General features: G+C 41.2%; 3 protein-coding genes across 3 annotated transcripts; 1 reads left to right on the top strand and 2 right to left on the bottom strand.

Moving 5' to 3' along the window:
- The first annotated feature begins 31,619 nt into the window (after positions 1-31,619).
- Positions 31,620-33,782, top strand: LOC139205582 (immunoglobulin superfamily containing leucine-rich repeat protein 2-like). Its single transcript, XM_070835846.1, has one exon. The coding sequence runs from the start codon at positions 31,620-31,622 to the stop codon at positions 33,780-33,782; it is 2,163 nt and encodes a 720-aa protein (XP_070691947.1).
- A 3,625-nt stretch (positions 33,783-37,407) lies between these two features.
- LOC139205071 (receptor for retinol uptake stra6-like) lies at positions 37,408-48,278 on the bottom strand. Its single transcript, XM_070835165.1, has 17 exons — positions 48,181-48,278; positions 47,714-47,780; positions 46,182-46,267; positions 45,953-46,092; positions 45,561-45,727; positions 44,693-44,800; positions 44,125-44,192; positions 43,753-43,832; positions 43,533-43,594; positions 42,915-43,077; positions 42,739-42,814; positions 41,353-41,486; positions 40,955-41,072; positions 40,769-40,870; positions 39,154-39,317; positions 38,416-38,553; positions 37,408-37,682 (listed from the first exon to the last, which is right to left on the bottom strand). Exons 1-17 carry the CDS (start codon positions 48,276-48,278, stop codon positions 37,408-37,410), a joined length of 2,046 nt encoding a protein of 681 aa, XP_070691266.1.
- Positions 48,279-52,108: 3,830 nt separating this feature from the next.
- LOC139201526 (photoreceptor-specific nuclear receptor-like) lies at positions 52,109-56,606 on the bottom strand. The gene is made up of 8 exons (XM_070830868.1): positions 56,516-56,606; positions 55,687-55,837; positions 55,327-55,430; positions 54,832-55,128; positions 54,110-54,288; positions 53,248-53,488; positions 52,811-52,916; positions 52,109-52,241 (listed from the first exon to the last, which is right to left on the bottom strand). Exons 1-8 carry the CDS (start codon positions 56,604-56,606, stop codon positions 52,109-52,111), a joined length of 1,302 nt encoding a protein of 433 aa, XP_070686969.1.
- Positions 56,607-69,707: the final 13,101 nt, after the last annotated feature.

Genomic DNA, 69,707 nt, shown 5'->3' with positions numbered 1-69,707 from the left:
TTGTTTTTTATTATTGAAAGAATTTTAAAATTATAAACCTGCTAATAATTCCCATTTTTGTAAATGTGGCCTGCCAGTAAACAGTTTTACCTCTAACTTATACGGAATACAGTTACCTTTGTTGTATCCTAATCACATAACACACACATATATATATACGTGTACGTATATGATAAAGCTCTGATAAACTCAAACACAGGAGTTGGTGGAGACCAAACCTGAGCTAAGACTGAATATTACTTATAGTAGTTAGTTGGAAGAATTGTTTGTGACATAAACTTCTAAGCAACAAACGCCAAACTTTTTCAGCATTAGAAACAGTGAAAGTCTAGAAGGTAAAATAATTTTGTTGTGTCTTTCTGTATTTGTCTGTTTGCTGCTGCTTCTCATGAAATCCAGAACTTAATTCATTTCTTGCACTGCACTGTTACTTTTATTTTTATAATTTCATACCTGTCTTATTCTATTCAGCTTGTTTTCTGTTGTCTCTGATTTTGATTGTATTTAAATGTCCTTTTATGATTTCTTCCTTTTCACTCTGTCACAACACTTTTAATGTTTTATGTAAAGCTTTTTGAAATGGGCTGCTGTTGAAATGTGCGATACGATTAAACTTTACTTTGCAGCAAGTTTTCGGTTAAGGAAAGACTTCAGACAAACTTTCCTCCCAAACTGCAAACTGATATCATGCGTTATTGATTGAACCTGCTTTGTCAGAGCTGAAGGTGAACATCTCCGCCCACCACACGCTCATGTCTCCTCCACCTAATCCTTTTCAAGTAATGAAACTTCTCCTAAATGAACCGTGACATTTCCACGAATTTCACTAAATTTTAAATTGCCAAGCTCTGGTTCCCGTGTGAGGAAAAGAGTTGGTGGGCAGAACACCTGCAGCAGTGACCTGCTGTTGCGGTGGAGTTTGATGTATTCCTGCAACGCTCCACGAGGAAGCGGCCGTTTGTTTGGGTGATAGATCCACAGCGGTTGCGTCCTTGCCTTAGCGGTGGCCCGTCTGGTGCTGCCAAGCTGGGTGATATCCCACTGCATCAGAGCCCCGCTGAAGGTCACCACTGATGGGACAGAGGAACCAGCAACGATCCATCCTGGGACGGGACACGGGCTTAACAAGGCCACAGGGCCGGGGGAGGGGGAAGTAACCTAAAGCTTTCTTTTATGGAAGACAGACGATTGTTGAACCGTCTGCTGGCACCCCCCCTCGTCTGAACTAGTTGGTTTAATCAAAAACGGCCTTGAGAGCTTTTTTTTCCCAACATATCAGTAAGTATTTTCAGACACAAGAATTCCTTTTGATAAAATGAACTTCAAAAATAATTATTCTTCCTCCTTTTTTAGTATGAAGTCGCTGTAGTGGATTTCTGTTTGTAACAGTTAACCTTTATTTGACAGAGGAATGTACAATAAAAAAAATAATACAAATAAAAACTATTTTTCGACTGTCCTCTAAACTAGCAGCTTTCAAAGCCCCCACAGTGTCATCACAGGTCACATTATTCAAGTTTAGTAATTGTCGTATTTTCTCTGTCTCAGATTTCAATGTGCAAGGTGCTTTGTGTGGAAATGTATTTCAGATTCAAGAGCATTAACTGATTGAATCAATACCATAAGTTGGCCTAAATGTGTCAGGAGTCTCAAAATCATTTCAACTTTGGAGGCAAATCTGCTCAGGAGACATTTTTTTTCAAAGCAATATAATGTGCAACAAAGAAAGAAGAGGAGCAGCCAAATTCAGAAAGTTTGTCCTGTGTTGTTGGGGGTCGAGTGTGTTGTATAAAATCTGGTAAGAGCCAAAAGGAGGACGCATAACAGGTGAGTCCATAAAGGGAGCGAGCAAAATGATGGCACATCAGATGAGCGTGTATAGAGGGCATGTTTAGCAGGGAGCGGCTGAATAGGAGGAATAAGGGACAGGTGGGCATACAGCAACAAATGTTACAACAGGTGGGCATAGAAAATGATTAAGTTAATATGGGAGACTATTCACACATCGAGTAGAAGAAGAACATTATCATGTTTGTTACACAGAACCGTCTGTAAAGGGGCAGACAAACACTTGTTAGGTGATGAGATGAACAATCTGTCTATCTTTGTCTAACATAGGCTGACTTCAACCAATCAGATCAGCAAAATACATAATGTAGTTAATACTCTTGCTGAAGCCAGTTATACGGTGGCCGGGAGGTGCAAAGCAATTTTACAATACGAGAAACACTTTTACAAAGAGACAAATTTACATTTTAGAAAACATTTATACAAATCAGAAAACAAACTTACATTGCCATAACACATTTACAAGTCCTGAGACAAATTTACATTTGAGAAAACAAATTTACAAGACGTGAAACACTTTTACAAACGCCGAGACAAATTTACAAGTAACTTTTTCAACCGGAAAGGGAATGTACCGCGTTAATCGGATCATATGTTCACCACAAAACGGGCAAAAGACCGCTTGACTGCCGTCCATCGTGGGTCGCCATGAACTCCTTATCACTTCCGGTTCTACTCGACAGTTGGTACATTCCCTTTCCGGTTGAAAAAGTTACTTGTAAATTTTGTTTTCTGATATGTAAAAATGTTTTCTAAAATGTAAATTTGTCTCCAGCTTTGTAAAAGTGTTTCTCGTATTGTAAAATTGTTTTGCACCTCCCGGCCACCGTACAGTTAGGAGAAGTTATGTTTTTTACTCTTCTTTCAATGAAGACATACTAATAAGAGCCTGGCAAGATGGACCTGTTGGTGATCCCACGAATCCAGCTGCCTCACAAGGTTAGTTTTTATAGCTGCCTGATATAAATATATTCATATATATATATATATATATATATTATTGGCATTTAATAAAACTACTTTAATCTCTAATCAGGGTTTGGAACTTTTTCACCATAAATGCAAAAGGTACCACATGCAGCTGGTGCCTTTAGTCTTTAGTCCACCACTGCCCATTTGGACCTACCTGAAGAAACACATTGAAATTAAACCCCTAAAACCAAAAGTTCATCATAGTAATGTCTACATTCTACAGTCTTGATCATATGTTTATAATTAGAGGTACCTAAAATAGTTTGACAATACATCTCAGGCATGAAAGTCTTGGACAAAGCCTCCATCCAGGCCGCTGATGCCTCAGGACCACGATGGAGCCTTTCTAGGCCGGCCCTCTCTAACAAGATCAGACCAAGCCCTCATAGATTCTATTACCCAACCACTCTATTACATTATATCTCCATTTACGAACCTTAAGCAGCTCTGAGCACGGCTGGGGCTTCGACCTTGTCAAAGAGGAGAAACTCTGGCCAGATCGAGTAAGAGAGGGAAAGAGAGGGAGGAAAGAAAAGACAGAATTAAAAGAAGAGAGACGGGCTGAACTGCCGAAAGTGTGTTTGAGAAGATGGAGAGAGCCGGAGGACAGGGGAGAGGAGGGAGAGCAAAGGGAAAATAGAAAATCGATAAGCTAGAGGAGCAGGAGGATGAAGATTGAAGGATGATGTGGATGGGATTTGGGGGCTGGGGAGGAGGTGGCGTTCGAGAGATTGCGGAGTAGCTTAGGGCACTGACGGTGATGGCCATCGGTGCTACGTATCGATGGAAGTGATGTGAGATGGTGGGACAGGACAGCAGCTCCCAGAGGAGACCAGCTCGTCTTCGGAGACATTTGGGGGTCACGGCTTTCTGACTTCAACGGAGAAACGGGCCTGGTCGTCTTCTGTTATTGAAACCTGTCCGTTTTCTACCTCCTCTGATCTGAAAACTTGTCTCAGGAACAAGTGATTGTGACACTCCATCTGGCTCATTGTAGAAAGAGGACAATCACTCTGTCAGTGATTTATGTTTTCAAGGTCTGCTGCAAAGAAAAGAAGTTGGATTGTCAGTCCTCACTCACAGTCCAGCGTCCTTGGCTATTTTTTCGAAGTCACTTCATCAATAGATCGGGAAAAAAAAGCAATTTGGTCATTGGGAGAAAAGCCATGACTAAATCATTTCATTTATTTGCTGTGTTCCTATTCAGACTTAGAAGAATGCCGACAACATCCCTTCATACAATGGCACGAAGGCATTGTTTTACTCAGCGCTTAACAGAGACATACACTTGTAATCATCACTGCAGTAGGATCCTCTACTGATATCTCAACAACCGCTGGATTGGATTGCCATGAAATTTTGTACAGACGTTCACGTCCCCTTCAGGTCACCATCAGGTCAAAACTTCATTTGTAAAACACTTTTGGTTTATGACCAAACACCTGCACCATCCCATCACTGCTGTTAGTAGTAATGGAGGAAATCTTAGCAGATGATAGCATGCCAACACACTAAACTATGATGGTGAACATGATGAACATTATAGCTGCCAAACATCAGCAAGTCGGCATTATGACTGCGATCACGTTACCAATTAGCACAAAGCACCCGCTGTGCTTAAATACAGCCTCACAGAGCTGCTATTATGGATGCAGAGACTGTTTGCACTCTGAATGCAATATATAAGAGAGTTATTCTTCCACCAAACTGTTGGCAATATCTGTTTAAAACATTTCAAGGACATCCCCACTTCTCCACATATGCACCCATTTGTAGCTGGAATGCATGGCAGGATATCAAACTTTACATTTTCATTTGAATAAAAAAAAAAATAGTCAATTGTGGTGCAGCGTGTCCTGTTTTCTTCTCCTGTGTTGTGTTGTGGTGACACAATTAGTTAATCGTACTGTAGCTGAACACGATGTTTTGACATGGTGCGGGCAGTAGCAATGGATTTTGTCTCCCAGTTACAGTTTAGTTGCATTAGAAACAGTTTAGAGAGGAACGATTACATCTGAAGCAAACACATTCTTCGATCTGATAGCTGACATAGTAGAAGCACTGATACGACTACTTTGTTTTATCACTAGTCACTGGAAATGTGAAGGACGCCCTCCGGACTAATGTATTTATTTATGACACTCAAAGCTGTATAGTTCAATCACACTGTCCATGGCAAAGCCCAAGAATATGAGGACATACACACACACACACACACAAACTGCCAAAAGGGAGGGCAAAAGGCACCACATGTGCTGAAATCTTAATGTAACCTATGAGGAGAAAACCATATTTGCATGACTGCTATTCTCACAAACAATCATTTCCCTTCCTGCTCGCGAAACTTTCAACTGCTTGCTCGTGGGCGAATTTTCTTTTTAGCAGTAAGTGGGTGAACCATAAAGACGGAAGCTTAGACACCTCATTGGCTGCTGCTCATCTCCCATAATGAAGCAGTAAAGATCTGCTAGCAGGCAAATACTGAGAGATGCAGACGTCACGACAAAATCAACTGATTTTCATGAAGTTTGGTTTGCTATAAACGTAAGAAATTGATCGAGATGCTGGTTACTTGTTGGAATCAAGTTCAGTTACTGGGGTCAGTTTCATAGTGACGTCTGTATTCTGCACAGGACAAAGCATCTTTTTCCCACACTACAATACCACTTGTTATATTCTGCACACGAGTGCGGTGAAAGCCGTCCAAAACCAGGATTCATGTGCGGTCGCAGATTTTGACATCATACAAGAGTTGAAAATGAGCAATAGCTATAAACTCTGCACGTCAGTTTCACGCTCTGTATGGGAACTGTCATTCAAATAAGTAATAAAAACATGTTAGGAAGATATTTAAGCTTCCTGTTCTCTCATCGGTCACATTGTCATTGGTTTATTTCACTGTTTCATAGCGCTGAATTCCATCAAGTGCTGTGGGAGGCCGAAGGTGAAGGTTTTTTTTTCTTCTGCAGATCAAAGTAGCTCAAGGTTTGCCATATACATTTATACCAACACTTTCATGTCACGTTATTCAGATGTATGCATTTTAATTACAATACATGCCATTCTTATGAGGCTCCAGAAGCCATAGGTCTTGCTGGAATCCCATTGGCATAATGTGGCCTTGGATGTCTAAGAGCAGAGCCTACAGTGTACATGTGTTTAGACTGTGAAAGGAGAAGGCAGTCATCCTCCACACAGGAGGAGTTTAAGACCAGGAATTGAACTGTTTTATCCACTGAACCATCGAGCCACCGATGGGACAGTTTTAATGCCAAATAATCCGCCTCCACTCCATCCATCTTTAGGCAAAATAAGTCACACGGACCCCTTCGGATAAAAAACAGCGGGGAGACTTATAAATGATTCTCCATTTGTCAAAATGAGAGATTGTAAATCAGAGCCATCCACCCCCCCCTCGGTCTGCACAGTGATTATAACTCTCATTTGGTTCTCATATTACATCACTAGAAAGCTTGCCAGTGCTCATGGCGTGCATTACTTACAAATTAATGTACCCACCCAGCCCAGATACACTCTCACCACACCCTAATGTTGCCTGCTGCTCTATAATATGGCCATTATTTACCAGCATACTGATGCTCTCTCATCATGTTTAGTAACTGAGGAATGTGCAGGCAAATAAAAACTCCAATATGGAGACACACACCCGTCTCTCTCCTCTTCTCATCCCTCTCAGCCTCTCTATTTCTGAGTAAGACCTAATGAATATTTCCCTTTGAATGGGAGAGTGTAAAACAAACACAAGCCTGGATTTCCTCAGCGTGCTTCCTTGGAGGGGAAAATGTGAGCTGCATGAAAAGGCTGTGAGACAGAGATCACATACAGTATTTTGGCATTTGCACTGCCTCCTCTCCTCTCACCAAATCCTCTCCAGTCCTCTGATCATCTCCAACAACATGGCAGACGCTGATGGCTGAGAGCAGGGATGAGTCTGCTGAGAGAGAGAGACAGTGATGCAGCTGAAGGAACCTCTCTGCCGCTCAAGCTGAGCTCCTGATAACTCTGCAGATAACTTACGAAATTATATGAATGTCTAAAGTAGGAGACGGGAGGGTGGCAAAATGAGAACGTGAAGCTGGAAATGAAAGCTACTTGTGATGATAATGTTTTTTTTATCTTGCTGGATAGAGATTTACCTTCAGCAAAACATACAGAGATGTTAAATCGAACCCTGGAGCTTATGCCCACCTGTTGCAGTTTGTTCAGGCAGGTGTGAACACAGCAACCACTCTTGGATACAAACCAAAAAATGGACTGAGACCTTGTTGAAGAGGTGCAACGAACTCTGGCACAGTTTGTTTGTGTTGAGAACATGATCCAGCCTCCATCCCACCCAACCTTTGGGTGCATTGTGCCTTTATTGAAGCAGCCCCTATAACCAGCTGTGCTGCACAGTCTCCATTCATTCAACTGTCTTGACGTGCATCACTGACAACTCCAGTGCATCGACACATTATATTCCAGCCGCAGCTGCTCCACATTTTCAAGCTATCATTTGCCTAAAGTGATAAATGCAAACAGCTTTGCGTTTATGTATTTCTCGAACAAAACAACAGGAGTGTGCTCTTCTTTCGCTCTTCTGTTTACTTCTGCATATTTTCAGACGTGGAAAGCCTGAAGAATTAGAGAGCAGTTTCCTCACTGCTGTTGTGTGCAGCACTGTGACAAACTGTGGTGATTCGGACCACAGCAAATGTGTGTATAGGTGTGAAAATTCCCTTAATGGATCAAAGACTTGGAATTAGGTCATCAGTTATTTCTTGGAAATGTGTCTGAGACACTAAGTACCAGAAACTGGTAATAAATGCTTGCTAAGACATTCTTTAATTATCGTGTGATCACACAGTTCCTGATTTAAAACCTAATTTTGCCAATATTACGCTGTATTTCATTCACATAAACATCATGTATGGCTGCTTGTGGAATCTGTTAATATGGTTTGGATTATATTCACCAAAATAATGAGTTTAGGGTAAAGTTAGCAGCTCTGGCCTGCTCTTTATTTACACTCCATCATGATTCTCTCTGTTATTCCTCATCCTGAAATCCTTGCTAAAGCCGCACACACTGTTAGAAAAACAAACATAAATCTAAATACTGAGCTGCTTTTTAAATTATGGTTTCCTGTCATGAGCTCTAAATCTTAGAATGAACATTTCAATCAGATCTTTATTCAAAATACTGTACGAAGGCTGTACTTACAGACTGTAAATAAAAATCCCCTACAAGGAATGAATAACGCTGCTGCTTTAGACTCATGTCTTCCAAATTGACCATTAGCTAATAAACATGCTGACTTTTTGTGCCGGACATGTAGCTTTAGCGTGCACATATGCCGTCGTGCATATTTAAGACCCTTTCAAAAGCTAATTTTAAAATAAATTAGTGGAAACGTCAAAATATCCGCTGGAGATTTCAACCCACTCGTCTGTTTTAGTGTCTCATCTGCTACTCATCTGCTTTTGTTTAATTACGTGTGAAATCGAAGACCCGTTGTTTAAAAAAAAATGGCTGCACATTTCGCTCTGCCCCCAGCTTAAGCACAGCATGAAAACAGGAAGCCTGACAGGAGCGCAACAGTACCGAAGAGGGGCGGAGTTCAGCCAAGAGTCAGTTGGCCAACAATCATCTTCCGTGACGTAATTTTGTGTCGGGGTGGAGCCGAGGATGCAGCATGCAGGACAGCAGGAATAGTGGGTTTTTCTAATGGTTTATTTCATACAAATATTTTAAAATTATTTGTATTTGGGAACACGTATGTTGTTACACCACATATGCAACAATTCAAAGTGTAATAGGATAAAAACAAAAACAGGATTTTTACGCCTACTTCTGCATTTGTTAGAATACAAATAAAAATACTTCTGCTGCCTCAACAAATGCAGGAACAACTGCAAATATTGGGCTCTCTGCACATCCCCCAAACCTCATATCCTCCTCACTGTGAGCCTTGTAGCAACAAAATGGTGCCAGAAAACTCATAAAGAAGCTGAAAATGTGTGTTGGGTCAAGGGCTAACAGATAAACTCAGCTTGTGATAGCTTGTTCTCAACTGGGAGCACACGTTATGCAATGCAGGAGTACTGAAGATATTTTAGAAATGGAAAGCAACTGAAAGAAGCATTTACATGGGAGCCTTAAAAAAGGTCCATGTCCGTCACTTTTGAGTGTTTATTTGCAGAATGCACTATTTTACGTGGTGTAACTCTCTGCTTTGTCCAACCTGCTCACTGGTTTTCCAGGGTGAGAGCTCGGTGCAGGAGGCCTCCCCGTGGCCATGCCCGGTGCATCGACTCTGATCAAAGGGTCCACCGGCGGGAAGATTACTCAGAGAGGGAGCGCTCCAGCCTGGGTGTCCGCCGGGCACAGATGGCACGCAGCGAGGCTGGAGGCCCGGGGCGGTAGCTGGTGAGCAAAATCAGAGAGATGCGGGCACGGTGCTGGGGCCGTCTGGGGAGAGGAGCCCCCTGGCCACTAACAGTCCATCCAAATGGAGGCAATCTTACAGCCCCCTCAAGGGAATGGCTTGCAAATGTACCCATTCCCTCCTTCCTACTAGCATGCCTCCATCTCCTCTATCTGATGTATGAATGAAGCCAGCCAGGAGAGGGGGGGGGGATGAGGAAGGGGGGAGGGCAGGGGGAGAAAGGATGATGTGGTGGAGGAGAGGCAGGCAATCTCTGTGTGTCCTTTGAAGCTTGTCTTATGGCTTTTCTCTGTCAGGTCTCTCTCCAGGGACACTCAGGGAATCTGGCTCTGGAAGACATCCGCACTCTCAAAATCTGAGGCTGAGTTCAAGCATCCAGCCTGGAAAGTCTCTGCATAAAGTACACGAGTCACAACATAACCTGCGACATTCAGGCTTCCAGTAGTCAGAGAAAGTGACGTGAACAAGGCACAGCAACACGAGCAGACACGCTGCGGTATGTGGTAGTAGTAGTAGAAGCCTACTTTTTGTGTGAAGACGGCGTGCACCTCCAACCTCAGGTGGGTGCAGGTGCAGGACAAAAATATACAGTAGCTCACAAGGGAGAAAAAAAAGCAAAATTTGCAAGCTCACAAAAAATGTATCAATGCAACTCTTTAACCCAGTGGTTCTCAACCTCTTTTCAGTGATGTCCCCCCTGTGAAATATGTTTTCATCCTAGTACCCCCCTAAGCAGAGCAAAGCATTTTTGGTTGAAAAAAAAAGATGTAAAACACAGCACTGTGTCATCAGTGTCTGATTTATTCTCATTTTGTACCTGGGCTTTCCGCATCGTTTTGAGACGACCTGAATCCAGTAAGTTTCCTCTTAAAAAACTCAGGTGGCTAATCACTACGTGATTAGTGGAGGTAAACTTGGTTCATTTGATGGACTCGGGTTACTCTGAGTCACTCACTAAAGTGATCCGGTTCACTTGAGTGAGTCTTGTTGCAAAATATATCAGCCACATAACGAACACCAGGGTGTTTAACCACTTGTCTATTGCAGTATTTAACTTATTACTTAAGATTCACTGGCTGGAGTGAAGTCAGTGAACCGAATCACCTGACTCACCTGAGTCCACGGTGTTTCCGGTGAGTGTTTTCACCTTGTGTACTTAGCAGCAGCAGCCAGAGGACTCATAGGATCCGGGTTAATGGAGACCTCGGACTCATGAACCCGGTGATCCAGGAACCGACCAGCTCCACTGAAGAAGAGCCAAGAAGGGCCTCGGGTGGCTGAATCCTGTCTGAACCTTGCCGGCTCTGGTCTCGCCTTCTTGTCCCTCCGTGTTTCCAGCAGCATTGCTGTTACGCTTTAACCTCGACTCCATTGTTTGCGTTCTCAAGACAGGTGACAGGTGATGCCATGGGGCACGTGCCAGGTTGGGTCAAACCATCCTGGTATGGGGGAGACTCTGGGTTTGGGGTAATTAAGTTGAATAGCCTACTTGATATAAAATTCAGTTTATGAACTTACACTTATATTTTATTGAAATATTTATTGAATAAATAAATATTTTATCAAGGATTTTTGAATTGATGCTATTTTTAAAATATTTTTTTAAAATCTCACGTACCCCCATTTGAGAACCACTGCTTTAACCTACAAGAGATTTGTCAGGCAGAGTGTCATAACATTTTATTCATGTGCTTTTCTTTGGAAATTTTGTAGGAACACTAAAGCTTTACGCCAACAGCCGTGAGAGTAATCAATACAAGCCTTTACTCTTTTGTTTCAATAACACCTATGTGTTGAATTCCACGCTGCCAGACAAATCCTCCAAATTACACAGTAAATAAATTTGACCTCTCCAACGGCCCTGCAGAATTACAGATATACGTTTTCTCTTCTGATATCCCTGTTGGCACAATAACATCATGACTCAGTGGCCTCATAAACTGTTACAAATCATTTTTTTCTGATCTGGAACAACACAAACAAACAAACTAACTGATTGATTCAGTGGTAGAACAACAACTCCCATGTGAGGTAAAATTACTGTTTTTGTCAATGGAGTCTGGTGGGTCTGTGTGCATAGGGATCATTTCTATATATACACTTAGAATACAATCTGAGCCAATCAGTGGCAAAAAATGATGGACATATAGTATATTGACAGCATTTACATTGCAGCCCAGTCACAGCTGATGGCTGAGGTGACTACTACTGGAGTCCAGGTTTAAAAATACTGAACTTCTCCTTTAAAGTTTGCTTTGTAGTGAAAGATCAGAGTTTTGGGTTAATCTGTCTATAAGAAACACAGAATAAAAGTCAGTGTCCAACCCATCCAACAACCCCGACATCCTCCCTCTGCGTACTTCGTAGCTCTATAACAACATCGCACCCCCTCCCATCCTTGGCTCCCCATTTAAGAGTCATAATAGATACAGCCAGGGGGCTTTGTCACTTGAATGTACGCTTTCATCACTTAGCTGAAATGTTGCTTGATGCTGTTTTCTTGGGAGGACCGTCTCACATTAGCCGATGCCCTCGTGTCTGCTCCTAATCATGAATACACCAGTTAGGTTAAACCACGAGCAGATCAGCAAATTAGCTGAAGATTGTCGTGTAATTTCCACATCTTTTGATGTTCGCTTTGGTGCTGAAAACAATTTGATGAATAAATGATTAGTTGATTGACTGAAAACAAGGGTGAATTCACAGTAGCTGCAACCATGTTCACTTGTCGGTTTCAATTTTCACCCTAAAAGACTATAATTTCCCATTTAGGTAAAGTGTGTGTGTGAGGATGTTGGTTTATGTTCATGCCAGTTGACAAAAGCGGGATTATGTTATAACAAGAAGGCGTTTAACTGTGGGGTCGAGGTGATGTATGCACACCTAGGTGATAGAGTGATCTCTGTTAAGTAATCTGTCAAGGATTTGATTCTTTTTTTCTGTTTATATCACTTTAAAATCATTATCTTTAGGATTTGGACTGTTTCAGAGTCCTACGTGGTCTCTAGGATTTTTTCCTCTGTTCTGACATTTGGGACTAAACGATCTTTTAGTCTGAGCATTAATCAGTAAACAAAAGAATCATTAGTCGCAGATACGTGGTTAGGATAATTGCAGCTATAATGAATATCTCAAAGAGTTTTAAGAAAGTTGTACAGTAAAGAGTCACCGTCTCTGACGTGACATCAAAATCAACAGGACTGTTGATCAAAACTATATAAAAATAAGACCTGGTGTTTAAAAAAACAGCGTCTTCCTCTCAGCAGACCTGCGTGAGTTTGTGCCCGAGCTCCAGTCTTTTCTGCAGAGGTCTCCAGTCAAAAGCCTATCTTTAGCCCGCTGCGTGATTGTGGCAGAGCTCTGTAGGCCTTGTTTAGTCCCCCAGTGCAGAACTAATGTGCTTCAGATCAATAGTAGCTCAGAGGCAGGGCTGAAATAAAGTCTGCACAACAGCCACAGAAACATGGCCACAGTGCTCCCTCCAAGCCATCCCTTCTCTCTCTCTCTCTCTCTCAGTACAGGGGGGGGGCAGAGGTACTTCGCTTCACACTTTCCTTGTTTAATCTGAGTTTTTAAAGGTTTTCAAAGCTTGGAATAAAAGTGCACCATTGATGCAGGAAGAAAAAAAACGCTGGGAATAGGTGCTTTTATTTGCTCTGATGGTTTTCAGTGTGACATATTTTCTCTCAAATGTCCACATTGATTGTCTTTTCTGTGGGTTTTTTCCTTCTTTCAATTTCTGTGAGGCAATTCATGTATGGTATTCTTCAAGCTTGGTCAGGACTAAATAGCCTTATCTGGGCCTGCCTTGTGTACGGCGTGTCAGAGACGATTGTTTTCGGAGGACATCACAGGCAGATAGACAGATACTGCCTTATGCCGACTCCTTGTCAATTCTCAGAGCGGCAGCATGTGCGTTCACTCTGTGTTATCAGGCGGGAGATTGATTTCTGTGTCCATCTTGTTTGCCCTTCCCTTTGTGTTTCAAAGCTCAATTTAGAGAGGCCTATGATGTATTGACGTGCGCACCGTGAATTACCCTGCTAAAAGATGCAAGCGCACAAAACATCTCGCAGAAACGGATAGGTCCTGTCCTTCCATTTGTGACGACGGGTTGTTGCCGTTCAGGGCACGTCCTCTCCGTGAGGCGGCGTGTGATGTCTCGCAGAGATGAGGCTAATGTTTGGCAGCCGAGCGTCTCACCGCAGCAGCACTAACTAGATCAAGCCGCAGTAAAATAGGATGTCAATGGTGACTAATATGAAGAAACTATTTGCTTCACGGCTTTTTTTTTTTTGTTCACTCTCTACTCGCCTTGCAAATGAATCCATCACAGAGCAACACAATAAGCGAACAAACACCATCACTCTCTAACGGCAGAAACCCGTCATCCCCCCAACACACACACACACACACACTACACACATCCACTCTTCCTCCATAAACCTGGGACTTTACTTCATTACCTCGACAGGCCGTTTGTAGGCCTGAATGCTGCACACCTAATTAAGAAACTTGCTTAATTAAAAAAGAGGCAATAAGCCTTTAATGGTGACAAAAAATAATGGCTATGTCAGTGAGGGACCCAATAATGACCAAATGAAATACTTACTGTATGCTTACGTCGGTCCTGCAAAAACCTCAGCGAGCCGCCATTGTTGTTTGGTCAGGAGGACAAATGAGATAGTTAGTGGCTTTAATAGATGCGGCTGTAAAAGCTACCACGGCCGTATTAGCTCTCTTGCTCCCTCACCCATCAATAGCAGAGAAGAATATCAGCTACTAAGGGCCTTGAGAAGAGGAGGCACGTCTCCAGCGTAAAGAGGAGCATCCAGCTAAATGCCAGCGGGCCACAGTCATTTATCTCCCCATAATGTTTCATGATTGTTATTATGCTGGTTCATTCACGGTGATATACAGATTTGAGGGTTCAGCAGTGTCAGGCGGTTGTAATATTGTCAAGTGGTGAGTTTTTGATGCTAATTGTCAAACATTTGACCCTGCAGCCGGGAACAAACTGGGAGACATTTCAAATTCCGGAGAAAGAGACGTTTAATCACTGAGTCTTGAAAACTGCAGTTGTCTGCATTCAGATTTCAGCCCGAAACTACACGATCATTCAGATTTACAGTGTGTTAGAATCATTCATTATGGCAAAATTGGGGCAATAATGGGTCCATGGTTGATGCATACTTTGATAATAAATCAATTAATAGAATATAAAAACTGTAAAAATCTGGATGAGTGCTCTACTGCAAGTCACATAGTCCCACTTCAAGGAAATGATTAATGCTTTAAATTTAAATGTGGGATTTAGAAGTGATTTGGAAAGTTATCAGTGGTGGAAGAGGATCACCAGAAGACCAGATTATTTACTTAAATAAAAATATATCATAGTATAATGTTTAAATACTCACAAGTGCAAGTCTTGCATTCAAAACCTTACACTTAAGTAACATTATGCAGGTATTAGCAGTAAAATGTACTGAAAGTGTGAACGTATAAGTACCCAGGATTTTATATTATTATGACATCCTTAGATTGTTAACACTGATGCATCATGTGCATGTAAGCAGCATTTTGTTGTTGTTTTTTGGTTGTAAAGTCGAGGTTAACTATGTATAGATCCGAGGAGTCATGAGAAGATTACTGGGGTAAAAAGGAAGGAAAAAAAGTTAAGCTCTGACACAAATTTATATTCATCTTTGGAGTTTGGATGAAATGTTTGTTTCATTTGTGAAATATCAGATACTTTTGCCTCTTTGGGCCTCAAAATGTTATTCAAATTAAACTATCCAGTTAAAAAAAAGGGAAAAGTCTCTTTGGAGAAACTGCTATAATACTTGTAAAATGGAGTAAAAAGTAGATAATTTCCCTCTGAACTGAAATGGAGCAGAAGAAGACAGCAGCATAAATTGGAAATACTCAAGTGAAGTACAAGTATCTCAAAATAGTACTCATAGTACAGTATTTCAGTAAATGCCAGTTAAAACATAGAAAGAAGAGAACTGCACAAATGCAAAGTTCATGCCAAGAATTCCTCTTTTTCACATTTCCAGAGGTGTGTTTGGTGAACTGACCCTTTAAGAGGAGCCATTATAACTTGGGAGAATGCCATAACTTTTGCTGTGTGCAAGGTGCGATATAAATACCAGCAGCGTGGCTTGTGAATGCATGTAAATACCTTCATGAATGCTAATAGCACATTTACAATACAAAGCAGAGCGTTCCAGAAGGTGAAGGAGCTCGAACATCATGCGTTTGCTACATAACAGATGGTCACATCGGGCTGTAAATTTCCTCACACAAGGCCAGCAACTCCACCATGATGTGACCCAGCCGGCGAGGAGAATAGGGAGAGGGGGGAGGATGAAGTCATGTGGGCTCTAGTTCAACACTGTTGTTTGTTGCTGCAGTGAAGCGATAATCAATGTCCTGTCTATCAGCATGAGGGAGAGAATTTCTGAAGCCCAGTGGGGGAAGAAAGTGTTGTAAAGAGCAGCGGTCAGGGATAGTGTTCAGTGTGAAATGGCAGCGAAGGTCGGGAGCTTTCATGCATTGGAAACGGGCTGCAGTGGCTTCCTTTTTAAAACAGACCTTGAAGTTAGTGATGAAAGTCAGCGGAGTTTCTCACGTCATGATTACAAACATGACAGAGGAGAAACCAAGAGAATTCACCTCGGTATTCGCTGCGAAACGAACACACTCCCAGTCGCACAACACTCTGTTTCTTATTTCATCCAGGGCCGCCTCTGCAGCACAGCTACTTTATTGTGTTTCACTGTTTCCGAGTTGATTCAATGAACTAAAATGAGATGAGACACATTCATTCCCGCAGGACAGGACAAAAGCTCTCCAGAGTAGAATCACTGAACTGGAGCTTGGACAGAAAAAGAAGTAGAAAATCCTCATGCATCAAGGTTGCTTTTCCCTGCTCATGTGAAACGGCAATGTGTTTCTATCTGGAATTCTGGCAGCGTTATCATAATTTGATCATTTGATTTACTAGCAATTTTTACTGGTTCATCTCATATCTGAACAAGCACAAGAGTCTCTTTGATCTAAAAGTCTTCCTACTAATCAAAAAAATCCTACCAGCAAGAACCAGTAAATTCTCCACTACACTTATATGCACAGAGACTAAATGTACTCGTTGTTCTGTTTGGTTGAAAACACTGTAAATTCATCACTCCTTTATCATCACACAAAAAATACAGTTGAACAAACCACTAAAGGCTGATTTAAAGTTTGTATAGTTATAGTTATAGTTTTTCTTTTTCAGTGCGATACAAAGGAGTTAAAAGAGAAACAACAAGACTAAGAGTCTACAGCCGTGCCAGCGCCTCTACAGCGGCTGTATGTTTGGCAGGATAATGTTTACTGTGTCTATCACCTTAGTTTAGTATGTTAACATGCTAACAGCTGTTTAGTTATGATCTGATGTGATTAGTTTTGTAGATATCTTGGTTAAAGACAAAGTAATGAAGATGCTAAAAACCTGACCTGATGACAGCATCAGATGAAAAGTTGTTATCCTGAGGAGGAAAAATGTAAAGTAAAACTTATCACAATGCAAATAATAATAATTTCACTCAAATCTGCAAATGCCAACATCAGACTTTGGATCACCAAAGTCAGTTGGGTTCTGGGAACCAGAATTGTCTGTAAGAGTCAGTAGTTGTTGAGGTATTTTAGTCTGGACCAACCGAAAGTAGTTATTTTAGATGTGTGAGCATGTTATTCTTTAAAGAGGAACGAGTGGGCCGTTGTGGGTTAGAATGGGAGCAGCTGCTCAGCGACAGACTCTTGCTTAGTGAACTACACAGAGCACAGAGCATGCACCAGCTGAGCTGAAGTTCGAGCCAAAGTGAGACAGACTTTACCGTTGGGTTGTTAGAAACTCTCTGAGTCTGAGATGAGCAGTAACTTCACTGCCGTGGCGGCCTCTTCGCGCTGAAAGACTCTCAATATGTAGTAATCGTAGAGTAGTAATTAAAAATGCAAAACCAAAAGTCTCCCTGATGGCCTCCCTAAAGGTATGCCGCTAGCGGGGCTAAAGACTCATGCCAACTGCATGGAAGGAATATGAATATTCAACTAAATGCTTTGCTTCCAGAATAAAGTCTTATCGTTCTAGTTTTGTGCTTTGCTGGACACATACACATGTGACACCATCACCAAACTGAAAATTTGCAGGTGAGACACTGAAACAAGCGGTGGCATCGAGTTCATCATGATAATTATTTATAGCTTTAAAATCCTTGAGTGATTCAGTCTATTGGAAGAGAGAAAGCACTTGACTTCCTTGATATCTTTACTTCTCAGCCCAAGGTTGTTCTCCAGCTGTGACACCGCTCTTTCTCGTGCACCAGGCACTAAATATTACACAAGCATCGTAGCCCTGATTCAAACACGTCTTTCATGTCTGAGTAAGCTGTTACAGAACATTTACGCAACCGACACTTTGTCTCAATCACAAAAAGCTATTACTTTAACAGAAGCTGGCAATTTTATGTACTCGATGTCTGAAAAGGGCTCTGGATTCATTCACCGGACATTTTTATTCCACACAGGATCATGTAACCTGCCGGCCGGCGCTGTCTTCCCTCGTGATAAACAGAGTTTTACACGCTGCTCTCAGTGTTTGAGCGTCTGATGAGAGCACGGACAATGTAGCGTTAATGGGTTTGTGAGTGCTGTTTTAATTTCCCATGTGGAGGCCGGGGGAGCCCATCCTCCTGACCCTGGCGTGTGTCGGATAGCCCTTCCAGAGCTCAGCGGAGAAAAACGGCCTTATTAGCCCAGTTCATTAAAATCATTAATAGTCATGAAATGAGAGGCACCAGAGTCCAAAAGGCTTAATGCTCCATCCATATTAATTAGACACCCACAAATCTGAAGTGAGGGGCTGCTGCAGCTCCTGGTGCAAACACACACACACACACACACACACACAAACATGCACACATTTAAGCGACCTGCCCACAGTGGTGTAACCTCCTCGCACCCCTCCCCCGACTGTCACCGCCGCTTCCCTCCTGTTACTGCTCCCGATTAAATTCCGTTTTAATTAAAACTGATCACATTAAGAAACTGATGTGCTTAATTAACTGGACTCTGGTGGAAGTGCCTTCTTCTACATCCGACGGCCGCATTGTAAAACACTTCCCATGGAGGGGAGGGGCTCAGCGTGTAATACCACCACCAGCAACCCCGCTGTCTTCCACCCTCGCTCCCCTCCCCCTCTTCACACAGTCCTCATTTCTCTTTAAATTCACCGAAAAACTCATCTGTCTCAACAACTCATTGAGACTAATTTTTAGCCTTCAAGGAAAAAAAAAAAAATCTCCCAGCTGGGTGACTCCGTGCGCTGCCATTTCTCTTGTCTAAGGAATTTCCTAGAAGTGTCAGTGTCTTTAACGGTGCCATCAGTACAATGCAGCTCTTTGGTAACATCTAGTGCCAGCTGTGGAAAAATACAAATGTAAAACACGTGTCCCCTTCCACAAAACAAGACAATTCTTCAAGTTTAACTCACTTATACCTAAAGCGTCCCGCCTGGTGACTTACTTACACATAAAACAGGCTCTTTACAAGCCTTACAAATTTAATCCCAATCGTGGATCACTGTTCAAGTGCTGAAGGAGAAGATTTTAAGAAATGTAAATGAAGTACAAAACACTCGTTGGTTTACGGGGGCCTGGAAAAGTCTGCAGGTACCAAATACAAATACACAGAACTCACGGGTAGTTTAGAGGGACCTGGTAGGTTTCCCAGTAGATATGTGGTGTGCATGTTGCCCGTTTAGAGACTTTTTCTTCTCTGCAGCCGTTAAAGTGAACTAAAGTGACTGGCACATTGCAATTAACCTCAATATGTGAGGGTTACTATGTGCAAAGAGCCACTAAAATATTGTTGATTGCACCTTTAAATAGGACAGATTGAGGCTAATCCCTGCACTGGCCAAGATGAATCTGTTCCCCCTCTTGGTCTTTTATGGATGCTCTTTTTCATGCTCCATCTTTTTCACCTTCGACACACCCCTCTCCTTCTCCCTCTTCTGCCCTTTTCTCTCCTCCTCCTCCTCTCTCTCCTTCTTTTTTCTTCTGTCCCTCCTCCTCTTTGTTCTCCCCCCCCCGCCCTCATCACTGCCTCCCTGTCTTCCTCGCCGGTCTCCAACCACACGGCGCTCTTGCTAGCAGTTAGAAGTTATGGTTTGTGGCTGGTGAGCTGACAGCGCTACAGCAGAGGGCGAGATAAGGCTGTGACCTCTCTGGCCGGAGAGGATGAGATGAATACATTTACTCCTGGTGTGACGGGAGGCTGGAGCGGGGGTGAGGAGGGAGAGGAGAGGGCGAGCCGGTGCGTGCTGTCCCTGGGCGTCTGGCCCCCCAACTAAATCTGCTAACTCTAAATCTGTAACAAGGGTTTCAGACAGCGGGGATGGGGAGAGGGAGGATGAAAAGGGGGATGGGAGGAGGATGAGGATGGAGGAGGAGGAAGGAAGGGGAGGGTGGTTGGTGTGTGTGTGTATATATATATATATATATATATATATATATATATATATATGTGCGTGTGTGTGTGTGTGTGTGTATGTATATACACAAGTGTGTATCATCTCTTCTTTTTCCCCAAGGCCTGATATTGGATGATGTTCCAAAATCAAGGCCTCCTGCCATGAAGCCACGATTCATCACCCTGAAGGTGTGTGTGTGTGTGTGTGTGTGTGTGTGTGTGTGTGTGTGTGTGTGTGTGTGTGAGAGTGAGACTACTTGTGTGTACACTACAGTGCACTCAGTACAGTATTGTCTTTTATAGTCCATCATCAGCTCCATTTCTTAATTTACACGCACAAATGGGTTTCATCATCTCCTTTATCATTATTTTATTATCATTATTCATTTTTAATACAAAATCTTTTACTGCTCCTGTAACACATGAAAAATTCTAATCGTAGGACAAACATGTGTGATGATCACGTCTGTAGTGTCGTGTTTTGGATGTTATTTCCTGGAGGAGAGGAAACAGAGGAAGCGTAGAGTATCACGTAAAACAACAGATATAAAAACCGTTGGAGCTCTAAAGAATGAAAAGCAGCAGTTGTCTTCGAGCTAAAAAGAAAGGATCATACACGTGCATCATTTTGCCCATTAATTGCATATTGCATCTACTTTACACTCCTGCTGATCATTTTCAGATGCGTTCCATTTTCCTCTTGTTTTAAAAGGTGCATTCAAGGACACCCTGATGTCAAAACATTAAAAGATAGCTTCCAAATGCATCGCACTGATCTACGTGTGTTGAACGACCAACGCATTTAGACAAACACGAGGAAAAACAGTAGATTTTGTGAACATGAATGTGTGTTGAATACCCCAACAAAGAGATCTGAAGCTGTCTGGTGTTCAGAGGCAAAATTAAATACAAAACACAAAATGATTTGTAGTGAATGGGCTAAACTACCAGTAAGTAAATTACAGATAAAAACACTCTACAAATCATTTATAATGGATGTTTTTGTTGACAAATTTTTCGATTTAAGTTTTTGAATTTTCAATATATTTTTTTCTGCTCCAGCCAGCTTTTTGTTTGCAAACATGAAAACAACGTATTCACCTTACGCCTCTTTCCAAAGAGTCATTGTCTGCTTGTGACTCTTCACCACATGTTGCTTATGTAACCAGTGGTGTCACACTATTGTGTGTGAAGCCCAGACGAGGATATCTTCAGAGGCGATGTCCGTTTATTCTGACAAAAAGAGACGCTCAGGTCAGCTTTGATCGCAACGTGAGCTCGTCTATAAATTAAATAACACGGAAAGATATTAAAATACTTCACAATAAGTTTAAGCTTGCATGAAAACGTACAAACGTGATTTGACAGATGAAAACACATAATTTCGCTCACCTTTCCTACAGAGTACTAAAGCAAAAGGTGAGATGTGAATGAGAAGTGAACGTACAGGTGCAAAAACAGTCTCATATGTTCCATATTTTCTTTGGAGGGAAACAACTATTCACATGGATTTAGTGTGATTACAAACACATGTACTGCTGCTGTTACACATGTCAGTGTGTTATGAGCAATATCACCAACGAGTGATTATTTTCTTCTCAAATTTTCTGTGTTCTGGGGTCTTAGTGTCCACTTTTACACAAGAAACATACAAAGAATAGTCAGAAGTCTTGAGACCTCGGAGGCTCTTCTTGCACAATGTTTAAATGAATGATGGCTGAGTTTAATTTAGCTGCTTCAATCTCAGGGTGCCGGCATTGTGCTGGCTGGCTCACTTTCACGGCTTATTGGGTCAGAGCCATCCTTAATGTTATTAGTAACTTCTATGCTTTTCCTACGATGACAAGTCAAAATGTCTGCAGTGAAAAAGGCCAATTAGGGAAGTCTTTAAACCTGCTTGAGTTGTATAAATCATCTCAGTGAACATCAAGTTGCCGTTTAAGTGCAGAATGATTTGAAAAGCCTGCGCTGCTTTAAAACTGTAAAACTAAAAAAAACAAAACATTAATACAGACTTTATGTTCACTGTGATGAACTGCAGTTTATAACTCAGGCATGTCTTAAGAATGTGCTAATAGATTTTAATGTCATATGTAGTTTACAGTCACATGCATGAAGAGCAGAAAGAACGAAATGGAAGTGAGCCCTCGTACTGTGTTAGCTACTGGTGCTACGTGTTGTTGTCCAGTCACAGTGGTACAAACTCCAGCAAAGTAAAGAGAAAACAATAACTTTAACTTTAGCTACGTAAACACGCCCACATAAGTCACATTACCTGTGACCAAGTGGTCAGTGCACCGTGTTTTTTCAGTGAACTTCTTGTATTTTTCAACCTTATGAACAGCAGCTTTCAGTACTCAATAAACGCTCCTTGCGGTTTCTGTGTTTGATTGACTTGAGCAACAATAAATGATGCAAACCACAGACATTTTGAGAGTTTGAGATAGTTCTTCCAATGTAGAAAGTCTCTTCCTGCCCTCCATCCGCACAGCGACGCGACGTCATGTGCAAACAAGCCGATAAGATTGATGGATGCTTGAAAGCAAACAAGCAGCGTGTTCTGCCAAATGCTTAGTTGTGATGTCAAGTAAACACGATTTCCAGTGAATGGACAGAAAAACATGCAAAATTACTGGTACCAGGTTTTCTTTTTGTCTTCCTACGAGTGTGTGTGTGTTTCTCCTTTGACTATGTGTGTGTGTGTGTGTCCACCAAGGGCATCATTTATCCAGCAGCCCAAAGGTAAAAACAACCTGCTGCCAGTATTGATGGTGCGTCCTGCAGTACCTGTGTGGATTGGGTTCAGAGGTCACCAGTCACAGGCAATCAGGAGTAAATGGAGCCTGTGTAACACTAGACAAACGGCTAAGAGCTTTAGAACAAAGCCAAGGCCGCCGTCCTGTGTGTGTGTTGCTATATGTATGTGTGTATGTGTGTGTTACTGCAGTACTCCAGCTCCCTTATTTCACTCAACCTTAGCCACCGTAACAGGATTAATTCTTGTTTATTTCTGAGCGTCTGACCTTGCTGATGATCCCTTTATCCTTATTTCTGCCCATGATTGCAAACCTCACCAAAAAGTCACATCTCTTTATTTGTAACTAAATAAAATGACTGCTGGGCGAGCCACTCAGAAGCCAAACACATTTCCAATCCTTTTATCCCCTTAGTCAGGTTTAACACTCTCAGCTCCTACAGTCAGCCCCGTCCCTAGTTCATCCGTTGCACTAATCCAGCACTGTGTTATTGTCTTACTGATTCTCCGAGCCCGAACACCAAGAATCATAACAGGTTGTGGGAGGCGTCCCAAAGGCAGGCTGACGATGAATTTGGCGTCTCGGAGCAGGGTGAGTCGAGGAGGGGCTCGCTCCAGGAGAAAGGCACATATCAAAGGGGTATTAAACGCACTGATCCATCGTGCCTTAACTCACTCTTACATCATCATAAAACATCATCCAATTTACCAGCACTGTCAGAGAGGAACCATAACACATTTGCATAATGCAGCGTCTTCACTATGCTAATTCTCCCTCAACTCAGCCATACACGAGGACTCTTTTCTGCGTTTAGACTTATTCTATCCCTCTATTGTGTGTGCATGAGTGCATTACACCATGCTAGCATGTCGATGACTGTGAAAGATTATGGAGGTAAATGAGGCTCTCCAAAGCCCTCCAAGCTCTCCATACAGTGCAGCGATACCGCAGGGCTTCGCAGGAAGAGCAATAGAAACACATTACTGCCGAAATCACATTGCCACTGAGGGGTGTAAGTTACAGGGGGGAAATGGATGGAGCACGCAGGGGGAGAGGGGACGGGGGTGAGGGCGGTGGAGGTGGAGGTTCAGCCTCTCTACGATTTGACACGTGTGATCTCTTTTTGATTTTCTGCCTGTGTGAAATATGGAAGATGACTTGATTAAATTCTGCCTCGGCTGGATTCTGATGCAAAGCAGCGCACGCAGACTGACTGTGAAACCTCCTCCGGTGCCTGTGTGAGTTCAAGTGTGTTAAAGGCAGAAATGCTCCTGCAGACTCTCTGACGCTGTTTTACATCATCGATTTGTGGCTTTCAGTCGAGAGCAGGACTTATTCTGATCATTTTTAGCCATGCTAGCGTCATTACGCTGTCAGTCTGTCAACCACTTTGCTTGAAATGTCTCACCAATTATTGGATGGATTGCCAAGAGATTTTGTACAGACTGCCATGTTCCCCAGAGGATGCATCTTACTCTGGTGACTCCTTGACTTTTCCTGGAGCGCCACCGTGAGGTTGATGTTTTAGGTCAGTGTTCCCCGGTCCTGGTGCTGCATTTTAAATGTTTCCCTGAGTCCTGTGAACGAGCCGTTCTGAGGCAGAGCTTGATGACGAGCTGATCATTTGAATCAGGAGCTGGAGCAGGGAAACATCTACAGCCTGCAGGGCGGTGGGCCTCCAGGACCAAGAACAGGAGACACTGTTTTAGGCTTTTACTGAAATATCTCAACAGCTATTGAATGGATTTCCATAATGTTTTGTGCAGAGGACAAATCCTAATGATTTTGGTGACTTTTGTGTTTTTCAGTCTCAGTAATGTCTCAACAACTATCAGACAGCTTGGTGGGAAATTTACATTCCCCTCAAGATGAAATGTAATAACTTGACTAATCCTCTAACTCCATCATCAGGCCAGAGTTTCACCAATATTCAATCAAATTTCTGCAGAAGTAATAACATTCCCATCAGCCTCAGCTGTATTGAGTGTGTATATTGATAACTAGCATGTTTGCATGCTAATATGCCGAGCTGTGATTATGACCATAATAAACAATAAACATGGACATCGTGGAGCATTTAGCAGCTAATAGCTACATTTCTTTTCTTCAGGAAAGAGAAAGGAGAATGAATATTGGACTCATATTCATCAGGTGGACACAAACACAACTCCACAGTAAATGCAAATGTATCTCTAGATTTATAAATAAGCAGCTGCTTCCTAATCCATTCACCATATCAACCTAATACGGTGAAAAGATGTCAGTGTGTGTGTGTGTAAAGATGCTCCCAAATGGCCAAAAGATAAATGAATGCATGTTTAAGTATGTAATACTACAGTGAGATACTGAAACCTTAAGACTCCGTGTGTTTCTGGCTCCACCACTGCGTCAAATAGAAATATTTCAGGTTCATTGTGGCCTTCAGTCACCCTGAAGGAATTAGATATCAGAAACTTAAATATTTGGGCTACAGTTTAAAACAAAGTTCTGGGGGTTGGAACAAGCTTTGTCCACGTCATATGAGTTTGCAGAGACTGACCCCTGGTGGGTCGATGAGGCTCGTGTGAGGCGACTGCAACTGGGAGCACAAGAGCTACAACATCAGAGTGATTTCAGATTTGATGTCTGATCTTAGTGGGCCTCTCAGTCTGCGCTGATCACCATCATCAGCTGTTAATCATGTCATCAAGGCTGAGGCCAACAGGAAGTGCTTTGAGCATAAGTTATGTTTCTCCATTTGATTTCTCTTCTTCTTCTTTGTGTTTTGCACCAGTTTGTGTTATAAGAAAGCAAGAAAACAACAAGTGGAGGTGCTTCATTAAGAGGTTATTGATAGTCATGTTTTAAATTGTTCAGATATGGATTCCCGCTTTAAATGTCTGTGACTCTTTTTTGCACCAGTTATTGAACAGATGAGCTCTTCGTGTTTCTTCATAGGTTGTAGAGCCATCTGCTGGAAAATCTGTCTCATTACAAACGTTTCAAACGATTAAGTTACTTCACAGTTTTCTTCTTTAATACAAATCTTTTATCTAATTGTATGCATAAACACATGTGTTTCACACTTCACATGTCTTTCCAACCGTTCTGGCAAACATTGATTTCCATTCATTCCAGTATGTTGATCAGCTTGCAGTGACTTAAAGGCACATAAGCCAGTATTTTTTGCAAAAGGTCTATTACTCTTATGCAGAAGTACAGTGAAGTCTGATGTAGTTTAAATCTATATGCACTAATAGCATCACCGTGCTACTTGGTGTACAATTTATTTGGAAATATGCATAACACACACACACACAGGTCAAAGTGCATATAATTCAATAAGGGACATTTTGTGTTGCATGTTATGCGTTACTGAAGATGTGCGTTATATCTTCTGATGGTTGAATGAGATGAGATGAAAACAACCATGCAGGGAAAATAAACAGTAGCTCAACTTTGTAAATAAGTTGTGTGACTGACATGATGTTCACTTGGATACGAGACTCAGTGAAAGTATGACTCAAAACTCTGCAAGTTGATTTGGGTAATTTAATTAACAGTCATACTGGATCTATATGAACACATTGCTTTGCTTTTTTACCTTTACTGCTCACTGTATGCTTGTGTTTTACAGCAATGCAGCTGTTTTGTCTAACAAAAGGTCACCGCTGGTGCGAGCAGGCCAGCAGGGGAAGGACCCAAATGCAGACGACTGTGGCGGCGCTGATGCAGTTAGGTGATTTAATTACACTTAGGTAACCAGGACAAAACAGAGCAGGTTTAAATAACAGGAAAGCAAAGACACGAAGGACACGGCAACGGCAGCATCCGAGCAAGAAAAGCGTGGGAAAGGGCTGGTTAAGTCCTGCAGGGCTGATGAGGGAAAGTGAAAACAGGTGACAGAGTGGGTGGAGTTGGCCAGGTAACTGCAGGGCTGATGGGAGAAGAAGTGGGAACAGGTGCGGGGCAGTCAGGTGAAGCCTACATAACCCTTTTTATGTAACATAATATCATACACAGGGAATTCAGTGTGCTTCACACACACAATCTCAGAAAATTAAAATAAAACACAAAGTCCATAAAATAGATGAAAATAATGGTGGAAGTAAAAATGAATAAAACAATAGTGGAAGCACAAGGTTCCTGAAATAAAATGCAAAATACATAGAATAGAGGAAATAATGTACAGCGAGCTGGTCAGAGTCCTTTTTATCAAATTACTTGCTTAGGAAATCAATTTATCATAATTTGACAGGAAATCTAATGTTTTCTGATGACATTTTGTAACATTCATTCAGAGCACAGAAGAAGTAGTACAGATGTAACAGACTGTCGGAGGCCGTAACGTCAGATTAATCCGATTTGTGAATTCAACAAAGCTGGATAATGAAATATAACATGGGGGAAGTAGCAACAACTATTTTGTTCTGTCTGACAGAAAATAAGGTTTACTTCCAGAACTCAAGTGCAGTAAGAAATACTGTGCAAGTTCAAGAGTGAAAAGAGAAACGTTTGCAGCACTTTGGGTACATCGAAGGTCTTCTGGCTGTTTGCTCATGCATGTAGCAGCACAGCCAAATGCTGCTTTGCCATGTTTAGTTTGGACTCTGGGCTCTTCTACACAGACTAACAGGGAACAGGGGCTGCAGAGAGGAGGCAGACTGTGACACAAAGTCCAAACAGATGCTGATAATGTTCATATCTTTATTATTTTGTTTTATTTTTTGGTGAAAATTGAATACAGGCCCGTCATTTTCATGGAGCGAGCAGTAAACCTCCAGCATATTTGGGTGCAGTCGTCTCGTCCCTGCAGCTCCCCCGTGCCTCGCTGTTCCAGCCTGCTGACTGTAAACAACCCTCCTCTTTGATTTCAGACGCCACGGGCCGATTAGAGGCCGCAAACCGGATCTAAAAAGTGCACTGCGTGAATCTTTTTATGACTTTGAATGTTGTTTTCCTCGGTTAAGACACTCGGGTGTTCTGTTTCATGCTGCGATGTGTTGATGCCGAAGACGTTCACGAGTCTCTCCAGACTTCATTGGTCCTTTGATGCCACCCAGGAGATTCAGAGCTGCTGCAGTCAAACTGTGTACAATAGTAAAAGCTGTTGGCATAAAAGACTCACTTTCCTTAATGTCTCCATTATGTTGAAACTTACATCTTGGGAATTAATTGTGTCTCCATACTTGAGGATATTATTCCATTGTAATATATATGTTTGCACTCTTTCCTGCTTTACACAGCAACAAATACACAAGGATTTCCCTCAGGATTAGTTAAGTTTCATTTTTTTATTAGTTTTTTTCATCTCTCTTTGACTGTTTTTACTGTCTATTTGTTTTATCTATTTTATAAATGTGTATTTTCTTTCCTTGCTCATGTTATACTGACTGAAAATGTCATTTGCAGTTGAAATAAATATTAAAAAGTAAGAAGTAAGCAGCTGTGATGAACAGAGCTGAAATGAAAACTCAAACTTGAATGAAAAAATTTTCTTTTTCAAACAGTTTGAATCAAGAATACAGAAATCACTTAACCTGAAGAATCAGAAACTTCAACATAAATCAAAATCATCAGGAAGATGAGGACCACAGCAGAAAGGTTACTGAACAGCTTTGCTCCATCGGGCTGGATCAACTCCAGCAGCCCTTAAAGCTCCAGCCTTCATGTGAAACAGCTGGTCATTGCTTTCAAATGTGTTTGGGGAATTTACACCACCAAGTGGTGGAGCCTTTAAAATGGACCATTTCTGATTCATTTTAAGACCCTCATTGTTTCTGTTTTGTGCTTAGATATAAGATTTTACTAAACTTATAGTGTTCCAGCCTGGAAAACTAACAGGTATGGGGACATTTTTAGCCCACCTGTGGTCAGAAAGACTGACAACTGTGGATATTTTCAAGGTTATTGTGCTAAAACAATATGCCATGTACAGGTTTTGCCTGTACAGGTCAGTCTTGAGGAGTAATGCTGTCGTGTAAAGTGTTCTGCGGTTTCTGCAGGAGCTTTTTTTTACAAAACAAATGAAGCATCAGTGTTTTGCTCGACTTGAAAGCTGTTGTTCGTGTAGCATTTCACACATGTTTTATTACAAAGGCTACAACTCACACAAATGCAGGATCCAGCGGTTCTGGTCCAGACTAGAGAATAGATGATCGGATACTTCGGCCTCTGCTGCTTCAATTTTGACCTTCTCCTGTTTAATCTGTCTCGTGAGGCCTCCAACTTTATAGAAGCACAATATCACTGGCAATGCCCCTTTAATATTGAATTTAATACTGATAGTGGTGCTCTAAAAATACATTTTTTTTGAAGATAAATAATGAATAATTAAGTATTCTCTGAGGAATAGTGCCTGCAGACTTGTCAGCGTTTCAGCTGCAAATACAACGACCCAAAAAAATCAACACAAGTTGTTTCTTTTGCTGGTTTTGTGCCGCCTTTGGCTTGACTAGTTTTTTGGGAGACAAAGAAGCTGCTGTTACTTGTTGAGGCAGAACACTGAGGTGCGACATAAATGATCGACTAATAAAAGGGTTTAATAAGAGTGTTTTCCCCTGTTTTTGTTTAGGCTTCTTTTCCTCTACTGTGTCCAGCTGTCATACGCTGGATGGTTTTAAAGAAAAGGATCTGGATGCAGCTGGACCAGAGGCAGCCTACATTTCCCACAATGCAACTGGACAACCGACAGCTTGGTTGGAGATTTAGCTGTGTTATGCTGGTGGTGGCTAATGGATCTGAGGACAGAGGAGGTCTCTTCTTTTTATCGCCACACCTCCACATTTTCTTCTAATTTTCAAACTTGTGGTCTTCGGCCTCAACTGACGCTGACTCAAGTGACATCACAAGTTTACCTGGCTTCTCTTTAAACCTTTTAACAAACACAATGAAAAGTCTTAATGCAACTTTTTTTTTTTTTTTACATAAGCAGTAGTTGCCTCCTCCCTAAGGACTGCTGCGTAAAATCGGTGTAGTTCTCCTTTAAATGTCATATTATCTGTGCTGTTTTTCTCTTGGACTTTTTTAGATTTCATAAAAGACACTGTGGATGTTATTCTCAAACTGTTACCAGTGGTATCAGCACTGATCGGTGCTGGTGGTGATGCTGATGATTCATCCCCGTGTATAAAGAGACAGTCGGAGCTCCCAGCAGCCGTCAGCTCCTGTGAGCACTGACGGTCATGCTGAAGGTCGTTTCCCCTTTAAATCTCATTTTGGAAGCGTGGCTGCTGTTCTGTCCAGAGCTGTGAGGAAGAAGAGGAGGAGAGAGGAGGAGAGAGGAGAGCAGAGGGTGGGGGGGATCACTCAGTATGACATATATTCCCTGGCAGGAGAAGCCCCGCCGCGCACACGCGTGCTGTGGGCACGTAGGAGCAGACAGACGGACAGACTGACTGAGCTCCAGCTTCAAACTTCAAAGCCTCGTGCATCCTGGGCTGCTTGGACTGCAAACACCGACGGACATATCGGGATTTCTCTGCAGGAATAAATAGAATAAATTTAAAAATGAAAAAAAACCAACAACTGCAGGTAAGCGTCACCCACTTCTCGGCTCCTAGGTGAGGGATCCTCTTTCCTCTCCGCATCAATGTTGCATGAGCGGCCCTGCGTCGTTTTTCTTTTTCTTTTTTTCTTTTCAGAGATGAACTTTGGTCCCGCAGAGTCGGATTACACCCACAGTCGTGATGTTTGTGTCATAGCTAGACAGGAGAGCTGCGAGCAAACTGCCTTTCAGCACCAAGGACAGAGACCCGGAGGCTGCTGCGTAGTTTGAAACCAGAAGCGTCTGCTGATGACTCGACAGCCAGCTGTGCTGTCCCCTCTGACAATTAGACATCCGAGAGATGCATCTTTAAAGTTAGGAACCACAAATCGAGCCTGTCTTCGGAGGAGCCGTGCACCAGTTGTTTCGGGGTGTTTTTCTGCTGACACACAGGGCCCTCTGGATCCTGGTGTCAGACAGAAACTCATGTTAACTCACTGCACACACAGCTGGCTTTGCACTACTGCCGGTCAGAGATTAAGAATCAAATTGTCAAAATGTCCAAAAACCAATAGGAGAATTTGACCAGGTGAGAGGATGATATTGATCAGGTTTATTTATGCAACCGGAAATCAGAAATTTGCCTCAAAGGCCTTGACAATAGATGCAGCAAATCAGGCTGAGTCTGTCCCTCCACCCTCAGTTCAGATCCCCAAAGGATTCTTTCATTGGAAAGAACAACAGAGGAGGGATCCTTCTACCAGAAATAAAGATGTCAGCATTACACAGATGGATGTAAAGGCCTACGTGGAGAATACAGATGTGTGAGCAGCTTCCACATGCTGCTAAAGAGGCAAAAGGCTATTTGAGCTGTGGGGATGCTGCAGACTTCTGCATTCTTCATACTGCAGCTAAAGTAAACAGGTCAGCCTCATCATGCAGAAAAAAAGATACTCTCAAAAAAACAACTCTGATAGTTTGGGCTTGATGTGTCTCACTGCGTTGGAGTTTCAAATACTACTTTGGAAGATTGTGTTCATACTGGGGCAGTGGAGAAGGAAAAACTACCTGAGGTCAATCTCCATTGTCTAATATGTATAATATTCCTTCGCCAGCTAGAAGTCTCTTTTAGTAAGAAACCAAAGGTAGTTCAACAAGGTTACAGGGCTCCTTTTGGTTATGATACCAGTAGAAAAGTCAGAACCACTTTTGTTCAGCCTTTTCTTACGACACAGAAAATGTCAGCAAAAAGGATGTTTTCTCACACGCTGTGCAAATTAAACCAAAACTATCTGCATGATTAGATGTGGCCAGAGGCAAGAAAATAAATATTGTAATTAAAATTTGGCTGAGCCGAGCCTTCAAATGATCGTTAAAAACATACCATGGCCTGGTGAGAGAATGAGTTTGTAGCAGCCGTAGCTCCTTTTCTTTTATTAGCTGTTTGGTTCGTGTAAACAAGGTTGCACGCTGATAAAACGACTGCGCTGCACATTCATTAACACAGCCAGGACTCTAGCAGCTATCAGTCTTTCATGAAATGCACTAGATTAACCAGGTTGAATCTACTGATTAATAATGGGACTGTGACACTGTTTTACAGGAGCAGAAAATGGCAGCCGCAGACATCCTCCTCTTCACTCTGTGGACAGCCACAGTCGTCACCGCGGCACTTGGATGCCCTGAACTCTGTACCTGCTCAGATAAACACAACCGCCATTTTGCTGAGTGCTCCTACAAAGACTTAACTGAAGTCCCAGATGGTTTGCCTCATAATGTCTCAACTCTGAGTCTCTCCGGCAACAAGATCAGTTTGATACCACTGGGCAGCTTTGACAACGTCACCCAGGTGACATCGCTGTGGATGGCCCGCAATTACATCGTCTCCATCGAACAGGGGGCCCTCACACCTCTGGTTAATCTGGTTAACTTTGACATCAGCTACAATAAGATTGTAGATTTTCCTTGGGAGGATCTGCAGAACCTCACCGGCCTGCAGCTGTTGAAGATGAACCACAACGAGATGGTGCACCTGCCGAGGGATGCCTTCTCCAGCCTCAAAGACCTGAGGTCCCTCCGACTCAACAATAACAAACTGATAACCATAGCTGAAGGGACATTTGACAGCTTGGTGTATCTCTCCCATTTGCAGATACATACAAATCCTTTTGCGTGCACCTGCTCCCTCGACTGGCTCAGAGACTGGATTTCAACAGCCCCCACCATCCTCCAGGAGCAGAACTTGATCATATGTGCATCACCAGAGAAACTTAAAGGAGAAGAAATCAGAAATTTGCCTGAGTCAAAGTGCTCAAGCCCAAATGTCACAATACGAACTGAGCCAGACGTTCATAACACAACTTTCCTTGAGGGCGGTGCTTTGGTCTTGACTTGTGAATTCACCGGAAACCCGAAGCCGCTGGTCATGTGGAGTATTCGCAGCAAAAGCCGGAAGCAAGAGCTGGCTTTGTCGTTCACCGAGGATGACTCAGCAGAGTCAAATGAGGACTCCATACTGTCCCACAATCCCGTCAAAGTCTTTAACAACGGCACTCTTATCATTTCACGCCTTAGGAAGCAGGATGGTGGCAACTACAGCTGCTCAGCCACAAATGAGTTCGGAAGAGCTGAGGATTCAGTGTCTGTGGAGGTGGTGGCTTCGCCAAAAGTGACACCCATAAAACAAAAGACCACAACACTCACTTACACTAAAGCACCCCCATCGATGCACCAAACAACAGACAGAGTGTCTGTTTATGATTCAGTGCGTGTCCCCGATTTAAAAAGAAAAGATATCATGGATATTGAACCTACTTTGGCGCCCACAGCAGAGATCAACTCTAAGTCTTCCCAGGAGTCAGCTGGGTATCCATCACGGGCCAGTAAATGTGGCTTGTCGGCCAATACGAGATACGTTTCAAACCATGTCTTCAACGGGAGCCTGGATGACATCAAGCAGTACACATTTGACTTTGGTGTCATCGCATTAGGGGTGTCAGAAACAGAGGCAAGGGTGCGACTCAGTCCCCTTCTCATACCCAGAGAGAGGAGCGCCAACCAGGCGTCCGCCAATGCCGGTGATGCCACCACATCTGAGAGCCTCCATGCTGACAGTGAGGAGCGTCATGGCCTTCCTCAAAAAGTCCATTCGAATGGCTTGTATCTGTGCGTCACTGCCGACCGCAAACACTCAGCTGTGCAGTGGTCGAGGATCAAAGAGGGCATCAACACGTATCTGTTCAGCGGTTTACGTCCGGGCACCAACTACTCCCTGTGTCTGACCTACAGGGGGGAGGACTGCGAGGTCCAGGTGCTGTTCACCACCCGCAGGAGGGTGCCTAACCTGCTCATCATCATCTCAGTCAGCATCTGCCTCCTCACCGTGTCGACCGTGCCCCTCCTCGGAGCAACATGCTTCCACTTGGTGTACAAGTACCGCAGCAAGACCTACAAGCTCATCCTGAAGGCCAAAGGTCAGTACCACATGGAGAGGAACCTCGCCGCCAACTTCAACATCCACGCACCTCACACCGAGTCACAGAGAAAGATCAACGGCAGCCAGCTGGACGAGGAGGAGGGGGAGACGGAGACGGACAGCGGAGACGGAGAGAAAGAGGCCGATACAGAAGAAAGTGTCATGACCGAGTCCTTTACTTTGTCTCACTGCAGGGGGAATTTAGACAACTGTGAGGTAGGATCGGAGTACAGCGACAGGTTACCTTTAGGAGCAGAAGCAGTGAATATCATAAGCAACTACAAATATCCAAATCAGTAATTGTTGACTGTTGCAGTTTTCTCTTGCATTTAGTTAAAGGGTAAAACAGTTTCGTGCCAATCGTTTAGCTTCCCTTTAGCCGTGCAAAAAACAAACCCAATCTAGCAAGACTCAATCTGCATTTACTTGCTTTAAACCACACCCCAAACTGCAGCATTCACTGACTTAGATCCAGTGGATGTTTTCCAGACAAACTGTGTCGTAAAAGCTGACACTGGCCTGGTTCAGGCAATGTTGACCTTGTTACCCAAATGTTTTTTTAGCTGTAAATATCACAGCTCCTTTCAAAATAGGCAATTTTCTGAATAACAGAGAGAGAGAGAGAGAAACAGTGTGCTCAACGTCAGCATTGCAAATTAGTTATCAAAGAAGACAAAGGAGTTTCTCCATCAAAGCTTTTAATATCTGCGCAGCTTCATATTTTATGAGAACATAGCACAAAGAGTGGGAACAGGGGGGTAACCAGTTAGCTTAGAGACATCTTAAGTGAACGCGTTAGCTTACCAGAAAAACACACAGAAATAAAATGTGCATCTGATCCAAAAATACACATAGTAATAGACAATCATATTTTCTGTTTAGTTTTGTAAAAAGCAGTAGTTCATAAGAAACAGAAATGTTGAAAATGCCCTTTTTTACATTAAGAAATCCCATAAAGAATAAATAAATAAATAAATCCTGAATCTTGAGCAAATCTCAGTCAAATCTGATGACACCATTTAGAGATATCCCACAGAAAGAACAGAAAAAGGGGGAAATACAACCTCCGTGGCAGAGCTGTAAACCATCACAGTGACCATGAAGGCTTATGTGTTAACGTGTGCCGCTATGACTCCATCATCAGCAAACAAGCTGAACTTTTTAAGCCAACTTTATTCCTTCATTTCCAAGCTAATGGTGTCCAACAGCACAAACACCCAGAGGGCCAGGAAATAACCGTGCAGTCTTAGAAATGTGCTAATATAAGCTTAATTATTGTCTGTTTACTTAGAACATCTCTGTTGAAATAAACAACTAGCGAGTGAAAGGAAGAGAAGAGCGCACAACAACAACCTGGCCTGATTTCTGCCAACTGTTACTGGGACGAGGACGGCAGTATGAAAATAGAAAAAGACATGTCACGTGGTACGTGCATCGCAAAATAATGAGGAACAATGTCAACTAGATGTAGGCAGTAGTAAATGGGCTAGATGTAGCTAAGATATACCAATATTTGATCATATTTAAACTACTTGCAGTGAAATTGTGCTGTCGTGAAAGGAGTACACAAAATCTGTGTTGTTTCAAAGAGAAAAACATTGTGTGCCGCTGCTACGAGCTCTTTGTCCAGTCACACACACAAGCATTTCCTCTGAGGATAGCTGTTTAAATGTGGGTGTTTAAAATAAGCTCTCTGTTGATGTTACCCACCAAGTGTAGAACAGTGCGAGCACCTGTGAGTGTGTGTCCTCCCTGTTGTGCTGTGCTTAACGGCCCCGCATGCTGCCTGTTGTTGTGAGTCGCAGTATGCTGTGTCCTGTGGAAATATTCCTGACGTAACGAGTAAATTTGGGTTCGTCTTTGCTTCTGTTTCTTTCTGTTTTATACCCCAGTAACAGCAGATATAGTATGTTTCTACCAAAGTGTTTAAATATCCTCACTGACTCTCCTGATCCTATGTGCCTCAATAAAGTTTAGACAAATGAACGCTGAGTGAGTGCTCGTCCGTCTGTCTCTCTTTTTCTCTCATTTGTTTGTTCAGTTAGTTAGTTAGTTAGTTTTTGCTTCCATGTTAACATCCCACATTGGGATTATAAGACACCAAAACACATATACTGCTTACTAATTAATGTATAATATATACTAGTATATATACTAATATATTACTTAATAATTTCAGCACTTATTACAATTATTATTATTATTATTTTTATTTTATGATGATGATTATGAGTATTAGTGGTAGTAATAATAATTGCAACTACATGGAGGACCTACTAAGCCTTGCAGGTTAATTGGACTGGGTTATGAAATTAATGAAAATTGAATAAATAGGTTAAATGATAAAGCAATTATTTGAAAATTGGTGGGATGACAAAAAAAAGAGGGATCAATAAACAGCAAATAAATCAAATTCTGTCGCTACAGTAGCTAAAAATCAGTACGACAATGTTTGGACTCAGAAATACCTCAAACTTCATACATTCTGATGTATTTATACATTTTATTTTATCATAGTTTTAAAACGGGATATAAATGAAGTCGCAGATTTCACAGGATGCCTGTATTTTCTATTTGAGCCCTTAATTTGTCTTCAGCAGTCACAAAAAACACAAAAATGTATAACCATTAAAAGAGCACGTAGGAAATACATCAGTGACCGAAAACAAGAATTTGTCCGAGTGAAAACATGTGATGTAACTGCATATATGTCATGTGATTAACCTCAATATCTCATCATATGATTCATCCCATAATAATTGCAAAGCTGAAATAGAAATAGAACAACATGAAGATATTACACTGTAAATAGTAGCAAATACAAAGTCGTTGATCTTGTGTAAAACTCTTGTGACTCCAGTTTTTCATGTTTTTGCCTCGTTGTGTGTTGGTTGATACATTTCTTCCCTCCATGATCTAACAAACCCCCTCAGACTCCACTGAGCTGAACTGAGTAAACACTGAGAACCAGCATGTTGTTGACATTAACTGCGTTGGCTCGAGCTCTCATTGGCTCCATAACCCCGTTCTGCTGTACTATAAGGTCTGATATATCACTGTCAAAGCCTCAGGGAGCTCATGCTAGTGGTGACATATCCAACAGTCTTTTATTTACATTGTTTTAGGGGCCAGGAGGCATCTGGCCTACCTGCCTTGGGGTCATCCAGGCTTGCAGGGCTCGCTTAAGTAATCGACAACGAAGGACAAGTACGCAATAACACATGCATCTCAGGTGGAGACAAGCTCTTTAAGTCTGCACCAGTTTGCAGAAGACAGAAATGTCTCTGTTTTAGTGGGACGTTAATGGGAAACGTACATTTTAAGCTTAGAAATTCTACTATGGCAACGGCAATCAGCTGTTTTCCAAGTTTTCCACCATAGACCTGATTTGACCTACATTAAAGACTCTTTGGATGAACCCTGACAGACGTTTTAGTTTATTGTAGCCCCAGCAGCGCCAGCATCGTGTCGATAAGAGGGACAGTGTACTCCAAACAAGATCACGTTTAGGCGTTGATCACCAAGCACCTCAAACTAACCAAACCTTATATATATATATATAGTTTAAGTGACATTTCTGCTAAAGTTTCCTAACCTTAATCCTACAGTGGCCGCCGAGTGCAGATACTGTAGAGAGCAACCATTTAAAACCTCAGTATTCAATGTAATATCAAAAAAAAGGGTTGGATAGCCACAGTGTGCAGGCTGGTTACCCCAACTTTACCAGATTAATGTAGTAGGTTGTCTTTTTATACAAGTTCCAGTATAACTAGATTGACTTCTTGATCTGAACTACTGAGTCTCACCTGCTTCCAGTCCAACATGAAGCCGGCACGGACGGACCAGAGGTTTACATTGTGTACAACTTGCTAATTATGATCTTGTTTGGAGCACGCTGCCAACCACACCGTACAGATTAGGGGTTTCATTCAGTTTTGTCTTGGTTTGTTGGGGTCTCGGTGGCCTGATCCGGCTCGGCGGCGGCGGCAGCAGCAGCGGGCTTGTCGGCCTCCTTCGTGCTGCCTTTCTTGGACCTGCGGTTGGGGGTCCCGTTCAGGACGCTCTCCGAGGTCTGCTGCGTCTGGAAGTGCTTCCTGGAGCCCAGCAGGGACGGGTTGTTGACCAGCGTGTAAAGCAGCTGCCAGCGACAGCGAATCCTCCGACTGCTGGTCGCCTTGCTCGGCCTGTTCTCCTGAATCCCTGAAAGCATGTAGGAGCAGGCTGTCAGGGCAGAACGAGACACCAGACTGAGGGGCTGACGGTCCATGAATACACTCCATGTCACTGTAGATACGTGGATGTTTCCAAAACCTCATACTTATACTCATGTTTTATAACCTTCCAGGTTTCCTTCAAGAGATAAGAAATTATAAAACCTCACCTGGGAAACAAGTATTGCTTCAAATCACTTGTTTTTTAGAGGATAAATCTTAATTTTATGATCCCATGACTTTTAATTTGATTCAATTTATTTAACAGGTCATAATTATTGCATGTCCAACAATTCAGTTCATGACTGGAAAGGATCAGAGCGAACCATGGATGTATTATAAGACCTGGATATCGGTGCCTATTCTGTCCAATCAGAACAAAAGACTGTTCTTGGCTTTGGAAAAGTTTTAAATATGTAATTCAAAGACTAATAACTGATCATGTTTACAGCTGGAGGTGTCCTGTCAGTAGTTTTACAGACATAGTGGTGGTCTATGGGGAAAATGTGGTTACTAGGAAAGACTGGAAGGCGAGGCTGAGTGACAGTCTGGGATCCAGTTTGGATGATCCAGTGCAAACCGAATGCAAGATAACATGCTAGCAAGCTGAACTACAAGCTTGCCAACCTGATTCTTGTGTGGTAGTGTGTGTCTGTGTGTGTGTGTGTGTGTGTGTCTGTGTGTGTTTGTGTGTGTGTGTGTGCAGCTCAGGGGGTCCGTACCTTCCTCAGCGTCTCTGATTTTCTGTCCGACTCTGCCGCCCTCGACCATCATGTCCAGCAGCAGCCCACAGAACGCCTTCATCACCGGGTGCGACTGGCTGACCTCCACCTTCAGGGAGTGGGTGTAATATCTGTAGGCTGGATGGGGGTCAAAGGTCAGAGAGTGTAAACACTAACATAGAGACAGACTGAGACCGGGGCCGACTGTCTGCTTACACATTTTAACTTTAATTTGATATTTAATTGTCAATGTTGGTGTTTTTTAACCATAAATCACCAAAACCGGTAATTGTGTTCAACGGAGGAAAGTAACTAAGTACTTTAACTCAAGTGATGCACTCTGTACAATTTTAAGTTAGTTGTACTTTACTTGAGCTTTTACATTTTCTGCTACTTTATACTTTATACTTTAGTTACAAAATATAATCACATGAATTAACATCATCACTATGATCGTAGGTTAAGATATGATAAGTCCTCGATGATCTCTGGGAAAAATGATCAAGCTACTCAGCGAAATTAGCATTTTATTTATTTATGCAACACATTAATGCATCAAAAATCAGTTTCTAATAACATATATCATTTTGTATGATATGTACTTTTGCTTTCTGTACTTCAAGTTGCCATTAAGAGTATTTCTACACTGTGATATTGTGACTTTTATACTGAAGCGAAAGATCTGAGTACCACTGATTGTGTCATAGATTGTTATTGTAAAACCATAAGACATCGTACCTGGATCGTAGGACTCTGCAGTGCGGTGCAGCAGACTGATGTCGATACGGCCGAGATGGATGATGTTGTACAGAGCCGTTATCACTATCCTCCATATAGCGACAACCAAGCCCACCACAGTGTTGACGAGGAAGAGCAGGTACGTCAGGAGGAAGAGGCTCTCTCTGAAAATCACCATGAAATGATGTCTTTATGTTCAAGTAAAGGGGCGTGCCACTGTTTTCACAAGTGAAGATCGGTTTACTTGGCATGTTTAGTACTATTATTAAATTATATAATGTCTTTTATGGCTCTGAAGGAGCTTTGTCATGTCCGAGAGGATGACTCCTGATGGACTTCACATTTATACCTTTGAAAAGAAGTTTCAAACTGGGGCTGTGGATTTTGGAAAATGAGGATATTTAACAGACAGAACCAACAAAAGAGGATTTTGAGGTTCTTAACAGGAAGTGTTTCTGGAGCTTCACTCATGGGGACTAAATCTGAGACCCTGTAGCTTCAATTGTGACTATTTTATTTTTAATTCTGTCTCTTGTGAGGTCCCAAACTTTATGGAGCAACAATCCTGCCCCTAAAGAGTGGCCCTTTAACCATCCAATTATAAATTCTGTATGTTTTATTTCCCAACAGGAAGGTCTAAAACAAGTTTGAAATTGTTGTCCAAAGAGAGAAAATACTTATAATTAATTTATGTATTAATTCATTTCTTTATTTATTTGTTGGTGTAATGTCTCATAAATTATGTTTAGTAGTTTTATTTAGTTTAGTTTTGTCTCCTGTCTATGTTGTCTCATCATTTCCTTTTTTACTTTGTGGTTTATGTTTCCCTCTTGTTTGTTAGTTTTACTTCCTTTGTGTGTTTTCCCGCCTGTGTAATTGTCTGTGTCGCCCTGATTGTTCCCACCTGTGTTCATTTACCTTGTGTGTGTATATATAGTCCACGTCTCCCTTTGTCCTGTGCCAGTTTGTCTTGTTCTTTGTGTCAGTGAGCCAACATTTAGTCAAGTCCCTGTTTGTAAGATCATTGAGCTGTATTTTATTTTGTGTTTTAAAGTCTTATTTGTGTTTTCTCCTGGCAAGAGTGACTTTGTGTTGCTCTTCTCCAATGAGAACTTTCATTAAATACTTTTTGAACTCCTCTGTGTTGAGTCAAGCGCTTGGGTTCATGCTTCAGGGTCCAGGTCATGACAGCTAAAAATGATTGAATCACCCAAATAGTTCTTTGTTATAAAATCATACTCTCCCTTGGTCACTTCCCCACGTCCCCTCAAATTCCATAAAAACGAACCTCAGTGTCCTCAAATGTATAAAAAAACTATATTTGACAGTTAAATCATGATAATGTCATGGTGAGGAAGTGATTTCTTTAATAATTTACTTAAGTCTAAGTTTAAACTTAAGAAATAAATCATTTATTTACTGTTTTGTACCAGATGCAGCTAAAAGCTCACTTTCATCTCATCACTATTAAGCACATCGTTTCATCTTAAGAATCTCATTCTAACCAACAACCAGAAGGGAAAAAGGGTATTTACAGTGTATTCTTTCACTAATCATTAAAAGCCCAGTCAGCACACTTTACACTCCACATCAGACTGAAACAGGCTTCACGTACCTGCTGTTCAAGTCTCTCGTACCAGCCTCTTTTTTGATGAAAGCAAACTTGGCAGTCACGTGTTGAAGCACAGTAACCAGTAGCATAGTGACCCAGGCCGGCCTGAGACACCACAGAGATAAAACAAAAATAAGATTAATCTCTGTTTTGATCAATAATCACAACATGAAGAGGTCGCTGACTCACCATGACTTTCCCGCGATTTCAAAGACGATGATGTTACGGCCGTAAAAAACAGGGATGATGATCAAAAACACCAGGAACAAGAAGCAGATGAAAAACACAATCGTCTGAATGGCCATTCCTGCCAGGAAAACACGGAAACGGCACATTTTTAACACATTTCCAAAAGAAAATCTAGTTTTTCTTCAAAACGTTCTCTTCACTCCTCACTTTTAGCTTTAATTAAAGGATAATTATCTTTTTTTTTTTCTTAATGTCAACAACTCCCATGAAAAGACCAAAGTGCATCTCTGCATGCTTTCCAGCTTTTCAACCCTCTCTGTTGCCTTCAACCTAAAGCCTATTCGTTCCTGAAGAAGTAGACTTTAAGAATAATGAGTAAAGTCTAATGTGTTGCCTACCGAGGCAGACGATCGCAGCCTGGTATCCCATCAGGCCCATCCAGCAGACGATACCAGGTTTAGATGGACGGATGGCTGTTTGGCTGTTATATATGGTGTAAAGGTCCCCTTTATACAATCCTTTTAGGTTTGACCTGAAACAAATAAAAACCAGTGATGCATTAGGATCAGACATGAAGGAAATGTGGGAATCTGATCTCAAGCATGACAATCGACGGGGTTGTATCTTGGGGTTGTAACTTGGATGGACATGAAGTTCCTGGTTGAGTCACCAGTTCAAAATATGAGACATTGTACTGAAAAAGTACCAGAGAGCACTGAATGGGGGAACATTCAGTCAGAGAGTTGGTGGAGACCAAACCAGAGCTAAAAGGGGAGTGATAATGGACATCAATCAATCAATCAAAATGTATTTATATAGGGTTAGGGTTAGACCAAAGTGCTTCACAGATAAAAATCAAGGAATGATTTTAAAAACAAAACATGACTTAAAAATAGCAGTTAAATAGACAATAAAATAGACAGTATTAAACTAACATCTACATATAAAAGTGAACACACATTTTATCTAACCAAAATAAAAGATAAAATGTCACATGCAGCTTGGTATTAAAAGCCTTTCTGAATAGTGAGGTTTTCAGTTTTGATTTAAAAAGACCAAGGTCGGTGATGGTGCGCATATCAGGGGGGAGCGGTCACCCCAACGTCCTTGGGACCTCAAGTAGGCGTTGATCCGAAGACCTCAAGGCTCTGTGTAGGACCCGTACAACATGTGTCAGGTGCCCTGAGACGTGACTCCAAATGCATGTTAATGTTGTTCTGTGTCTACACGATATACAAACATGCACCTGTGTGCTTACATGTTCACTTTATCACCTTCACTTTACCAGCGGTTCAGACGTTGGGTCTTTTGTGAGCACAAATTTAGACCCACGACAAACACACCTAAAACCAAAAGTGACGTCAGTGCAGCTCACGTTTGTTGCGACCAATCTTTTTTTTGTGTGTTTCCATGGCGCACTGATATGGAGAAATCTCAACTATCATCTCAGAACTTGGGATAACGCTGGTTTTTACATCACTACTTGTACGTGATCATGGTTGAGCTGTAGCTAATGTTAGTTTGCTCTAACATTGTCTTTCTGGGACAAACATTTCCATTGTCTGCGTTTGGTTGCTCAGTAGTAACAGGCAAGCAGCAGTTGTGCAACCTCCCAGGTGCCTTGGACAAAAGGGTGAAAGCTCCGGATGGCCCCTGAGATGATAATATCTGTGTCTATAGCTTGCTGTAATGTCTCCAAGTGTCCAAAAGACCGAAGATTTTAATTAAAAAGAATAGATTCTTTGGTAGCTGGTGACTCCTCTGCAGGGTTTTCCTCTGCTTACCTGTGTAGGATCATGGACCTCATGAGCATGATGAGACTGACCAAACAGGACAGGGTCATGGCGCAGAGGTAGCACACTAACAAACAACACAGTGGGAAAGAAAAACAGAATCAGTCGCTTGTTTTATAACAAAAACACTCAGATTTTGTTAAAAGACAACAAGCAGCCCCACATACCTTCCAGCAACCAAGTGTAGAAGGTCACAATTTTGACGACCTCCATCCTGTCGTCTGACAGAACGATCCCGAAGCTCAGCAACAGGAAGGCAATGTTTTCATCAATACCAGCACGGACAATGTGGAGAGTGGGGACCACCAATACAACTAACAGCAACGCAGTCTGAAAGAGGAACACAGTTTATTTAGTCTCCACAAAGGCACACAGTAGTGTGGAAGTATACTTCAATATCTTTAAACCTTGGCCCTATTTTTACAGTTTTTGGGTTTGAAGTGAGTGGTAGGTGCAAAATGTTTTGGAATTGGTGCAGTAGATGATCTCAGCTGGCATGTTAAATGTTCTCCTCTGGGGGAACTGTCTGTATCGAAGTACGTCCACTAAAAATGCTTGATTTTTGCACCAACAGAAAGGATCCCTCCCGAGATAGACCTGTAAGATCTCTGTATCGTTCTCTTCAGAGTCACCAGACTCCATTCACAAAAACAGCAATTTTAGGAGTTGTTGGTCTCCCGCTGCTTCGTTTGGTTAGTTTGTTTGTGTTAATAGGGCCCAGGTTTAAAAATACAGAGACTAGCCTTTAAGAAATCAAATGTCGGGATTATGGATAGAGGACTTACGTGATATATCGCCACAAAGGCAACAAATGCTGATACAGCCAGCTTCAGTGGAAAATGAAACACTGAAAGACAAAATAAATCATTATCTAAGCCAGTGGACCTGGTTTCAGTCACTGCATCAGCTCAAAGCTTTAACTTAAGGGACTAAGATGTTTAGATAAGGTAATGTCAGTTTTCCACTGAGGGTGAAATAAAAACACAGAAATCTGAGTACACACACCTTTTTCTGGAATATAAATATAACTTTTAGGCACCTCCAGGATTCTCTTTGCCAGCGTTGGTTTGTCTGTGGACGCAGAGCTACAGCAGACACATGAACCCAGAGAATGAATGACGTTAGACACATACAGAATGGATGCTCGTCCTTTAAAGTTAAATATGACATTAGGCTTCATCTTTTAAATCTCCTCTAAAAACACACTTTTATAAACAGGCTTTTATGTTAATTTTACTCCCCAATCACTTTTATCTAAGACTTCAATCTGTCTTTAATTACATCTCTGTTTGTCTCGTGCATTAACCACGTAACTTGACATGAGTTCTCGGTTTTAGGGGAAAGAAAACATAAAGTCGTGGCCTTATCTCCTTTCACCTGGCAGCAGAGGGCTTTTTCTTGAGGAGTGACTTGACATGGTCGTTGTAGTATCTGCTGTCAAGGTCCTGTGAGCACAAAATTCAGACTTCACATCAAGGTATCACTTCTGACGAGTCAGTGTGTGTGAGGAAAAAATGGTTAAACGATGCTATTAATAAGAGGATGGGTTTAATTTTTACCAAGAATAAATAAAAACTTTAAAAGAACAGTTACTTAAAGTGTTGGTTGTCCTGATTATTTATTCTCACGGCAGGAATTTCTCCTCTGAAAAACTGTAGACAGATTAAACCTGCAGCTAAAACAAAAACTCTGTTGTATTAATATGTTTGAAAGGGGGAGAAAAAAAATCACCTACATCGTCATAATCTGCTGAAGGACGCTGAGTTAAACCCACTCTTTTCTGCACAAGCTGCTTACAGTAATCATGGTTATGTTTTACATAGTTCTCTTCAGTTGCACCAGAGGCAGCGTGACATTAGTTCACACGTCGGTATTTACATCAGAGTCGACTAAATGGTTCTTTAGTGTGGCTGAATGTCGATGTCTGTATTTGAACTCCTCTCACCTCGTCAGTCTGTGGTCCTCTGACGAACAGCAAAGGAAACTGGACACAGAGATATGCAAGGCAGGCCAGCTGAGGCAGACTTGCAAGCAGAGCGTAGTACTTATAGATCTGTGAGGAGGGGAGTTATGAAAAAAAAAAAGGATCAATTCACTAATAGATCACCCCAACAAACAGTTGTGGTGTTAAGGATCTGAATTGTAGTGAATGAAATTTAGCTTTCAGGTGCTAAAACATGAAAGTGAAGTTACATTAACAGTTTATATATTCTCTTTCATATTTTATTGAGAATAAAGCTGCAGTGATTATTATTTGTATATTAATTATAGTAACTTTTGCCAGACTTTTAGCATCTTTCAGCTCTTTGATGTGCTTTTACAACAACCTCGTCTGTTTTCACTCATTATTGTTGTTTCCAGCCACAGTGTAACATAAAAAACATCACTTTGCACATTACCTGCCCACCACCAAGTGACAGTCAGACAAAGTTAGCAACTAGCAGGCGAAGAAACTGGTACATTTTGGAGCAGCCAGATATTTTAGAGTCGGTGGAGGCCAAAGCAAGCAGAGCTTAAAGGAGAGTGAATATTAGATTTGCCTTTTATCCAGGTTGATAGAAACGATAGATACGTTTCTTTGTATCTGCTGGATGTTTAAATAGGCAACAAATCACCATGATAACTTTATATGGTGATAATATATCAGTGTTGTGTTGCTCTGTTGCCCCCTAGTGGCCAAAAAACCAACTAATCTTGCTTAAAAACTGCCATCAGAACATTTTTAAAACCTGCTGAGATTATTTAATGTGCAGCACTGGTTTGTGGCGATATTGGACGTGTTTCTAGAATATTGGAGGATATTGGCGTCTCACCTCTGGAGTCTTTGGGCAGTCAAACTTCTGCCACACCAGGACCCCGAAGTGACTGAATGAGAGCAGCGTCCCGAACACATAACCTGCTTTGTGCTGCAGAGTGCCACAGACCAACAGAGGATAATACAGGACAGGATAGTAGAAGATGGCGATTATCTTCATGTACTCTGAAAAACAAGGGATAAAACAAGGCATTTTCTCATAACATTTCACTTAAATTCATGCGTCTTCTTTTAGTTTACAAGCTTAGTTCACAAGTTTTATGTAAATGAAGCGTGGTCAGTGAGTTTTGATAATAACACAGGCTGCTTTACTGCCCTCCAGTTTCAAAAAGAAATGTATAAATATAGCTCAGTTCTTCAGGAGGAGAGATCAAACATACAAATGTTCACCTTTAATGCCCGCTGGAGTGTCCTTGGAGAAAGGCAGAGGGTCCGGGGCAATCACCAGCATTGCCAGCTTGCTGAACACCAGCCCAAAAACAGCCATGACCAGGCCTTTCTGCTGAGTCTGGTCCAGGAAGTTAACCGGACTGCGAGACCACACAGAGGAACATTTAGATAATACGAGACAAACTGCAGTCTGTAAAGTCCCATTTATCTCTAGACTTCCCTCATTCACCTGAAGATACTGGAGGATCCTCTCTTAAATCCTTGGCAGAACTTGTTTTTCCTGGTGAGAGCTGCCAGGATTAACATGATCACCAGCTACAGGGAGAGATGACATTCATCAGGAAGGCTTGAAGACCACAAAACAAAAGTGTTTTGACCTGATCACATCATACAGCACTTCTATGTTAAGCTTCTAACAACATATCTTCACTCAATGCATATTGCAATAAAATGGATTGTAAAATTAACTATGAAATGCTGCCAGGCTCCGACATTTTACTGCCATCATATAAAAGACAGAGCTCGACATGTGGTTTAAAGGACTTGACCGTGTGTTTGATTTTGTTATCTTATTTTATTTAAGAGTCTGCTTTTTTAAAATTGAGTTAGAGATTCTGTTATTTGCACTGAAAATAGCCATTATTGACATAATTGAAATTGTTTTTAATGCTGTTTATGCATAATGCTGCATTATTCCCGGCTACATTGACCGTTATGTCGTATTAATATATAAACATCACATTTTGCTGCTCCATTGCTTTCCCATGTGTAGTGTTTTATTCTCAGACTCTAATGTTAGCTTTTGTGGGGAGAGAAACGGGGAGCGGAAAAACAAAAACATGTGATTGGTTGACGCTTCCTCACGTCATTGCAGCCCTGAAACACACAGAAGTGCAGGTGCCAGTTTACAGCTTCCAGTGCAAATGAATTGTACGACTTTATTTATCAAATCTATCAAAACTGCTTAACCTCTTTTTGTGACATAACTTAAAACATTTGTCTTCATTTGCTGCTACTAATTTATGTTGATTTGCTGATATGTGATACAAAACTTCTGAAATATTCTGAAAATGGTCAAGTATGTTACATATGATTTGATTTATTTTGCAATTAATGTTATTCAAAGTCCAGCTAATTACCTCATTAAAGCTATGCAACTTTATGAAATAACAAAGAAAAGTAGCTTTGTAGATGCAAGCGGAAGTCAGCGTAGAGCGACCTACTGCATCAGTTATAGAAAAAAAACTAATTTTGAACATTCTTCAGACGACAACGTCTTGTTATATCTGATGACTGCACTGACCCAGTTGTCACAGTTTATTACATATTACTTTCTAAACGGGGGAAATTGGTCGACGTCCATTCTGTGTACAGCATGAGGAGCTCTCTGACCGAGGTAAAGGGGCCTTCACTTGTAACTGGGTGAGGACAAACATCATTAAATTCGGCATTTGTCTGAATCAAAACCAGCTGATAGATTCATAGAAGAAGAAAAAAGCACTGGAGGACAACTTCAGAACATCTACATTCTCTGTATTTCACTTTACTCAGGACAACTGCAGAGTAAATCAATCGATTTTATTTTGCAATGTTCTTTTTATATGTATGTACAGTAAATCTGGCCAGTTCAATAATTCTGATTGTGACTGAGGAAGTGTTTACATCAAAATACTTTACTAATACCAATAACTACACTCTACAAAATGTGCCTTTACTTTTCAGATGTATTGTCACCTTAACTTTAATAGTACAGATACTTACTGATATTGACAGCATGCATATGTGGAAGAACTTGTCGTCCGCTGTGGGGTCACATGGTAAAATAACTCTGTGACAAAAAGGAAAATGTTGTTATAAACCAGAGCTGGAACAAAAAACTGGCAGAGAAATATTGATGAAACTGTTTAAATGTCGCAGTCCAGGACCACAATTTTAGGATTATTAAGTATGATTGCTTTTTGGGATAAGTGAGCCATACGATTTTGATTAGTTCTTTATGGGATTAATATTGATTTCAAGGTTTCAAGATGCCATTCATGTGTAAAATTGTTCAAATTTAGCACAATAACAAGTAAAATCACCACTTTTCTGCTGTTGTGAAGTCACTAATATAATTTCCCATACTGCACTAGTACATGGAATCAATACATAACAATAGCAATCATCAAAATATGAATAGAAATTCACATTTTTCTGACTTGTGCATGAAACTGTGGCTTCATACTCACTCTTTGGGTGGTTTGGTTGGCTCTGCATTGGAGTACCAGTCTGAATAGTCATAGTAGGAATATTCAAAAGGCTCGAATTCGACCTTGCTGTGATTCATCGCAGCTGCTCAGTTGCGTCAAACGGGCGAAGCAGGATGATTAGAGATCCAGAGGACTCTAGATCCTCCTCTAGCCAGGTAACCTTCGCTCTGTGATCTGCTGCTGCTGCTGCTGCTGCTGCTGTAACGTGTCGGGACAGTTTGGCCCAAAACACCCGAACACATTCCAGTCAGGGAGCTCAAACGCTGCAGATTAACAAGTGCACAGAGGGGAGCAACAGGAGAGAGAGAGAGGTTCAACAGCACAGTCAATAAGATAAGAAGTGGAGGAATGAGCTGACCTAAAGTGACCTCAGTGACCTCAGTGCTCCCTGAACTGATGTGATGGCTAATCTTCTAAACCTGATATATGGATGTCATCTATTCAGATGTTATTATTGTTATGATTCATACATACAGTCAACTGTCAGTTATAGCTGCTACAACATATGATGTTTTGTTATAAATCTAACTACACAACAGTTAATACGAGTGAAGCTCGACAATAACTTGACTGACTTGACAAAAAATTTGGATTAAATTTTGATATTGATTACATTTCATCTTTTCTGCTCATCAAATGCAAGGATATGCTGCTTCCTTGTAACTATCTTAATAATTTTCGTTTGTTTATTTATCTATTTATTTATTTATTTATTTATTTATGTGCGATGTCGCTCTAGGTAATTGTGACAGCATTTCTCAGTTTTCTGGAGTTTTACACACCAAATCAATGGAGAAAATACAATGAGAGTTACACTCTTCTATAAAACTGGACCCACAAAAGAAGGTTTTGTTTGTCTTAAATATAGTACAAACTAAAATGTGCTGCTGCTTCCTTCATCCCACGCCGTGCCTACATATACGTTTCCCTCTGTGTGTTAAAATCTCCCAAACCAAAAGTAAAAACACAACTCATGACGTCCGACATGTTTTGATGTCTCATGTTTGGTGTATTCACGCTGAAATAAAAGCACCCAGTGTGATTTCTCGTTGAGATTATGTCAGTTTTGCGCTGCAACGTGGCGTTAACCTGACCGCCTGCTACTTAAGAGACTAATCTTATAATAAGATGAAAATCTCTCATTTAAACAGGGACAACCTTTGTGTGAAAAGAGCTTAGGAAAGGCCAAAATGAGAATGCTGATCGTTTGACATGTGAGTCGAGGCCTCAGTTTGGGATCAATCTCCTACTGCTCATTCTGTGCACCATGACGAATAGTTAAAGGTACAGTTTCCACCTTTGGGACACTTTTTTTTTCTGCAGCACACTTTGCAGCGAAATCAGACGAAGTTCAAAGTTTGTTAATCTGGATCTGTGAGCTCCCTCATATGACAGAGGGCCAGCTGATCTGATCCCAGGATTTTCTGGGGCCTCGCACGGGACCCACAATGCTCAGCTGCTGCTATTTCAACATAAAGCCATTAATGATGTAAGAAAAAAAAAAAAAGGTGCTCATGCTAGTCTCGCCGCACCAAACTGCTGAAATAAAGCTGAACAACGAGCCGTACAAAAATAAACTACTGCATGAAAAGCAAAGCACTGGCTTATGAAGCTCACTGGAGCTTTTGATGTGTCCACCACCTTCGTCCACTTCTGCTCCTCAGATGTTTTTCACGTGTGTGAAGCAGCAGGTGAAATAATCCTGAGTGACTTCTCTTATCAGAGTGACATTTAGCTGAGGTACGCCAGCACTCGCTTCAAATAACCTCCACTTTGAAACGAGATGTAAAAGCAGACAAACTCTTGATTTTGATGTTACTGTCACTGTGCTGGCGTCTGAAGATGTGCGGTGCAGCACATAGTAACAGTGATACCAGATACTTGCAAGTGTCATACTCATGGTAGTAGTTTGTAAATTAATGTACCGATTTCAACTGTTTCTATGCTGTTACAGTTAATCAACATTCATTTCCAGTCTGACCACGTTTAACACTGATGTTCAAAACAAAGAATCACCGCTAGTTCAAGTCATGGTGAGACCAAATACTGCGAGGCATCGGCTACATGATCTGTGGCCTGGGCTGATCGGAGTCGACACACTAATAGAAGTGAACAGCTAACTCACAGGAGATCAACAGTCTCAACAAACATAATATTCAGTCTGCGATATGTTTTTTTTCCACCTCTTCTCAGCAGATTCATTGGTTCGGAACCTGATAAAAACCCTGAACCACAACCACCTAACCAATCAATGGTCCTCATGCCTAAATCTTACCAGTCAAGGGACTGAGGTATCAATAACTTGCTTCCGATCCAGAACAACCCTCTGCTGTGGCTGTTTGACCTCCTCCCAAATAAACCCCTGGAGGTATGTCCTGTTTTACCTGTGCTAGTGACACAGCGCTCTGTGGATGGTGACCTCTTTGATCCAGACTTAACTCAGACTCAGTGGCCTTATATTACTCATATTGATGAGTCTGAGTTTGACAAAATGATTCATCGTATAATTTCTCTTCTGATAAAGAACATGAAAACAGATGAAATCAGGCCCCTCAAACCCGAACACCATGCAAGGGTTAAATATCTCAGCAGCCATTGGGTGGATTGTCATGAAAAATTCAACACACATTCATGATTCCCAGAGGATAAATCTAAATAATGTCTTTGGTAATCCCGCCCACGTTTTGTTAATTAGTCCAATAATGACATTCCTATCATTCTTAGTGTCGAGTGCCAATAAACAAATGCCAGCACGCTAACACACTAAACTAAGATGGTGAATATGATAATTATTAAATCATCTAAATTCTATTCTATGGTGTAAACTGGTTTTATTAAATCACACGACCATTAAACATGACTCATCTAAATGAATGTAAATGCAATAAAAAAAACGCAGTTACGCTGTTTTCCCGTCCAGGATTTGTTGTCAAACCAGCAACTATTGATTTCATGGATCATATAAAAATGACAGCGTGTCTGCAGTAACAAAGAATGACAACATCAGCCCCCGTCCTTCCATCTGTTAACAAGATGTCCACAGAGCCTCTCCGGGCAGGTTTATTACCCAAAGACAGAACAGAGGAAAAGCCTCTAACCAACCCTTAACTCAGCATATCTGCTACGTACAGTAATTGGAATATATATATATGTGTACAAGAGGAAATTGGCCTTCTCCAAACTGGGCTTGTTGTTCCTAACTAACTCACAGTGAAAGGATTCAACTCCAATCTACCCTCAGTTAAGAGTGTGTGTGCATGTGTGTGAGTGTGTGTTGAGGGTTTTGTGTTTTAAACCAAACAGAGGAGGGCGCTCTTCGACCTTACAGAGAGTCTCTGCTGCAGCCGACTCACGTAATGCGTCAAATGTATTTATTGTTCCCGTCTTTACTCAGCTGTATCTTTTAAATTATGCACAAGTAACTATCTCCCTTTATTAGTGACGGATTAAAGTCTACATCATCTCTTGTGAAGGGTGAGAAAAACAGAATCAAACACCGTTTAAGCAATTTCTTTTACTTTATCAAGGCATGATAACATAAGTACACAGTCACATTAATGACAGCAGGGATTTACAGTCCGTCTACCACCAAACAAATAAAGATCTGCATTGTAACTGTCACAAAAAACACAACAAATAAGGACATACTAGAGGATGAAAGGTGACTGTGAGTCACCTCAGACACAAACTAAAGTCTAAATATGATACATATAGACAGCAAGCGTGATGATACTGTGAGAATTTAATTACATTTTCAGAATGACGACAAACAAGTAATAAAGTGGCCTTTAAAAAATAACAGCACGCAGAATCTCTGATATGTTTACAGAAATACAAAGCAAACATCTGTCAAAATATCATCCCTCCGGAGCTGGAGATTATTGATGACCGATCTGGGTTGTGGGTTTTAGTTCTTAAACATGTCACACAACAGTTTCTCCATGGGAGTGTTTCCGATGGTCCTGTGGAAGAACAGCAGCTCTATCCGCTCCGAGTTCACAAAACGCAGAGAGGGAAGAAGAAGAAGCAGCTTTCCAAACCTAAAAAACACACACAAGGAAGAAAAATTTAAATCTAATTCTGCGTGCAACAGGAAATCTCTATTTCATCATTTATATGACAAGGAAGTGGCAGCACGAGATTTTCTTTGACGCCATTTTTAAAAACAACAATTATTTGGTGGGAGTCTAGCAGAGCTGTGAGTGAGTCCAAGACAGTCTGATGCACATATCTAAATTATCATTTATTCAAGCTGTGAGGCTGTGCACGCCTGGTTTTATCACTGTTAATTATTTTATCCATATTTACAGGTCATTTTTTCTTATTTCCAGGCCAATTCAATGTCCCTAAAGTCCACACCAAATCCTCAATCCTCCCATCAGCTCTGTTTTCTGGGCCTATTTTGTTTGTATTTGTCTTAATCCTCTGAATAACCGGCCAATTAGTTTAATAGATTAATAAAAAATAAAATAAAATTACAGAAGTTACCCTGAGCAAATTTGAAGAACAACAATTAACTACAATGGAGGATACATAAAGGAGAGCACAGACAAACAGGATTTAAATCCGTGCGGCGCTGCGGGGGTGATGTGCTCAGACGGGACGTTACCTGGCGGGCTGACTGGGGTAGTGTGAGCGGATGTGTTGTCCCAGCATCACTTGAGACTGATCCTGCAGGTTCTCCACCTGTTCTGGATCTTTCAAACCACGAGTCTCTGTAGGAGGAGAGGGAACACTGATGTGAGTCACAAATTCAGACATGTGTCGCATTTAAATGAGCATGTTGTAACACTCAACACACATTTAGTTGCTTTACTAAAGTCAGAGAACAACCTTTTTTTTTGGCTACTTTCTATTGATTCTGATTCTAAGGTTTTGTTGTTTTTTTCCTCCTGAATCCCGTAGTAATAAAAAAATATTAAGTGGGTTATTGCAATAACGACAAAGGTTCGTCCTCTGTGCTCAGTAAATGTTAAGATATCTGTACTACTGTCATCTAGAGTCTTATCACTGCAGGCCAGCTACTCACAATCCTGTCGCTCTCACCTGGTTTGAAGAGCACGATGGCTTTGAGGCAGGCGAATTCAGTGGGATCGACAGCCAGGGCCTTGAAGCGGCTGAAGACCTCCTGCAGGAGGCGCAGGTCCAGGCTGGTGTAGCTGGTTTTTCCCTGCATGCCGGGGCAGAGGTCTGGCAGAGAGAGCAGCGGGCAGCTGTCCAGCGGCAGAGACCACTGGATGGCACAGAGCAGGAAGAGCTCGCTCCACGCCTCCTCCAGCAGAATCACCTGGTGGGACACGAGGACACAAGAGTCTAAAAACCTGTCCTGTGATAGAAAGGTTGTTTGTTTTTAGCTCCACTGTTTAGTCAAGGCTGTAAGGGGCTACATATGGAAGCCAATTCCTGCCAAAAAAAAAAAGCTTATTGATGATATATAATAATTTACAACTAAAAATGATTACAGAATTACCAAGCAGTAACACAGAAATATAACTTGATCTTGAAATAATTATGACTTTTCAGTTTTGATAAAATAATATTTTTGTATTAGTAGTTTTGTAGTATGGTACATGATCATGTACATCATCAAATAAAAACTAAACACTAATGTGAAAGTTTTTGTATTAATTAGACTAAAATAAGCAAAATAAAAAATAATTAAATGACAACAATTAGAGTAAAACCAATATAAATTTTTGCCAAATCAAAGGTGCCAAAATTAACACTGCATACAGCTTTGTATCACTTACATGAAATAATTAATCAGGAAATTATTATTGAATTACTTTGATGGTATAAACAACAAATCATTTTTTTTTTTAAAGTATCGTGCCTTACTTTTTGATGCAACATCAAAATAAATATAGTATAATTTTTTTAGAATGTGTGTCGTAAAGTTGACCCTCACCTGGTCTCTGAAGGGCAGGTTGGAAAACACCGGCAGGTTCTTGGCCCACTTCACTGACATGAAGAGCAGCCTCGCCGAGGTCTCGTACACATTTTCGGAGCTGGACGGGTACAGAGCCATGTGGTACTCCGAGGACGCTCGCTCCGGCTCGTTGCTCGTCACGTCGATGTTCTCGTCAACTGAAGCCGAAAAGAAGAGGTTTGGATTGAAGGCGTTGATGGAAAGATGAACCCACTTCAGTTTGATTCATGGGTCAGTTGTTATTTGCATGTTAATATTTTTAGTTTGGCCTGTTTGCATGCTACTATGCTAATACTTCATATTTCATGTTTTTGCTGTATTTATTGTAAATACAACCAAAATATGCAATAATTTAGTGATTATGACCCACAGTGAAATGCACCTATTAGCTTAACATCTTATTGATTTGTTCGATTAGCATAGCTGCACACTTTTTGACGTTTTATAAAAAATGAAATTCGTGTTCCTTCTTGAATGCTGCGTCTCTGTCATGGTGACCTCATGCTGCACCAGTATCCCATCTGATAAATCTCCAAACTGATTTAATTTAAATGTCTTTGCCCCAACGTACCGGGTTTCAGACACAAATGTTTGAATTCGTGGAGATAACATGAAACTGATAACTTGAAGTGTCTTTGATTTACCAACATCACAGTGGCGAACTCTATAATTTCCAGCCCACAGCCCCAAACCCTCCTCACCGTCCTCGGGCTCCAGCTTGGCGCAGGTCTCGGCCGTCATGAGGCTGGCCATGAAGCGGTGGTTGTTCTGGGGACTGATGCAGCGCTGCGGGGTGACCGAGGAGGTGATGGACATGGAGGAGGTGATGTGGGGCCACGTGATGACAGAACCGCTGGAGGACGAGGACGAGGAGGAGGAAGAGGAGGAGGAGGAGGTGGGCTCCCGTGTGGTGGCCAGGTGCTCCTTCTCTGGGTCCACGTCGATGGAGTCCAGACGGACCTGAGCTGTGCTGCGGGGCTGCCGCTCGTTTTGCACGGCTGCAGGATAGATGGAGAAAAAGAAGGAAGAGAGGAAGAAACAAACAAGGTCAGACGTGTTGACTGAGGAAATAACTATGATAAACATTCGTAGTTTCAAGTTTGACTTTACATATCGTCACATCATTGAGACTGTGAACATTTCTCACAATTTTCTGATGGATTTCTTGAATGTTAAATGTATTTCTACACACTTACCGTCCTTATTCATGCCCGCCTGCAGGCACTTCTTCAGCCGACATGCCTGGCACTGGTTGCGATGAGCTTTGTCCACTGGACACATGCCTGTACCGGCCTGGCACCTGTGAACCCACAACCAAGACTTTAAACGGGAGAGTCCACTCAAAACTAACAGAGATGCTGCACAAATATATGGTGAAATGTATCTGGATTCACACCAACATCACTTCCTGGCAGATATTATACAGATTGATTTAACTTGATCAAATGGCTGCGAGAGTGATTTGGAAAAATGCCTTAATTTCCCATAATGCATCATATACTAACTGGCTTTTACTGGCTATTGAATGACACAGTTGTCCAGCAGCTTTCTCTTACCTGTAAATGAGCCTCCTCCTCACACTGCGTTTGAAGAAGCCACTGCAGCCGTTGCAGGCGTAGATGCCGTAGTGTTTCCCGCTGCTGGTGTCTCCGCACACTTTGCAGACCAGAGCCGGGCTCAGGGCTTTTCCCGGGGCTGGACTCTTGGCTGTAAGTCAAACACGGTCACACAGGACAGATCGGTTAGTGCCATTCATGGAGCCCGGTATTGTTTCATACATGTGCCTGCCATCTGTACCATCAGCTCAGTCTGCATGTAGCTCAGCAGCCCGACAAAACACTCGAGTCAATATTGCAACAGCCGTTTAGGTCTGAAAATCTCATGTAGTGGATGATTATAAAATTGAAACAATAAATGGCCGGAGGCAGATTAACAATTAACACAAATGAATCAAGGATACTGATATTATTCCAATTAATCCCATTATACATATGCATTCTGGCCTTATTTGTATTTAAGAAATGCACTTACATGAACTTTTTTATATTTAGATAAAAATGGATTTATGTGCACATTCATGATTTTTTTTAGTTTTACTTCATGCTTAAAGAAACCTCTGTTAAATCAAACAGATGTTTATCTATTTATTTTATTTATATAAACTAATAGGAGGGAAAGAGTTTTGTCACCTGGGGCGTAAAAGCTCTCAAATGAAAAAAAATATAATTTAAAAATCAAGATTATAATCAAGATGATGTTTATTTAAAAAATCTATCTTAGTAGAGTTTCTTGGTATTTTTTCCTCTAACTACAGGCCCAGTTTGGGTCCCATCTTTCAGGCGCCGGGGGCACCTGTTGCTCCTGGCGGACATGTGAGACTCTTACCTCCTCTGCTGTCGTCGGTCCCGCTGCTCCCAGAGGACTCGGTGGGGGAAGAGGACGGCATCATGGGGATCTTCGACAGGTGATCCTCCATTATTTTTTTATTAAAAATGCCTCCCGGAGCGGTGATGAAATGAGGGAATAAACTTTGCTGCAAACTGTTAGTCCTCTTCTCCGGAGAGTGAAATGTTCAAGTTGTCACAATGTCCAGGATCCACACACAAAGAGTTCAAGTTCCTTTTGGGTTTGTTGCAATAAAAACCCCAGTGAGGGGACAGAAATGTGTATCTGCCAGGCCTTCAGTGTTCCCCAGTGGGCAGATGGTGGGTTGAGTCCCCTGCAGAGCCTCTACTGTGTGGAGATGCAGATGGGCTGGGGTCCTGCCATGGGTTTGAGCTCGCACTCGTTTCAAGTCAACAGGTTGTGTGTCCTCCCTCTGGCCGCCGGGGTCCGTCACTGTCTGTGGGTGCTCCTCGGTGGCAGCTCCTCAAAAGGGAATCCGGGGGGTGGAGGGGGAGGATTAGCCCCACGCGCTGTGTAAGCAGCATGCTTATTTGTCATCCTCTTAATCTTTACTGTTCATCTACTGGATCAATCCGTCACATTGCCAGAACGTTGGTGCTGCTCAGACGCAGAACTTCTTCGTGTCTGCAAACTAAATCAGGAGGAAAGAAACTGAGAAAACGGCTCCTAAAACTCCAGCTAGAGGAGCTGTAACTTTAGACCGGTTCCCATCCAGCTCCGTCTCCTCATGTCTCCTCTGTCCATGAGGGCGTCCATCAGTCAACACTCCTCTTCGGTATCTGCATTTAAAGGGATGATTACATGAGGCGCACATTATTATATTTACTAGCTTCTTCAATTTGTATTTCCCTTCCTCCTTTATTTTTTTTTTCTGCCTCTGAATTCCAGATCCATTTCCCCCTGCTGTATATTTGATCTGTGTGATTGCCTCCCATTCATAATGACCCCCAGTGTTTGCAGAGGAGCTGCCTATTAACTCCCATTTCGCCCCTTTTTGACAAACTAGGAATCATCTGCTTCCCTCTGGCTGCTGGGAGAAAAAGGTCACAGAGGGAATAATAGAGTTTTGAATGGACTGATGTTTTAGCTGGCACTAATTTAGCTCATTCACAAGGGTCTCCCATTTATTATTGAGATGCTAGAACCGTCATAAATGTGGCATTTACATATGCTGCAAAAACGTCTGTCAAACTTGAGGCCCTTAACTTTCTAGATAGAAGCAAGCCTGCCTTTAAAACAAGCAAGTTTGGCTGCCGGTGTGGTGAGGACATTGTAGTTGAGTGTTTGACAGACACGTCCTTTATAGCTAGTTAAGAATAACTCAAATGGAGACAGAGTTGCTTATTAAGACTAGATAAGTGACATTTGCATTAATTAAATAATCCATTTGTGCTAAAAGTAAGACCAGCTAGATTTGGAAACCAAATATAAGATTATTATACTTGTTTACATCTGGAGTTTTTGCTCTTCAGGCAGCAGTTTGTAGCTGCAGCTAAGAGGAGACTCAAGGACCAGCGTACAAAACTGAGCAGGAGAATATGACACATGCGGCCTTGTAATCACATTTAAATGAAATTGACTTGTCATTTGCCAAGATGTCGGACAATTTGGGGCTAAATGAAAAGCACTGTGCATTACTGCCATGATTAAGACATGAAAGGCCTCAAAATAAAGACAAACAAGCCGTCAAAATGCTCCGTTTGTGAGAATCAAACTGGAGAAAAGTCACGGAGGATCCCAGTAAAAGCAGAAACAGTTCAGCCCTAAAAATCAAATCTCTTCTGTCATTAACAACAGTATGATGGTCCACAACACTCGTGCAGCTTTCTGCTCATGTTTGTCGTTTGTTTCCTCACACAGTTGAGCGGTTCAAGTCAATGAACTTAATCTGAAAAGGACGTGAGCTGCCATGTTTCTGGCATCTGCACTGACTCTTTGTTGTTTGTTTTTCTGTTTGCTGCTTGTTCTGTGCTTGTAACGTGTGTTAATAACTGCGCTCGTCGCTGATCTTCGACTGGACACGTAAAGCTGCGTTAATTGAGTTTGCACAGAGGAACAAGCTGACAACGTTCGACATGTCATTAACGATCATTTTGAGTTGTTCTATACTGTTTTAGTCTCTCCACACCACTCCTGACAAAAATGTTGTTTTGCCACTAAATGTTCCACTTTCTTCACCGCTTGGTCTCTGACTTTGTCTGTGTGCTGTTTGGAGCTGAGCAGTGTGCAGGGGGGGTTTGTAAAAGTGTGTTTGCTGAAAAAACAGCTGCTATAAAACCAAAACAATGAGCTAAAAGAGACTAAGTAGAGCTGAAGGGACCTGAAGGGGCCGTAACCCACCACTGAGGACACAGACGTCATGTTTTTTGTTATATTTTGTAGCTTGTTAATGACACGAGGACGATTCTATAACTCACACAGATCTAAGTACAGGTGAGTGGGGTGAAATCTTTAATAGATATCAGCATGAAACATCCCTAGTTGTAGTTGTTACTTACATTAAGACAAAGATTACTTCCTGTATTAAAGGTTTTCTGAATGTTTAAATGTACATATTAGACATTATGTAAAGAAATACACTCTAATCTGCAAACATTTCCATAATAGAAATCTGAATCTTTGACATGTTATTAGAGAAAAAGGTTTTTTAGCGTCTTACTCTACCTGCTCACATTCTCTTACTATCAAAATCCAAATAAAAAAAACAGTTTTCACCTGTTTTTAGGACTAAAATAGTGTGTAAATCAGGCTGTGAGTGATGGATGAACATCCCCATGAGAGGAATAAAAGTGGAAATTGGTGTATGTAATTACTGCTGAAGTGTGGAAAAAAAACTCATTTTGAGAAAATAGCCTTTAAAGCAGAAACCTCCAGATGTTAATTAACAAAGTGAATTAAAATAAACTCCTAAATGTCCCATTAGTCTGAAAAGAAAACATGTTTTGGAGGTAAAATAATCCGAAATCTCAAAAATAAAAAAAACAGTGCATAAAAATCTAATGAAAATAACAAAATGTAAATAGAATCACACACATTTTTATTGACTATTCAAATAAATCCCTGCAATGAGCACCATACAGCGCAGTCATTATATCCATTACTCATGTAAAAGTATTGATTTGTGCAGTAAATAAATGAATGATTCTTGTTGAACAAGTGGTCGTTTTGCATTAATCCCTATGCTGCTAAAAAACAAACAAACAACTGTCCTGACTGTACCAGACACGTTTTGTCGCTGCCAAAACTCTAAGCAGAAAATCTGCCTGGAGAGCAAAATTAATGTCGATGTCAGCGAGTTGCTGCTCCGCACTAACAAGGCGCGACCATAATTGCAAAAACAAAGTGGAAAGCAGTTAAGTAGATTAGAGTTTGACCACATTTTGTCTGCCTGGGCACCGGCCGCAGTCACCACAAGACGAGGGAGGAGGGGGACACCACAATTAGCTCAAAAGATTAAAAGAGCAGTGAAGACACACTCCTTGTGGGCATCTTTAGCCATATGGTGGCTACTCTCTTCACCCTTGGCCAACACACTGTTGACCTTTGTAAGATTTACCAGTTAATTAGTCTTGTGAGATCAGTGGTCTGCAGGCTTTCTGCGTGGATTCACCCAATTACACGCTGATTAATGATGTGCTCATACAAGTGGGGTCCTAAAGTCTGAGACCTCTCATCTTTTCACGCAAAACCTGGGAATAAAGCTGAATGTTTTTAAAAAAATACAACATCTAAAGTGATGAAGAAATATTTAAGATTTTTAAGCAAATTTGCGGCACCGAACATACGAAGAGGAAGTCGGTCATGAAAAGAAATAACTCAAGGAAATCTGACCTTTTCTACAAAGGAGATAAGTTGTTCAGTGCCACAAATTTGCTCAGAATCTCAAACATGTCATAACATCTTGTGTTATTACTGCTCCCGAAGCCTCAAACTTCCACGTTGATGTGACAATATGAGAGATTTTCACTGCGGTCTCAGAGATTTTGGAGCCCACTTTAGAGTCACCGCTCTCACCCTCTTAAGACCCGAGCTCTTGTTTGATATGCATTTTTTTATTTCTCCTTGCTATTTGGGCTTATTGGACCCTGATAAGTATAAAACCTAAGCATCATCTTTTTACATGGTGTAGTTTTAGAGAAACATTATGTCCACATATGTGGACAATCGGTCTTAATTTCCAGAAAACATAATAAAGTCACCTTTGTGCAAAACTCTTTATTTCCACCCTGAACATAGCAGTTTTTTTTCCTGACTGCTTTTGCATGTATTTATAACACATACAAAACATATTTTGAACAATTTTGCCCACATACATGTCCATACGGCCCCAGCTAAGCAGAATTAACTACTATGGTCATATAACCCAAAATGTGATGTCCACGCAGGTCTTTAGAGGTTAAAAGAGTCACATTAGGTCCATTTCCATCCACCTGCTTCTATGCACATGTTTACTATCTGTGCTTCTCACTGATGAACAGCTGGAGCTGCTTCCGGTTGATCGATGATTACACGCCGAGCTGATGCTGTCGTTTAGATCACTACAGACGAGCACGTGCGGTGATTCTTTGGCCACTTTTGACCTCAAAGTTCCTCCATTAACTCTTGACTCTGTTTTCAGGTAACATAAGAAATGCCCCCATTAATAATGTGATAGTGTCGGATCCTCTTGAATATGTTCACATGATGGTGGCTGATGGAAAAATAAATCAAGTAAGTCACTGTTATGTTCTTTTTTTATGTTTTTGTGTTTTATCTTGTGTCAGTTTTTGTTCCAACTTTTGAACATTTATTTTACTTTAAAGCGAGGAAACACCCCCACGGTGTGCTGCATAGTTTCTGTTACTCTAATAATAAATAATAATAATCTCTTACAGTGGTGACACATATAATTACTGTCTGTAGCTGATAGTTTAGGAATTAGGAGTTAAAAAAGCCTCAGAAACAGCATTTAGACCAGCTGATGATTTAAACCCAAACCAGCTAGCTGACTAGTGCCTTACTCATCTCTTCTTCATGCATTATGCAGCTTTAATTCATTTATAATGTGCTGCTGGTGCCTTTTAATATCTTATGAGCAAAAGGGCCTCATGAGTGATGGCATTATTGCTTTATTATTTATTGAAATCATATTATTATCCACTCAAATAATGTGAGGTATGCATAAAGGGCGAGGTTTAGGGTCCATTAACCTCAGTTATAATTACAAAAAACGTAATGACGGAGCGGTTCGAAACATTTTGAGCTCTTCCTCTTGTAAATCTCAGAAACTTTCAGCTTTTACTGCTGATGATGAGTCTCCAGTCGGCTGCTTTAACTGCAGCAATATTTTTAGGGCATTTTTATGCTTTATTTGAAAGTGATGGTGAAGAAGGAGGAGGAAAGACAGGAAGTCAAATCATAAATGTCTGCAGATCTCAGCCAGGTGAAGCCGTGATGAACTTTTAAATCTCTAATTACTGTAAAACACTTTGTAACTTTGCTTTTAAATAAAAGTTATCATCATTATAATTATAATAATTATTCCTAAATGCATTCACGCTACAAGAGTGCCCCATGAGTCAATTTTTATAAATTACTGCCACGACTGCACCATCTTCTGAAATCGTTATTTCTATAGGAGTGTCTATAAGACATTTTTCTAGCGTAACTACAACGTCCATGGTTCATGTTATACAAATGCATGTACTGATAAACAATCATGAGGCCCATAACAGTTTTTTTTACATGTACATGTGCAGTAGTTCATTGGAAAAACTTGTAATATTAAGAAATCCTTAATGATATTCTTGGATCTTAAAGGCATAGTTTGGATTTATGACATGGAGTTATACGAAGTACTCCTTCATGTTCAGTGTGTTAGCTACAGTGCAATCAGTTTATTTCCTCTAGTTTAGAGAAGCAGACAGGAGTCTTGGGACAGATGCTAAGCACTGTACTGCTGGGACAGCAGGAAAACTTCATTTAGCCACCTGAAAACAACAATACCAGTGTCAGAGTGCACTATGTTTGGATTATTTTCACTGTTTTATGATGCCGTTGAGCCATTTCCAAAGAGAAAATGAAGCTGTTCTCTCTCTACCTTCAAAGCCACCAGACTCCACTGACAAAAACAGTCATTTTACCTCCCAGAACAGAACAGGGTTACTATTCTCCCTGTTTTTGTCACAATTGTTGGTAATATTTTGCTCACTTACTAACAAGGACAGACCGAACAAATGTGAATTTCTTCAAATGAGAGGAACAGAGAAGAAGACCAAAGACAGAAGAAGAGAAAGCCGCGCTGTCATTACACAGTGGATGTTTGGAAGCAGTGAGGCCGGTCTCATGTAAAAGTGACACCTGCTGCAGGAGTGTGACGGTGCTGAGCTGCAGATCAGATCTGCTCTCTATGTTTAGAAAGATGAGTCTGTCGCTGAGATGACCGGCTGCATCCTGCTGGCCGGGCCAATCTCAGCATTATAACAGTTTACATAATAATGATAAGCTGCGGTACACAGTGACACCATCAAGTTTTAGGTGGAGACTTGCTTACACGAGCAGGCCATAGATTATGCCAAGACAAATAGATTAGCATGGGAGCAGCCTTATATTAGGATTCAAAGAATGATTAGAGAAGCCCTGTTATGTAATGACATAATGAGTCTCTGATGTACTTCATGAGTCTTTGAAAAACATGTTCATGAGACGGCACAAACCTCCATCAACAGTTCCACATCTGACGGAGGTTTAAAGGTGAAAAGGTGCTTGTTTTAGCCACTGACAGGCTCAGATTGTTATTCTACGTGTCTGACAACATCGTAGAGAGAGCTGCCGGTCTACTTCTGCTGATAATAATACTTACATACTTAAGTAAAAGTATTTATCCATTAGTCTACAGCATATTAGACGTCTAATAGTGCAGATTTCAGATATCAGTCACACCAAAATCTGCTAAATTGATCCTTGAACCAAGTCTGATCCGTCCCCAGATGTCTTTTTTTCTTTTATCTAATTTATCAGGCCAACAAGGTAACTGACACAAATGGAGTTCAATCTCGATAAACTGATAAATTGTTTTGTTAAAGTAAAAAATGTGCTTATTACACTCTCAAAAACACTAATATTGTTATTTATCAGTCATGGAATTATTACTTTAAGATTTTCCAAATGTTTGCCATTTGTCAGTAGAGTCCTGTATTAATATTATAATATTTTCAGCCATCTTTTATTGAATTTCACAATTTAAATACATTTCCAAATGTAAACACCCTTCCCTCCCCATAATTTTGCAGTTTCTGAAAAATGTAAATTGTCAAATTGTCAGTGATGGAAGAAATACTGAAGCAAACGTACCAATGGAGCAACGCAAAAATATTCCATTACAGGTAAAAGTCCTGCATGACAAATCCTACATAAGTAAAAGTACATGAGAATCAGCAGGAAAATGTAGTTAAAGTGTCAAAGTTAAAGGAGAAGTTTAGAGGGAGAAATCCTCCGACGTGTGACCTCGACCACACACTGCTGTTAATAAGACATCAAGAGCCAAAAAGGCTGCAAACAGCTGGATTAATCTTTAACATGAAAAAAAACCTTGTTCTATTTTCCATCCCGTCAAATCTTTATCGGCAAAGTAACGAAATCTGTCAAATAAAATATAGAAAGTGAAATATTTCACCCTGAGTGAAATTATGAAGCAGCTTAAAATGGAAATATTTGAATAAATAAGCACAAATACCTCAAAGTTGTGCGTTAAGTACAATATGTGAGTGTTTTACATGGTTCTCATTGTAGAGTGTGGATCAATAGTATTTAGATTTAACTACTTTTTATACTTTCTTCATTATTTGCATTATAATAAAAAAAAAAAAAAGGTGAAGTGATGGAAACACGTCGGCCATGTTTGTGTCGAGCCCTTTTATCACATCTGCTGTTCACACATTACAACACACCTGATTACATCACCGCGCTCACACTCGGTAACCTCGCCAGCCTGAGCGGGCCACACACACACACACACACACACACACATATGAAAGAGGATAAAAGAATACACACACTCACACACACACACACACACATGGTTGGGTGTTACCATGGATCATGAAGGAAACTCAAGGAGGAGAGTGGAGATGAGGAGATGGGTGTGTGTGAGGGTGGGGGGGGTTGTTAAATCTGATCTGGCCAGTGCTGACGACGGCAGTGTGGCTGCGTCCTGCTCACATCAGCCCCGCATCAGTGTGTGTGTGTGTGTGTGTGTGTGTGTGTGTTATATAACAGTGTGATAAAGCTGCCTTTGGGATCTGACTGTGGCTGCTGAGCCTCTTACCTGTGTGTCAGGTGTGTCGGGTGGAAAGCACATCACTCACCTCATCTGTGGAGATGAACTCTTAGCAGCCTGTGCTTCCTGTTTGCTGTTTTAATAGATAAACACACAAATAGACATTTTTGATTTGTGGCAGCAAGTCACTCTTTCATCTTGAAAACTATTGGCCAGATTTCTATGAATTCTGCTGTATAATTTTTACAATCCCCATAATATTAACCCCCTCTGACCCCTTGACCTTTCCTCTAGCGCCATCGTGAGGCCAAAAAACTCCACTTCTTTTACAAGAAATACCAAAAACGCAGCTCCGACCTTCACTGTATGCATGTGACTGTCTGAATGCAGTAAGATACATATGTGGTTGAGAAGTTAAAGTAACTATGTGGAACTTTCATTTTGTGTTGCTTTTGGCGCCTCCTGTGGACAAAAGCAGTAGTGTTTCCCAGAATGAAGACTGCATTTCCCATGAGCAACACTGCCTGGTGTCATAAAGATCTTGATCTGACTAACATCTCTATAGTACTGTCCACGCACCTACAACTAACAGCCTTTTTCACGGAGGACATTTTGACTTTTGATTAGTTTTTGGGTACCGGCGTCGTGATGCTGGTTTGTTGTCACGGCTTCCTGGGACAGAGCCATTGTTAATGTGAGTATTAACACCTGTGCTTCTCCTACACTGACAAGTCAAAGTGTCTCAGCCTCTAGTCACATCAGTCAAATATGGCCCAGAAAAAAAAGAGCTGCTTACCTGAAGAAAACAGCCAGTTTTACCTGATGGCCTCCACGTTGAAACTGTGGAAACATTTTAAATATCTCAATACAGTTCTGGACTCTCAGGTGAGCTTATCTGACCTGGCCTTGGTGTTTTACAACTAGAGTTTACAACTAGAGTACAAAAATGTTGTTGAGTATTTTAACTTTTCTACCATAAGTGTAGATCTACGAATAAACTTTCAAGGATTGTGTCAAAACCCCAAAAGCAGGACCAGAGGAGGATCCTGGCAGCCACCTCCCATCCGCCCTTCTACTACTCTGAGCTCTTGGACTCAGAGGGACTCCATAGCTACCCCCGGACGACTAAAAATGTATTTTAGTATTTAAGTCCTGCATCACAAGTGGCATCGACTGATAACATCTGAGCCACAGATGCTGACATGAACTGTTTTTAATGAGTAGCACGGCCTCGTCTATGTGTTCGTTTCGACCTTTTAAAACACCAAATCACTCAGTAACACAAACAATTTAACCAGTCTAAGCATCGAGGTAAAATTACTGGTTTTGTCAATGGAGTCTGGTGGCTTTGAAGAGAGCGACAGACATGCTTTTTTTGTTTATACCGGTCATTTCTGTATGTAAACGGGTATTTAAGTATATAATATGTAAAAATAGGATGAAAAATAGTTTTGACTTTTGGTGATTTTACGATTTTACCATTTGTCTTACGTCCCCAGTGTGGTCATGATGTGTTTCTTATCCCACACTCGTTTCCACAGCATTGAACTAGCATCAAAGTATTGAATGTTGAATGTTAAATATCTAATATCGCTGTCTGCACGCTGGCCTCTGTGTAAACTGTTGGCAGGAGCGTGGCCGGCCGTGTGTCCAGCCCTCTCTGTCCTGACCTAGATCTCTGACAGTAAACAGCTGCTTCCTAAAGCGACGTCGTGCTGCCATCAGCAGAACGGCCCGGAGAGATAAATGTCAGATTGGACCTCGGCTGAGCCTCTTGATGCAGCTCAGGGCCCCACAGTTTGTTTAGGAGATCCGCAGACACTTAGCAGCCAACTGCTGCTGCTGCTGCTGCTGCTGGCGGCATTGTTTGGTTTTTTGTTAAGTTTTAATTAACACTGTTTTTATTCAGATATACAATAGGCCAAAAAGAACGTGCTGCCTCCAGCGGCGGCCTTGTGTTTGCCTCAGTGAGCATCACATGTATCTGACTGTTGAACACCGAAAGAGAAAATCAGTTCAACGATGCAAAGCAGAAGGTGAAATGATCTGATGATTACCGAGTGGTCTTTAAAATCAGATCCTCATTAAGAGACAAATGTTTTCCAGAACATTTTACAAAATCAAACATGATTAATTTCTTGTTGTCCATATATTATAGTGTTAATTGGGCTTATTAAGAGCTTCCTAATCCAACAAGTGCTCCAAATTAATTGCATGCAAGTGTCTCTTCATCTGACGACGACACAGTTGTGTGTTTTGGCCAAAATCAAGAACTGAAAATTGTCCTCTAATTGTTTACACTTGATGGACACAGCACTCACGTCTGGCCACGAATCAATCAGTGTGCTACGGATTCACTTCTCCCCTCAGTTAGGTTTAAAGTCATGATGTGGGTTGAAGTAACGACAAGCGTCTTCTGATGTGAACAAATCACTATAAAAGATAAAATCAGTTTTCATAACCTTGTGGTTAAAGCTTGATTAGATCTGTGGAAATATCATCGTTTGGCTTAATGGACCTTTGTTGCCATTGTTACTAAGAATAAGAATAAGAATAAGACCGACATAATAAAATATTAAAATACAAAATTGAACAGAAACTTAGACACAATAAAATACAATTAAATTAAATAGTCTGTCCCTTTTTAAAACAAAAAGTACAAATTTGTGAGAAGTGTCACAGTGTGTGAGGTGAAGTGTGCAAAGTAAGTTAAACTATACAGAATAGACTTTAACAATTAAATATGATATGTGCAAAGTGCAAACTGCAAAATAACTAGACTATATAATAACTTTACTATAATAAACATGAAGTTAAGGTTAGTGGTCATGATTTTTTTTGAGCTTCTTGGGAGGAGAAACTCACCATACATGACACCAAAGCTACTCAGGAATAAGTCACAGCTGAACAAATCATATTGTAGCTGTTTGCTCTTTAGTCTTCTGGTTCTGGAGTCATTAAAGTGTGTGTTTAGTACATAATACAGACACAGACAGTTCACATGTTCTTCTTCTAGTCCTGCACTTCCAGTCATCAGCTGGCTATAGAGAGTCCCATGGGACCTTATTTAAAAATGTGTTCAGTATCAGTATGCAGTCACAGGAGCAGGTAGGTCTGCTCATTCATTCTTTGGCTTCCCTTTTGTTAAAAGGATCAAGAGTCACTGAATAAAACACATCAGGGAAGACAATGTGTGTGTGGAACGTAGCTAAATTAAGCTAAGCTAAGGTGACGTACATCACAGGAAACATAATGTGAAATAAATGGTACTTAATTGCACCTTAATTGACAAATATAAAATATCATGTCATAATTCAAACAGGTTGAAAAAAAGATTTTTCTCAACCGTAAATTCCCGAAATTGTTTCCTTTCTCCCTCCAAAAAAGGTGAAGAGAATAAAGAAAACCACTTTTCTCGGGAGGAATCTGAATGAACACGAACGACAGGATCCATTCTGTCTTATTTTTATCTAAACATCCAAAGTGGACAGCCATTCCTGTTACTGATCATCTGCAAACCAGAATATTTCAGGGTTTTGCAACACTGCCGATCATAAATCATCATGGTATGCTCAGTTAAAAAGAAAATACGACTCTCTATTTTGGTTGTCCACCCTGCTGACCTCAGTCAGAAGGAAAATACCAGCTCTAATCTGTTCAACTTAATATCTCTGGCTTACGTCAGGAACACGTGTTCGTCTAATATGCAAATATATGTCCTTAAATATTCAACTTTATGTCATTATTATATTAAAGTTTCAGCTAACAGAGGTTGTTAAATGAGCCAATAAATTAATAAAGACAAACTTGTCTTCTGGTGGGTTTGTAATGAAGTACAATTTATGATTATGTCTCAGTGGAGTCCAGAGTACAGTTCAACGGTGAATCAATTTAAGAAGATTTCAATAATCCTTTTGAATGTCAACTGTTGTCAAAGAGTAGGATTAAAAATTCCAGGTAGGCCTTATTTACCAGGTAATTTAGCAGTGACGTCTCATTTAATCCATTAGGGAAAGACAATTAAATAAAATGAGGACATTTGACCCAATTCACCCATCAGAACAAAATAATAAAAAACAATTTAATATTTTTCAGCTTTCACTCAAAGCTAAACTGCCGTAACTGCTCCTACTGTGAAATAGAAACAAACAGATTACAGATAATTTGTTTTACTGACTTCAGCAGCAGGAAGCAGACAACAATGATTTGTCTTTGAAGTCAAACACCTTTAACTTTAACTCCTCGTCTAATTCCCAAATGTCTAGATTTCACTTTTGCATTCGTTAAGTGAAACAAACTAATTAGACAAACGGCCGGCCATCAGTCGAGGACCTAATTCATGTCGGCCGCTGCTGCTGTTGCTGCTGCGGATTAGCTGAGATGACTTTAGATTAGATTAGGGCCTCTGTGGAAACGCAGAGGAAGCAAGAAGATTATAGGAAATTAGGTAACTGAAATGACTATTGTTACATTTCTGTAAGCTACAGTACAATGTCTCTGCTTTGTTTTAACAGATGGAGGGATGTACTTTCTGAAGGGCCGTGCCGTTTGATAACTTTAAATCTAAATTATCCTAAAAACGTCTGATATGTGAGAAGTAGAGTTTTCTCCTCCAAGTCATTGAAGATACTCTGATGAAATTCAGCGGATAAAATCAATTGATTTCGTCTGTTGCATGGAGACAGGACTAATTGGCTCTTACAGTATCTCTGCAGTCTCATGATCTGGAAAATGAGGAGTCGACTTTCCTATAAAAACGCAATTATCTCCTTAAAGTCGCTGTAAACAAAAAAATAACCACTTTTTTAGGGCCTCAGTTTGAGCTCTGGTGACATTTGATTTACGTGTCTGAATTTTAAAACCAAAAATCAATCAATCAGTCTGAAAAAATAATTATTTTTTTATCTTTATTTT

Source organism: Pempheris klunzingeri, chromosome 1 (assembly GCF_042242105.1).
Source record: "Pempheris klunzingeri isolate RE-2024b chromosome 1, fPemKlu1.hap1, whole genome shotgun sequence".
Lineage (NCBI taxonomy): Eukaryota > Metazoa > Chordata > Actinopteri > Acropomatiformes > Pempheridae > Pempheris > Pempheris klunzingeri.
This window is presented reverse-complemented; position numbering and strand designations above follow the sequence as displayed.

Bases quoted from the DNA above. Each gene is read 5' to 3' on its own strand.
- LOC139205582 (XM_070835846.1), top strand. From the start codon at position 31,620: ATGGCAGCCGCAGACATCCTCCTCTTCACTCTGTGGACAGCCACAGTC.
- LOC139205071 (XM_070835165.1), bottom strand. From the start codon at position 48,278: ATGAATCACAGCAAGGTCGAATTCGAGCCTTTTGAATATTCCTACTAT. The intron at 44,801-45,560 runs GTGAGACGCCAA...CCCTCCTCACAG, and splicing joins ACTGCCCAAAGACTCCAGAG to ATCTATAAGTACTACGCTCT. The intron at 38,554-39,153 runs GTACGATGTCTT...ACCCCCATCCAG, and splicing joins TGCAGAGTCCTACGATCCAG to CCTACAGATATTACACCCAC.
- LOC139201526 (XM_070830868.1), bottom strand. From the start codon at position 56,606: ATGGAGGATCACCTGTCGAAGATCCCCATGATGCCGTCCTCTTCCCCC. The intron at 55,431-55,686 runs GTAAGAGAAAGC...GTGGGTTCACAG, and splicing joins AGGAGGAGGCTCATTTACAG to GTGCCAGGCCGGTACAGGCA. The intron at 54,289-54,831 runs GTGAGGAGGGTT...TTTCGGCTTCAG, and splicing joins CAAGCTGGAGCCCGAGGACG to TTGACGAGAACATCGACGTG.